This window comes from Pelophylax lessonae, assembly GCF_965119305.1.
Source record: "Pelophylax lessonae genome assembly, chromosome: 1".
Taxonomy (NCBI): Eukaryota; Metazoa; Chordata; class Amphibia; order Anura; family Ranidae; genus Pelophylax; species Pelophylax lessonae.
This window is the reverse complement of record NC_138768.1, coordinates 615,137,454-615,209,542: the sequence shown is the minus strand read 5'-3', so window position 1 is coordinate 615,209,542 and position 72,089 is coordinate 615,137,454. Positions and strand designations below refer to the sequence as shown.

General features: G+C 45.5%; 1 protein-coding gene across 2 annotated transcripts; it reads left to right on the top strand.

Annotated features, from left to right (window-relative positions):
* The first annotated feature begins 24,500 nt into the window (after positions 1-24,500).
* GAR1 (GAR1 ribonucleoprotein) lies at positions 24,501-56,972 on the top strand. Of its 2 annotated transcripts, none has more exons than XM_082254533.1 (7): positions 24,501-24,569; positions 28,731-28,951; positions 30,988-31,142; positions 33,323-33,382; positions 35,643-35,793; positions 40,743-40,838; positions 56,560-56,972. In XM_082254533.1, the coding sequence occupies exons 2-7, from the start codon at positions 28,732-28,734 to the stop codon at positions 56,568-56,570; spliced, it is 693 nt and encodes a 230-aa protein (XP_082110659.1). In that variant the 5' UTR covers positions 24,501-24,569; position 28,731; the 3' UTR covers positions 56,571-56,972. The 2 variants fall into 2 exon arrangements, with proteins under 2 accessions (XP_082110659.1, XP_082110660.1); XM_082254534.1 differs by having other exon boundaries at positions 24,502-24,569; positions 35,643-35,763; positions 40,755-40,838.
* The last annotated feature ends 15,117 nt before the right edge of the window (positions 56,973-72,089 follow it).

Here is a 72,089-nt window from a genome sequence, read left to right as displayed (position 1 = left end):
CTGATCCCATCCCTCCCACCGCCATACCTCTGCCTGATCCCATCTCTCCCACTGCCATACCTCTGCCTGATCCCATCTCTCCCAATGCCATACCTCTGCCTGATCCCATCTTTCCCACCGCCATACCTCTGCCTCATCCCATCTCTCCCACCGCCATACCTCTGCCTGATCCCATCTCTCCCACCGCCATACCTCTGCCTCATCCCATCTCTTCCAATGCCATACCTCTGCCTGATCCCATCTCTCCCACCGCCATACCTCTGCCACATCCCATCTCTCCCAATGCCATACCTCTGCCTGATCCCATCCCTCCCACCGCCATACCTCTGCCTGATCCCATCTCTCCCACCGCCATACCTCTGCCTCATCCCATCTCTCCCACCGCCATACCTCTGCCTCATCCCATCTCTTCCAATGCCATACCTCTGCCTGATCCCATCCCTCCCACCGCCATACCTCTGCCTGATCCCATCCCTCCCACCACCATACCTCTGCCTGATCCCATCCCTCCCAATGCCATACCTCTGCCTGATCCCATCCCTCCCACCGCCATACCTCTGCCTGATCCCATCCCTCCCACCGCCATACCTCTGCCTGATCCCATCCCTCCCACCGCCATACCTCTGCCTGATCCCATCCCTCCCACTGCCATACCTCTGCCTGATCCCATCCCTCCCACCGCCATACCTCTGCCTCATCCCATCCCTCCCACTGCCATACCTCTGCCTCATCCCATCCCTCCCACTGCCATACCTCTGCCTCATCCCATCTCTCCCACCGCCATACCTCTGCCTGATCCCATCTCTCCCAATGCCATACCTCTGCCTCATCCCATCTCTCCCAATGCCATACCTCTGCCTCATCCCATCTCTCCCAATGCCATACCTCTGCCTGATCCCATCTTTCCCACCGCCATACCTCTGCCTCATCCCATCTCTCCCACCGCCATACCTCTGCCTGATCCCATCTCTCCCACCGCCATACCTCTGCCTCATCCCATCTCTTCCAATGCCATACCTCTGCCTCATCCCATCTCTCCCAATGCCATACCTCTGCCTCATCCCATCTCTCCCAATGCCATACCTCTGCCTGATCCCATCCCTCCCACCGCCATACCTCTGCCTCATCCCATCTCTCCCACCGCCATACCTCTGCCTGATCCCATCTCTCCCACCGCCATACCTCTGCCTCATCCCATCTCTCCCACCGCCATACCTCTGCCTGATCCCATCTCTCCCACCACCATACCTCTGCCTCATCCCATCTCTTCCAATGCCATACCTCTGCCTGATCCCATCCCTCCCACCGCCATACCTCTGCCTCATCCCATCTCTCCCACTGCCATACCTCTGCCTGATCCCATCTCTCCCACCGCCATACCTCTGCCTCATCCCATCTCTCCCAATGCCATACCTCTGCCTGATCCCATCCCTCCCACCGCCATACCTCTGCCTGATCCCATCTCTCCCACCGCCATACCTCTGCCTCATCCCATCTCTCCCAATGCCATACCTCTGCCTGATCCCATCTTTCCCACCGCCATACCTCTGCCTGATCCCATCTTTCCCACCGCCATACCTCTGCCTCATCCCATCTCTCCCACCGCCATACCTCTGCCTGATCCCATCTCTCCCACCGCCATACCTCTGCCTCATCCCATCTCTTCCAATGCCATACCTCTGCCTGATCCCATCCCTCCCACCGCCATACCTCTGCCTGATCCCATCTCTCCCACTGCCATACCTCTGCCTGATCCCATCTCTCCCACCGCCATACCTCTGCCTGATCCCATCTCTCCCACCGCCATACCTCTGCCTGATCCCATCTTTCCCACCGCCATACCTCTGCCTCATCCCATCTCTCCCAATGCCATACCTCTGCCTGATCCCATCTCTCCCACCGCCATACCTCTGCCTCATCCCATCTCTCCCAATGCCATACCTCTGCCTGATCCCATCTTTCCCACCGCCATACCTCTGCCTCATCCCATCTCTCCCACCGCCATACCTCTGCCTGATCCCATCTCTCCCACCGCCATACCTCTGCCTCATCCCATCTCTTCCAATGCCATACCTCTGCCTGATCCCATCCCTCCCACCGCCATACCTCTGCCTCATCCCATCTCTCCCAATGCCATACCTCTGCCTGATCCCATCCCTCCCACCGCCATACCTCTGCCTGATCCCATCTCTCCCACCGCCATACCTCTGCCTCATCCCATCTCTCCCAATGCCATACCTCTGCCTCATCCCATCTCTTCCAATGCCATACCTCTGCCTGATCCCATCTCTCCCAATGCCATACCTCTGCCTGATCCCATCCCTCCCACCGCCATACCTCTGCCTCATCCCATCCCTCCCACTGCCATACCTCTGCCTCATCCCATCTCTCCCACCGCCATACCTCTGCCTGATCCCATCTCTCCCAATGCCATACCTCTGCCTCATCCCATCTCTCCCAATGCCATACCTCTGCCTCATCCCATCTCTCCCAATGCCATACCTCTGCCTGATCCCATCTTTCCCACCGCCATACCTCTGCCTCATCCCATCTCTCCCACCGCCATACCTCTGCCTGATCCCATCTCTCCCACCGCCATACCTCTGCCTCATCCCATCTCTTCCAATGCCATACCTCTGCCTCATCCCATCTCTCCCAATGCCATACCTCTGCCTCATCCCATCTCTCCCAATGCCATACCTCTGCCTGATCCCATCCCTCCCACCGCCATACCTCTGCCTCATCCCATCTCTCCCACCGCCATACCTCTGCCTGATCCCATCTCTCCCACCGCCATACCTCTGCCTCATCCCATCTCTCCCACCGCCATACCTCTGCCTGATCCCATCTCTCCCACCGCCATACCTCTGCCTCATCCCATCTCTTCCAATGCCATACCTCTGCCTGATCCCATCCCTCCCACCGCCATACCTCTGCCTGATCCCATCTCTCCCACTGCCATACCTCTGCCTGATCCCATCTCTCCCACCGCCATACCTCTGCCTGATCCCATCTCTCCCACCGCCATACCTCTGCCTGATCCCATCTTTCCCACCGCCATACCTCTGCCTCATCCCATCTCTCCCAATGCCATACCTCTGCCTGATCCCATCTCTCCCACCGCCATACCTCTGCCTCATCCCATCTCTCCCAATGCCATACCTCTGCCTGATCCCATCTTTCCCACCGCCATACCTCTGCCTCATCCCATCTCTCCCACCGCCATACCTCTGCCTGATCCCATCTCTCCCACCGCCATACCTCTGCCTCATCCCATCTCTTCCAATGCCATACCTCTGCCTGATCCCATCCCTCCCACCGCCATACCTCTGCCTCATCCCATCTCTCCCAATGCCATACCTCTGCCTGATCCCATCCCTCCCACCGCCATACCTCTGCCTGATCCCATCTCTCCCACCGCCATACCTCTGCCTCATCCCATCTCTCCCAATGCCATACCTCTGCCTCATCCCATCTCTTCCAATGCCATACCTCTGCCTGATCCCATCTCTCCCAATGCCATACCTCTGCCGGATCCCATCCCTCCCACCGCCATACCTCTGCCTCATCCCATCCCTCCCACTGCCATACCTCTGCCTCATCCCATCTCTCCCACCGCCATACCTCTGCCTGATCCCATCTCTCCCAATGCCATACCTCTGCCTCATCCCATCTCTCCCAATGCCATACCTCTGCCTCATCCCATCTCTCCCAATGCCATACCTCTGCCTGATCCCATCTTTCCCACCGCCATACCTCTGCCTCATCCCATCTCTCCCACCGCCATACCTCTGCCTGATCCCATCTCTCCCACCGCCATACCTCTGCCTCATCCCATCTCTTCCAATGCCATACCTCTGCCTCATCCCATCTCTCCCAATGCCATACCTCTGCCTCATCCCATCTCTCCCAATGCCATACCTCTGCCTGATCCCATCCCTCCCACCGCCATACCTCTGCCTCATCCCATCTCTCCCACCGCCATACCTCTGCCTGATCCCATCTCTCCCACCGCCATACCTCTGCCTCATCCCATCTCTCCCACCGCCATACCTCTGCCTGATCCCATCTCTCCCACCGCCATACCTCTGCCTCATCCCATCTCTTCCAATGCCATACCTCTGCCTGATCCCATCCCTCCCACCGCCATACCTCTGCCTGATCCCATCTCTCCCACTGCCATACCTCTGCCTGATCCCATCTCTCCCACCGCCATACCTCTGCCTCATCCCATCTCTCCCAATGCCATACCTCTGCCTGATCCCATCCCTCCCACCGCCATACCTCTGCCTGATCCCATCTCTCCCACCGCCATACCTCTGCCTCATCCCATCTCTCCCAATGCCATACCTCTGCCTGATCCCATCTTTCCCACCACCATACCTCTGCCTGATCCCATCTTTCCCACCGCCATACCTCTGCCTCATCCCATCTCTCCCACCGCCATACCTCTGCCTGATCCCATCTCTCCCACCGCCATACCTCTGCCTCATCCCATCTCTTCCAATGCCATACCTCTGCCTCATCCCATCCCTCCCACCGCCATACCTCTGCCTGATCCCATCTCTCCCACTGCCATACCTCTGCCTGATCCCATCTCTCCCACCGCCATACCTCTGCCTCATCCCATCTCTCCCAATGCCATACCTCTGCCTGATCCCATCCCTCCCACCGCCATACCTCTGCCTGATCCCATCTCTCCCACCGCCATACCTCTGCCTCATCCCATCTCTCCCACCGCCATACCTCTGCCTCATCCCATCTCTCCCAATGCCATACCTCTGCCTCATCCCATCTCTTCCAATGCCATACCTCTGCCTGATCCCATCTCTCCCAATGCCATACCTCTGCCTGATCCCATCCCTCCCACCGCCATACCTCTGCCTCATCCCATCTCTTCCAATGCCATACCTCTGCCTGATCCCATCCCTCCCACCGCCATACCTCTGCCTGATCCCATCCCTCCCACCGCCATACCTCTGCCTGATCCCATCTCTCCCACCGCCATACCTCTGCCTCATCCCATCTCTCCCAATGCCATACCTCTGCCTCATCCCATCTCTTCCAATGCCATACCTCTGCCTGATCCCATCCCTCCCACCGCCATACCTCTGCCTGATCCCATCCCTCCCACCGCCATACCTCTGCCTGATCCCATCCCTCCCACTGCCATACCTCTGCCTGATCCCATCCCTCCCACCGCCATACCTCTGCCGGATCCCATCTCTCCCACCGCCATCCCTCTGTCTTATCCCATCTCTCCCAATGCCATACCTCTGCCTGATCCCATCTTTCCCACCGCCATACCTCTGCCTCATCCCATCTCTTCCAATGCCATACCTCCAGGCTCTGCCTCATCCCATCTCTCCCACCGCCATCCCTCTGTCTGATCTCTCCCCCCCTCCCATGAGGCAGTGGTGATGGGGGGGATAGGGATGACATCAGTAGCGGTGGGGATAAGGATGACATTAGTGGCAGTGGTGATGAGCATAGGGATGACATCAGTGGCAGACATTGTCATTCCTATCCCCACCACCACTGCCACTGATGTTATTCCTATCCTTACCACCACTGCCACTGATGTCACCCCTATCCTCATCATTCCCACTGATATCATCCCTATCCTCAACACCACCACTGATGTTATCGCTATCCCCACCACCACCGCCACTGATGTCATCCCTATCCCCACCACTGCCACTGATGTCATCCCAATCCCCACTACCACTGATGTCATTCTTATTCCCACTGCCACTGATGTAACCCCTATCCCCACCACCACTGCCACTGTTGTCACCCCTATCCCCACCACCACGGATGTCACCCCTATCCCCACCACCACTGCCACTGATGTCACCTCTATCCCCACCAACACTGCCACTGATGTCACCCCTATCCCCCACCACCACTGATGTCACCCCTATCCCCACCACCACTGCCACTGATGTAACCCCTATCCCCACCACCACTGCCACTGCTGTCACCCCTATCCCCACCACCACGGATGTCACCCCTATCCCCACCAACACCACCACGGATGTCACCCCTATCCCCACCACCACTGCCACGGATGTCACCCCTATCCCCACCACCACTGCCACGGATGTCACCCCTATCCCCACCACCACTGCCACGGATGTCCCCCCTATCCCCCACCACCACTGATGTCACCCCTATCCCCACCACCACTGCCACTGATATCCCAATCCTCACTACCACTGATGTAACCCCTATTTCCACCACCACTGCCACTGATGTCACCCCTATCCCCCACCACCACTGATGTCACCCCTATCCCCACCACCACTGCCACTGATGTCATCCCAATCCCCACTACCACTGCCACTGATGTCATCCCAATCCCCACTGCCACTGATGTCATCCCAATTCCCACTACCACTGCCACTGATGTCATTCCTATTCCCACTGCTACTGATGTCATCCTTATCCCTACCACCACTGCTACTGATGTCATCCCTATCCCACCACCACCACTACTGATGTCATCCCTATCCCACCACCACCACTACTGATGTCATCCCTATCCCCTATCTTTTATATTTTACCCAAAAATTGGGTAATATATTTTTAATGTACCCTAAAATTACCTGTTATCTCTTAGCCTGGGTTCACACCAAATGCGGACTGCATCTAAATAGCAACCCGTCCATGCAAACAGATTGCGGAGTGTATGTTAGGTTAACGACACCCCGCAATCGGTTTTCAAAACACATTGCGATTTGCAGAATCGGATCGCATGGGTGTGCAGGTTAAATATAACTAAAAAACAGAGAAACTGGTGTTGTTCATCATTGGTCATTTTGTTTAAAAAAAAAAAAAATGGGCTGCTCAGCCTAAAATGCCCGGGCCTATTTTTTGTCCCAGTCCGGGCCTGGTGTAGTCTGCTTGGCTTAGCTGTCAGTTTGACAGCTTGGTCCTGCAAAGTAAATGCCCTGTTGATGCAGAGCCAGGAGAGGCTCACATTTAGGAAGCTCGGCATCCATAACAGGACCCTAATCTGCTTCATGCTTGCCATGTTTTTTTCCTCCATTAGGACCTTTTCGAGATTATGTCTGGCTTTTTATAACCAGTCACTGTTGTTGGTGGTTGTAACAGCCTGATATTTGCCCAGAGGCCTATCAGACTATTACCCCTTTAGAAATAGTACTTAAAGCGGAACTTTACCCATAACAACTTGATAAAAATAATGTTCTTTAGCAAGGAACATAGATTCCACATTAATAATTATGCTTCATAAATTACTGTGTGCTGTAAATTTCCTGCAGCAATGCTCCTGTTTCGTTTTGCTGGAGCTGGACATTTTGCTGAAGGCCAGAATGCCAGCAGTAAATCATAAGGTGGAACTAAAACCATTGATTTAAAGGTTTAAAAATCCATATACATTCTTGAAATGCTGGGAATGCTAACTGTCACATTTGATTGTGTACTCAACCAAACTGTCAAACAATCAAATGTCTGGTGTCATAACTGATCACATGTGCAGCACTATGACCTTAGCAGATCAAACAGAAGCAGCATCCTTGACTGTAAAGGATAGGGGGTTTTTATTCCGCTTTAAGGCTGTCAGCAGATCGGCCTCTACAAACTCAACAGAACCTAAAAATTGAGAGCAACTAAGTATGTGCAGAGCAGGGTGAAACAGTGAATTACTGGATTTTAAAGTAGAACTTTAGTCAAAAAATAAAGTCCTGCTAGATCACTTCAGGCTGGCCTCTTTTGCAGGTATAGCTATGTAAAATGTTAAATATAAGTGCCTATACTGTTTAAAATCCAGTAATACTCTGTCTCACCCTGCTCTGTCTGCACATGCTCAGTTGCTCTCCATTTTTAGGCACTGTTGAATTTGTAGAGGCCGATCTGCTGAAAGCCTTAAACTGGAATTAAACCCTCCTGTTCTTTACAGCCAAGGAAGCTGCTTCTGTTTGATCTGCAACTGCCATGGTGCTGCACATGTGATGACACCAGACATTTGATTGTTTAACAGTTTGGACAGAAGCAAATGTGACAGTTAGCTATCCAGAAATGTAACTGCTTTTTTGAAACCATTAAATCAACGGGTTTAGTTCCGCTTTATGATTTACTGCTGTTCAGGGGCTCTGGGCTTCAGTAAAATGACAGCCTCCAGCAAGAAGAAACAGTAATCCTGGAGGCAATTTACAGCAAACACTAATTTTGGTAGCATAATTATTAATGTGGAATGTATGTTCCTTGCTAAAGAACAATATTTTTTTTAATCAAGTTGCTATGGGTAAAGTTCCACTTTAAAGAGTATAGACACTTATTTCTAAAGCCAGTTCACACCACATGCAGTCCAGTGCATTTTTTTATGCATCAAAAACGCATGGAAGGTAGGTTATATAATTTCCAATGGCATAGTTCACACCGGTGAAGTCAGTTCCAGGGCTTTCCAGTTCCAGAAAAAAAAGTGGAACATACTGTATTTTTCCTGCACTGGAGCGCAGTAAAATGCACCAAAAATCACTGAAATGCTTCAAAAATGCATCAAAAACGCACAGGACCCCAGTACAGTGAACTAAAAACAGGAAAAAAAATAAAGAAAAAAAGTATCTGGAATGCATGCAGAAAAGCATCAAAAACACATAAAAAATGTGCGTGCAAAAATGCATTTGGTACAGATCTGGAGTGCGTTTTTGTGGTGTGAACCAGCATATCTATAACTGTAAACTATATTGAACTAAAATCTATAAAAGGGGCCAGCCTGAAGTAATCTAGCAGGACTGAATTGTCTGACTAACTTTAATTAAGGCCTCAACAATGAAAAAGAACTGTTTAAATAAAACGCCAAATGAATAAGACAAACTGATATATACTTCAGGAAATTTCAACCTTGATCAGTGAGTATCAGAAGTAAAATGAAAATGAGAATTACATTTAGAATACCTTTAACCACTTGACCTCCGGAAGGTTTTCCCCCCTTCCTGACCAGGCCATTTGTTTTGAAATGGCACTGCATTACTTTAACTGAAAATTGCACAGTTGTGCAACGCTGTACACAAATAAAATTTATGTTCTTTTTTCCCACAAATAGAGCTTTTTTTTTTTTTTTTGGTGGTATTTGATCACCTCTGCGGTTTTCATTGTTTGCGCTATAAACAAAAAAAAGACAATTAAAAAAAAATATATATATATTTTTCACTTTCTGCTATAAAACCTACCCAAAAAAAGTAGGATGTAAAGTAAGAATGCCCAATATGTATTCTGCTACATGTTTTTGGTAAAAAAATAAATAAAAAATCCAAATAGGTGTATATAATTGGTTCATAGCTAATATATGAGAATACATTTTTTATAAAAAATAGTAACCTTTCAGCTACAAGATACTGTAGAAAAAAAGAAAATGTAATTTATCAAGCATTCTATTACTCCCACCATTGACACATACTGTATGAATCTTTGCTGATCGCTGGGTACAGTTGTATCTAGGGTAGGGGAGGTCAATGATCATGAGTTGTTAAAACAAAACAGCTACTTTTTAGCAGAGTGATAAAATGATAGGTTGTTGCCAATGTTAGCTCAGGATTGCTGCCCTATTATGTCAGTTCCAATAATATGTACTTCCAGTAGGGGTAAAGTATCCAACCCAGAAAAAGTGTTGAAAGTCTTTAAAAACCTCCGGACAAATGTATTTGCAACAATTGCATGTGAACAATGTGACTAAGGCCCCTTTCACACAGGGGAGTCTGTCAGCGCTGAGCAAGCGGATGGCAGTTGTGTCTCTGCGCTGTGTGCGGAGACAGAGTTGTCAGGTCCCGCTGTTCTCTATGGGGGAATCGGATGGGAATGGACCGCCTGTCCGTTCTCATCCGATCCCATCTGATCCAAACCGCTGGATGGATGGAAAATAGGGTTTCCATCCATCCAGATTTGACAGATCGGATCAGATGTCAGCGGACATGTCTCCGCTGACACCGGATGCCCCATAGAGATGCATGGGGGGACCGTTCAGATCCGCCAAAAAAAAACGTACAGGAGGATCTGAACGGACCGCCTGTGTGAAAGGGGCCTTATTCATAGCTGTGAACACCCTGGACACTGTAGCATAAAGCCCCGTACACACGTACCGATTGTCGGCCGTAAATATTCGGCCGCCGACTGATCGGCCTATTGTAGGCTTGTTAGTATGATGCTTCCGACAGCCGACAGCGCATTTTCGGCCGAACAGAATCTGTCGTGCAGACTTTAAAATATTTGTTGGCCGTCACCAGAACGGCCGATTGTTCGCCAGTCAGTACAGATTTCGGCCGACAGACAGCAGATTAGCAAGACTGGGCATGCTCAGAAAAGACAAAAGACAAGGAAAGTTAACCATCACATGACATCACTTCTGCAGTCGGCTGTTGTTGGCTGACAAAATTCATGTGCAGTCTTTTGCAGTTTTCAACAGACACGACAGCCCGGGGACAAAAGACGGCCGATCGTTCGGCCGACTACGTGTGTACGGGGCTTTAGGCTGGCTATCAGATGCTTCTTTTTAGAAATGGATAACTCGGTGACTGATATTCTATCAACTAACAAGTCCTTTCCCAGTGGCAATCCTCATGGCCTATATGACTCACCAATAGAGCTTACAAAAAAAAACTAGGTTCATTGACTCACCAGTAGTGTTTTTGCCTACTCAATGACTCAGGCCGGGTTCACACTGGTGCAAATTGGATGTGGGTTTCTCCCCATCCAATTCGCATGACAGGAGAGTGTGACCGGCTCTCAATGGAGCCAGTTCACACATCTCCGGGGCAGCTGCGGAGCGGATTGCACAGGGGTCCTGTGCTTCTTTGGCTTAGTTTCAGGTCTGAATTCAGGGAAAAATTCAGGCCTGATTCATCCCTGAAACAGAGAAAAGGGATGCACTGGATCCCTGCTGTGAGCCGCACCTGAATTAATTTTGAACCTAGCCTAAAGCCTACTTTGCTATCATAAAGGAAGCCCATGAAACAAGCCTATTCTTTGTTAATCCAGGGCACAGGTTTTCTTTAATAGTGCATCTCACCAAAGCATACACTCCCTCCAGCTAAAGGAATTATTTTCCATTAGATGGATGATGAGGGTGGCCTCTTTTGCACCTTCTTACACTATGCCCTGAAATTCCCCTGAAATTTAGGAAGATATTTTCAGCCTGGATGAACGATCCACACACACCCAGAGATGTACACATAGACATGTCATTTGGTTTGCTGTTTTTTACTACCTACAGAACATTTTCACAAATACGCTTACCCTGAAGATAGCAGACCACATGCTATTGTTTTAGTTTATCTCTCGGGGCCAAGGTCACTGTGACCTCTATCTGTACACTTTAAATATTATATATAGTTATCGTAAAGAGGAACTTCACCCAAAAAATTAACTTTTTCTCTCCCCCCTCCCCCCCTTCTTTTACATTTGTCACATTATCTTTCTTGGGGGGGAGCGGGCACCTGATTTTGACAGGCGCCAGCAACCCCACTTCTGGTCAGATCGCCACCGCAATCTGAGTGGAAGTTCGCCCTCCCTCTTTCCTCCGCAGCCTTTTGGGGCACATCACAGGTCCCAGAAGACTGCAGGACCAATCGGAAAGTGCAGCGCAGTTGGAAGCTGGCTGATTTTTTATTTTTTATTTTTTTCAGGGAGACTGGAACTCTTCTTCAGGTCTTACTAAACCATATGCTTTTCTTTACCTTTAGCTTTACTTTAAAGTGTTACTTTTGTAAAGAAAAATGTAAAAAATGCCTCCCCCACATCAATAAATTGAATTACATCAATAAATTGAAGGCCTCAAAAGTTTAGTTCAGTTGTTGAACTGTTGTGGTCTATGCAGCCCCAGGAAGGGCTTTCATCAAAAGTAGAACCAGGTGCTGTATTGTACCACCGTTATTTAAAAAGTGCAGCTCTAAACAATTTCATTTACCAAAAACTCAACATTAAATATCAGAAAGAAAAAAAAATTTCAAGCAAAAAAAGGTACGTGCGCATCCATACACAACACAATCTGTGCCCTGTGTATCTGTTGCTAAGACAATATATAGCAAATTCTCCTGTGCAAGAGATGCATTCCAATGTGTTAAGAAAAACTATTTTAAAAAGTGATGGCGAGAATGTCTATGCCCGAATAAATCTGCATCCAATTTCAGTTGGTGCAGTTCGGGACTCATGATAAAGTGTCTCTAAAAAGTTCCCACAATTGTGCATGAGCACCACAAGTTACCAAAATACATAAATGTGCAAGAATCTTCAACTCCCAAAGAAGCTATAAACAGTAGAAACCTAGATCACCCAATTCTGATTACGAGAATGAAATAACCCTATAAAAGAGTGGTCATTAGCATAAAGGCAGGTACGTTACTGTGTATTTAGTTACCACCCGGCTGCCCAGGTCAGGGAGAAAGGGTTAATGTTTTGCCACCTTTCCTCTATAGGTTTGTGAGATTTTGCTGGGGTCCAGCCTCGCTCCTGTAATATATAAAAGGGAAGAGGTCCGGATCCTAGGGGGGAACTCCAGCAAACACTTGGGGAAACGCATGAAGATCCTACGCTAAAGAGTTGCTGGGACCTGTTGTCTGCTCTGAAATGTCGAACCCTGGAACATGGACTTCCCTCCTAGAGAATCACCAAGTTTAAACTTTTCTCAAAGAGACTCTACCTGTGCAAGTAACCCGGAGCAGCCACAGTTGGGTTAATTTAGGGAAAGTATGTTACTGCATGTTATAAATGTTCTGCCAAAAGTTCAGTAAAGTTGTTTCAACTGCAGAAGGCCTGGTCTGAAGTTACTCAAGGGGTGCATGTGGGGTTCTGGCATGTCTACAAGGAACAAGGGTCTGAAATAGCACATTGGTGCCTGTAAAAACATCACTGCAAAGCAAGGTTAACCACTTCAGCCCTGGAAGGTTTTACCCCTTAATGACCAGGCCATTCTTTGCAATACAGCACTGCGTTGCTTTAACTGACAATTGCGCAATCAAACAACGCTGTACCCCAAAAAAAAATTGATGTCTGTATTTCCCACAAATAGAGCTTTCTTTTGGTGGTATTTGATCACCTCTATAATTTTTACTTTCTGTTATAAAATAAAAATTTAAAAAATGATTTTTTTTCATCAGTTTAGGCCAATATGTATTCTGCTACATATTTTAAGTAAAAAAAATCCTAATAAGTGTATATTGGTTTGCGTGAAAGTTATAGTAACTACAGTATAAGAAACATTTATGGACTTTTTATTTTTTTTTACTGTTTTTACAAGTAATGGCGGCAATCAGTGATTTTTAGCAGGACTGCAACATTGTGGTGGACAAATCTGACACTAATTGACACTTTATGGGGACCGGTGACACCAATACAGTGATCTGTGCTAAAAAAAATTGCACTGTTACTGCATAAATGACACTGGCAGGGAAGGGGTTAACACCAGGGGCAATCAAGGGGCTAGGTATGCTCCTAGGGAGTGCTTTCTAACTGTGGGGGGGAAGGATAGACTAGAAGAAAAGAGAGATCTGTGTTTCAGCTTAGCTGAAATACAAGATCTCTCTTATCCTCCCTGACAGAACAGCAATCTGCCTTGTTTACATAGGCAGACCGCCATTGTGTCATTCCGCTGAACGATCGGTGGGTCTTGGTGGCCATCGTGGCCGCCGGATCCACTGATTGGCTCCCGTTGTGTCCAATCACAGTGGAAGCAACATTCCGGCAGTGCGTGTGCACCCCCGAACTTTCATGCATAAAATTACAAACATGCACATGATTTTGCGCAGCCGGGCTGCCCTGCCTACTGTATGCGGCAGACGGTCATGAAGTCGTTAACCTGTCTGTCTCTGCTGGTCACTGGGAGCGGAATAGAGTTACAAAGATCTTTGGCCTGGTCCCTAGGCACGTAAGGCAAGAGTTAAGTGAAAGCACGAATGAGGTCCGTGCCAAGTGCTCAGCGGTAGGCTGACTGGTGAAGTGGGCATAGGATCCTAATACAACACATGCACCTGTAGATGTGTGTAGGACAGGGGACAACATCTTCTGGAGAAAGCACTAATAACAAGTGGCTCATATTTGAGTTGGGGGAGTGCCTTAATGTTTGATTCTTTACATGATCATGGCCCCTGCCTGGTCCTGGGCATTGGTCAACGTGCCTTTGGGCGAGGTGTTACCCCTGTGAAAGTATAAATGACCCTGGACAACACATGGCTTAGCCAAAAGAGTCCACCCCAGGGGGGTAACCCTCTCATGTGACCCAGAACTTGGCACCACACGAGTTACCTTGAAGCATGGATGAAAGGTCCATCATCACCTTACCGCCCCCTACAAGCGCTGGTGGGAATGTACCCAATTGCCCAGGATAAAACTTGTCCCTTTCTTCAATAAAAGAACATGCTCACAAACACATAAGATAAAAAGTGTTGCCCATTGTGTAGTATTTAAAAGTACACCATCTAAAATAAGTGCACATTTACATTAAACAAATAGCAGTATCACATAACATAGCGAACATCCAGACAGTGGAGTCGATCCTGGAAATGCAGATCATTAGCTATTGTAAATTGGATTTATGAAAGACCCTTCTTCTCAGACCAATCTGTTATCATTCTCCAATCACAGATGATATTAAAATGAAGCTAATTTGGCAAACCCAATGAGACTGAAGACAGTCAATGACACCATGATATTTCTTGCTTTATGGCATTTTTGCTTGCTATTGCCTTTTCTGGCTTGTTGAACCAAGTTCTTAGATGTATTATCCCAAGAATGCAGAGTGCCGCAGCCACTTAACATGGTGCAAGTAAGCATGGTGCAAGTAAGAGAATGACAGCTCTTCCATTGGCCAGGCACTGACATGTTCCTTTTTGGACATGACCAAAGTAAAAATAAAAACCAGACAGTGGCTCTAAACACTCACCAATGTATCCAAATCTGAAAAAAAGTGTTGTAAATGCTAGCCTAAAGAGCATCACTTTCATTCATTTACAAAGCAGTTAACCACTTAAAGCGGTAAAACACTCCTTGTGACAGTAATAGGCAGTGACAGGTACTCTTTATGGAGGGATTGGGGGTCTAAAAGACCCCAGACCCCTCCACTGCACTTCAAAGTATTCAAAATGCCAAAATTGGCATTTTTGAATACTAACAATTTTTTTTAAATTCTGCGCCGTTAGTCGCCGAGTAAACCGGAAGTGGCGTCATGACACCGCTTCTGGGTTAATACATCGGAGACCCGATCAGCTAAATAATAATAATAATAATAAATAATAAAGCTAAATCTGGCTTTGTTCGGGACTCCAACCAGCCAGCAGACGTGACGGCTGGTTGCTCGGGTCTCCCGGTGGGACTGAAAACCCAGGCAGAGCCGCAGAGAGTGGCGGGGGGGGGGGGGGACGTCCCCTCCCACTCGCTGGCCTAACGGCCGAGCGGCTCCCGAGCTGCATTGGCTGTTATCTTCTAAAAGCCAACCGTCGGCTCTGAAGAACAGTACCGAATGATGGCTGCAGCTGGGTACAACCACTTCTCTGAGCCGACGTACAGGTATGTTGATTCGTGGGAAGTGGTTAAACTGGTTACAGAGGTAGCAGCTCACTGAAAAAGTATGATTTGGCTGCATTATGTTTGTTCAAATAGGTGAACTTGTGAGCAGGGCCACGTACCCTGCACGTGGGGGTACCTTTCGCCATCAACATGCCCGGAACCATGCGGAGACTGCGGTCCTATGAGAATCGCACATTAAGGCAGTTCCCCGACTTAAAGATGAGCCTTTACTGTGTGCAGTAATAAAAGTACAGAGTTTTCTCTGAAAAGTACACTACACACCTTCCTCGATGTATGTTGCATTTAAGTGGGGCACTGCAAAGCCCGCGCCCTCTCCACCAATCCAGTATGCCTCTGTTACCTCACTTCCCATAACAGAATGGGGTCCTACCGTGCACTTGTTAACTCCTTCACTTTCGCACGTGTTGCCAGGTTGAGGACCCCTTTAATGCAGGTTAGATCCTGGATACTACAGGAGACTGATTGCTGAGGGAGCCAGATCACCAACCCCCTCGCTTAACAACTGGTTGCATAGTTACATAGTTTGTGAGGTTGAAAAAAGACATCAGTCCATCCAGTTCAATCTATGATGTGTTTGTGTTTGCTGTTAAGCATACATTGTATACCCCTGTATGTTGTGGTCTTTAAGGTGCCCATCTAATAGTTTTTTGAAACTATCGATGCTCCCTGCTGATACGACTGCATGTGGAAGAGAATTTCACATCCTTACTGCTCTGACAGTGAAGAACCCCTTACATATTTTAAGGTTAAACCGTTTTTCCTCTAGTTTTAGTGAGTGGCCACGTGTCTTATTGTATTCCCTTTCTCTGAAAAGTTTGTTCCTTATGCTAGGGTCGCCAGTACAGTATTTGTACATTGATATCATATCCCCCCTCAATCGTTTTTTCTCCAGAGAGAATAAGTTCAGTGCTTGTAGTCTTTCCTCATAGCTGATGTCCTCCATTCCCCTAATTATTTTTGTGCCCTTCTCTAGACTCTCTCCAGTTCCAGCACATCCTTCCTGAGGACCGGTGCCCAGAACTGGACAGCATACTCCAGATGTGGCCGGACCAGAGTCTTGTAGAGTGGGAGAATAATCTCTTTATTTCTGGAGTGAATCCCCTTTTTTATACATGCTAGTATTCTGTTGGCTTTGCTTGCAGCAGCTTGGCATTGCATGCCACTGCCAAGCCTGTTGTCTACCAGTACCCCCAGGTCCTTTTCCATCCTAGACTCACCCAGAGGTTTCCCCCCCCCCCCAGTGAGTAGCTTGCTTTCATGTTTCTGACGCCCAAGTGCATTACTTTACATTTTTCAACATTAAACCTCATCTGCCCACCCCATTATTATGTTTAGATCTGCTTGTAAGGTTTCCACATCCTGCATAGAAGATATTGGCATGCTTAGTTTTATTATCATCTGCAAATACTGAGATTGTACGCGATATCCCCTCCTCTAGATCATTTATGAATACATTAAACAGGATTGGCCCCAGGACAGAACCTTGGGGGACCCCACTTTCCACACCCACCCAATCCGAGTACTCCCTATTAATCACCACCCTCTGGACTCTCCCCTGGAGCCAGTTCTCTATCCAGGTACTCACCCTATGGTCCATACCTACCTTCCTTAGTTTGGACAGTAAGCGTTTGTGGGGAATGGTGTCAAAGGCCTTTGCAAAGTCCAGATACACCACATCCACAGGCTTACCTTTATCTAGGTGGCAGCTCAATTCATAGTAGAAGGTTAATAGATTGGTTTGGCACGAACAATTTTTCATGAATCCATGCTGATTACTACTAATAATAACGTTTTCATTACTAAAGTCTTGTATGTGGTCCCTTAACATCCCCTCCAAAATCTTGCAGACCACTGATGTTAGGCTAACCGGCCTATAGTTACCAGGGATATATCTCGGCCCTTTTTTAAATATTGGTACCACGTTGGCTTTTTTCCAATCAGCTGGCACCATACCCGTCTGTAAACTATCCTTAAAGATCAAGAATAATGGTCTGGCAATCACCTGGCTGAGCTCTTTAAGGACCCTCGGGTGCAAGCCATCCGGTCCCAGTGATTTATTTATCATAAGTTTCTCTAGTTTAGGTCTAAGTCTATCTTCTGTTAGCCATGGCAGTACTTCCTGAGGTGTATTATTTAGTTTAGCATTCCAAGCTGGGTTAGTGTAGCCCCCCGATTCTTTTGTGAAGACTGAAGAGAAGAAATTATTTAACACTACCGCCTTTTTTCTGTCCTCTGTGGCCATATTTCCTTTGTCGTCTTTTATGGGGCCAATGTGTTCTGGCCTCGCTTTCTTACTGTTTATATACTTAAAGAATTTCTTGGGGTTCTTTTTACTCTCTTCCACTATATGTCTCTCGTGTTCTATTTTAGCCACCTTGATTTTGTCTTTACATTTCTTATTACACTCTTTGTAATGCTTAAATGCTGCCAATGACCCCTTGTAATGTTCCGGTACCTTTGGTACCCTAAATTACACTTTCCACAAGTGTATGCGCCCTACCATTTACTTTTGGAAAGGTGCGCATACACCTTTAAGACTGGAGCTGTCATCACTCAGCGCCGGACTAGATGGCTATTTAAGGCGTCGGTTCTCACTCACATGTGTTCGTTCAAACACCCTTATCTGGATGCTAACCTTGCTTGAAGCTTCCATGCTTGCAAGCTTACTTCGCTGACGGAACCTCGCTGCGCTGGTCCCTGTATCCCGCTACTGGATCATCCGCCTCTCCTGAACCACCCTTCGGCTGTATCGCTAATAGTGCTAAGTACCCCGCAGGGGAATTCTCTATAAACTTATACTAAGCTTACACTATCTAGCTCTGCATAGTAGAGACTGTTTATCACATCTGCATAAACTAGATTGCTAGCTCTTGAGACTACTGCTACTTTTCTGCACTGGGTTGATCTCTTTTGTATGTCCACCTGCTATTCTATCATCTGCTATCATACAACATTGCTAAACCTTCCTGCATCCATCTGCTACTGTCTCACCTTCAAGTGTCTATCACCTACCACCTCCACTCAACCTATCCCTCAACCTTCATCATTGTGTTACCACATATATAAGGTCACTCTAGGAACCAGCTTGCTAATTGTGTGTATTTACTGGCTGAAATAAGACCTTCCACACATGATGAGTCATTGAGGTTGGGAATGGTATCTCAGCATATCTCTTACATGACTGCTGACGTGGAACTATTTCTGCAGCTGAAAATCCACACCATATAAAAACGCAGGAGCGTTACACCCCTCAGCCTTGTATTTTTTTGAAGGCCTTTTCTTTAGTATTAATATTCATTTTTATGTTGGAGTTTAGTCACCCAGGGTTCAGTTTTGCGCTTTTAAATTTATTTCCCTTTGGAATGCACTGGCCAATCCCTTTGTTTAGTATGCTCTTGAAGCACTCCCATTTTTCCTCCGTGTTCTTTGTTCCCAGGGTTCTATCCCATTTGATATTTTCTAGCAGAGAGCGCAGTTTTTGGAAATTGGCTCCTTTGAATTTCAGTGTCCTTATATTACCCTTGTGTTTCCTGTGTAACTTGCACTTGTTCTTGGTTATCCATAGCAACTGCATTACTCCTCTTGCTTGATTTGCTGAGCAGACTTTCTGTAGGGGCTCTTGCTTCATACCCCTCTTGTGCTTCACTGACCCTAGTTATTTTGATACGCCAGAACCAGCATGTACCCCTTTAGAATAACTTCATACCAGGCTTAGGACAGTTGATGAAACATTACTTTAAAGTCTTTGACATTACAGTTCAATGTGAACAACATCTATGACATGACCCTAGCTATCTCTAGTTGGCTGCCCAGGCATACCTCTGCTTGTGTTAGTCCATAGCTGGCATTATCCATGTCCTGGTTGGTCTCTGAATCCTCAGTGTCTCTGACAGACTGCATGGCCCAGCACGTCCCTTCCACACCAATCACAGCATGTTTGCCAATGGAAGCCCTTAGAACCCAGCCTTCCCCCTTTTTAAATGACAGGTGGGCAGGCTGAATCAAAAAAGCCCCGGAAACAGCAGCATGCAAAGTAACTCTTTCCCTCTAGTCTTGGCCAGCCACTGACTGTACTAGCATCCTTGTAGGCAACACACTCACATATTTCTGTCTATGCAGGGGGAAGCAGAGAGCCATGGAGATGTCATGGGGGAAAACAATGGTCATCAACTAATTGTTCCCCTGAGCAGCCTTTATATCAGCAGGCACCTTTACTAAACAAATAGCTTTCTTAAGCCTTTAACGTACCCTTTAGCTCTACTGAAGCTAACTAAATACTTGTTTAAGGATGACCAAACAATACAGTCTGATTACCCAATACCTGTACCACTTTGTGCTTGCATTTGAGATCAGAGTGAAGCTCTTCTGAGAACCTTCACAGGTACTTCTAAACTAGTTTGACCCTGCGTAAAACTTTGTTTGCTTTATCGTTGACCTGTATGGACAAATGTCTTTGTTCTGTAATGACAAGGCATTCAGAACAGTATTATATGCTATTAACTATGCTCAGAATTGGGCTTCAAGAAAGCTGCTCCATGGTTTTCAACACTTTGATAAACACAGTTAGGCCTCTTGCACAGTGTAAAATATGTGTTTTGTTGTGGTGCCCGGGGTAGACATCTACAGGATAGTTATAGAACTGAATTAAAGAAAATGCCGTGCATGCAATTTTTTACATTCTGAAAAATACCTCCATGTGTGTGCACAAGTACATGCCGCTGCTGGCGGTGACATGTGCATGAGATTTACTGTATGCAGTTCTATGGGCTAACTTACACTGCAGCTGTGACCCCTAAGCACCACAGCAACAGATGTATTTCACACTGTATGCCCATATGCTCGACTTTACAGCTGTGTGCAAGACTAACCAGACTTTATCAAAGTATTTAATAACATAGAGCAGCTTTCTTGAAGACCAACTCTGGGCATAGTAAAAAGCATACCGGCTTTTTTGGCCAGACTTCTCCTATGGATCACAGGAGTGCAGTTTGTTCTGCTAAAGCCCGCTGTTGGCTAACATCACTCAGCTAGTCCAGGCTTGGGAATAATCCCGACCATATGGTTGGTTTCCACCCAGATGTCTGGACCGGGACCTAGCTCAGTCTCTCAGTGATCTTCTGTGAGCCTGAGCCAGCCCCCCCCCCCCCCCCGCCCCTCGACAGCCCAGCACTTCATTGGGCACTGGAGGAGAGAGCAGAGAGCCAGTGACTGACAGACTCTCTACTCATGGAGGGGGAATACTGAATGATCAGCAGTGTTTGGTTGCTCAGTTCTCACTGGGTTTTTTAGAGGCCATTATCGCCACCTTTTTTTTTTCTATCGGCAAAATGCTGAAAACCCTATTTTCAGCATATAATTTTCAGCGGCCGAAATTTTGGTGCATCCCTAAACTATAGCCTTTCAGAGGCACTCTCACGTAGAAGCAAGTCCTTCAGAGGCATGCTCCAGTGCTGGTGTCTTTAGGGTGAACCCCAGGTTCAGATGACTTTACATCCCGATGGTGATAGATGGTCTCCTTCTTCTGCTCACGGGTATCATTCTCCATCTCCCTCCCTTATGGGTACTCAATCTCTGCAAGAGGGAAACCTTCTCTCTGGGCCTCTCATTAGGGGAAGCCCGAACTCTCCTCAACTACCACTCCCAGGTGGGATTCTCCACATACCGGACCACTGTTCCACAATATACAATGGGATTAGTGGGCAGGACCCAGAGAAAAACCCACCAAAAGGACCAAAGAACTGCAAAAGTCCATGACAGCACCTATCTAAATATTTAAACCCACTTACAGGCAGGGGATAGATCCAATATCAAATCAATGCTGCATTCCTCTAGGCGAGTATCATTGTTTTTTTTTTTATAAATTCTGAACTTCTTTTAACTACTTTCTGCCCTCCAGCCGTCAAATGACGGTGGACCGGTGTGGCTCTTGTTCTGGCACAATGTCATATGACGGCGATTGCGGACCCACTGTATTCCTGGGACATGGTGCGGCCCCGATCTTGGCAAAGAGCGGCGGACGTGGCTCCTTACCCATGTAATTGCCTTTGTCCACTCACATGTAAACAAGGAAGTGCCGTTTTCTGCTTTTCCTCTCTCACATTGACAGAGTGTGAGGAGAGGAGAGCTGATAAGCAGCATCTCCTCACAGGGAAGACTTTTAAAAGTAATCAGGGCACTGATCATCAGTGCCCTGATTACAATGCAGCCCCAACAGTGCCCATCAGTGATGTCACTCAGTGCCCATCAGTGACAACAGTGTGTGCCCATCAGTGTCACCTATTAGTGCCCATAAGTTATGCCAATTAGTGCTTCCCATATTTGCCACCTATCAGTGCCCTTCAAAACTGTCAGTTCCCATCAGTGCCGCCTATCAGTGCCACCTATCAGTACCCATCAGTGCTGCCTATCAGTGCCACCTATCAGTACCCATCAGTGCTGCATATTAGTGCCTCCTCATCAGTGCTGCCCCATCAGTGCCGCCTCATCAGTGTTAGTCTTTAAGTGGTTAAACTGACCTAATTTACAGACCGAACTTCATCCCTTTGATCTAAATTCTAAAAGAAACAAATTATATGTTTCATTTTATCTCCCAGGCTTTTTTCTGAGCCTGGACCGGTTCTGTGATGTCAGCCAACCACAGACTTCAGCCTGCTGTCTGCTGAAAATGGGTCACAGGAGTGCAGAAGGAACTGCACTCTTGTGATCCATAAGAGAAGTACAGACATAGGTGTGTGCAGCCCATTGCATTAGGGTGTGCACCCCAAAGCTCAAACACATATGCATGTATGTGTGTGTATATACACTGCTCAAAAAAATTAAAGGAACACTTTGAAAACACATGAGATCTCAATAGGGAAAAATATAATGATGGATACCTATACTGATATGGACTGGATAATGTGTTAGTAACGAAACAATGCCAAAGTCGCTTAATGGAAATGAAAATTATAAACCTACAGAGGGCTGAATTCAAAGACACCCCAAAAATCAAAGGGAAAAAATGATGCAGCAGTTTAGTCCATTTTGCTGAAATTTAATTACAGCAACTCAAAATGGTACTCAGTAGTTATAGCAACAAAGTGCTTGTAAGCATGCCTGACAATGTCTGGGCTTGCTCCTTTTGAGACGACGGATTGGTGTCCTGGGGTTTTTCCTCCCAAATCTGAACCAGGGCATCACTGAGCTCCTGAACAGACTGAGGTGCATCCTGGCGGCTTCAGATAGATCGAAACATAATGTCCCAGAGGTGTTCTATTGGATTTAGGTCAGGCAAGTGTGGGGGCCATTTAATGGTATCAATTCCTTTGTCCTCCAGGAACTGGCTGCCAACTCTTACCACGTGAGGCCGGGCATTGTCATGCACCAGGAGGAACCCAGAACCCACTGCACCAGTGTAGAGTCTGACAATGGGTCAAAGGATTTCATCCTGATACCTAATGGCAGTCAGGGTGCCATTGTCTAGCCTGTAGAGGTCTGTGCGTCCCTCCATGTATATGCCTCCCCAGACCATCACTGACCCACCACCAAACTGGTCATGCTAAACAATGTTACAGGCAGCATAATGTTCTCCAGGGCTTCTCCAGACCCTTTCACGTCTGTCACATGTGCTCAGGGAGAACCTGCTTTTGTTGCCAGCGGTTTAAACATTAATGGCTGTGTGTTGTTATTCTGAGGGAACAGAAAATTTACACTCTTATACAAGCTGTACACTCATACACTCACTACTTTACATTGTGGCAAAGTGTCATTTCCTCAATGTTGTCACGTAAAGAGATATAATAATATATATATACAAAAATGTGAGAGGTGTACTCACTTTCGTGAGATACTGTGTGTGTGTATATGTATATATATATATATATACAGTATATACACTGACTGCTCAAAAAAATTAAAGGAACACTTTTTAATCAGAGTATAGCATCAAGTCAATTAAACTCCCGGGATACTGGTCAGTTAAGTAGCGGAGGTTGTTAATCAGTTTCAGCTGAAATTAAGGGGGCACTAGATGGGCAACAATGAGACGACCTCCAAAACAGAATGGTTTTACAGGTGGAGGCCACAAAAAAGTTTTCCCTACTCATTTTTATATATATATATATATATATATATATATATATATATATATATATATATATATATATATATATATATATATATATATGTCTTAGATCTTAAGATATATCTATATATAGCAGTAGAGCAGTATACTTTGTCAGTAGGGCAGCGGACGGTGTCAGTAGGGCAGCGGACGGTGTCAGTAGGGCAGCTGACGGTGTCAGTAGGGCAGAGATTGGTGTCAGTTGTTTATTTTTAATACTTTATTTTCTTTATCTTTTTTTACAGTTTCGTTTTTTTATTATTTTTTATTATTTTTGTAAATTTTTTTAGGAGCTTTGCTGGGGGGCTTAGGTAAAATATCAGGGGTCCAATCTCTGCAGCCAGGCAGCAGGGGGAATCTGCACAGTACAGGGTGATTTAATCAGGGTGTGCGCTCGCTTGAGTACAAATGAGCTTTGGCTGTACTTCTCCTTTAAGCCTTGTCATTACAGAACATGGACCTTTTTCCATACTGTAAAATGTCTAGCCTTGAAAATTCTGCATATTTTATATTACTGTGATTTCACTTAGGAAACTTTCTCCCGTCCTGTCCTATGATACCCATACAATAAACAGATGCATGTATACATTTATTTATATAAAAATAACTGCAGGGTGAGCAGGTTAAGGATTGAGTTGGACTTTTTCACAGCTACTCAAAACGAGAATAAACTTTTTTGTCTTGCTGGAATTGTCCTTTATTTAAAAAAATGTATCACAGTAACACACGAATATGCTGCAGCAAATTGACCAAGCCTATAGGCACACACTTTATACACGCTTATCGAGAACGCAGTTTCAATAAAGTTTTGTGATGGTTTTTTTTTTCCTGTCTGATGACGCAATCAGTGTGTGCCGGATGTGTGATTCCAGGACCACCACGTGTCGGCTGAGGGAGGGTGACTGCGGACTGGGACTCGAGTAGTCAGGTATGTTAGGAAATATATTATGTTTCGGTTGCATAACCGAGATTTAAAATTAAATTTTAGCGATCCGTATATCGGTGAACTACAGCTACCAGCTGGCCAAGCGTCTTCATCCTAGTTGGATTTCTGCTTAGCTATATATCTCTCGAGAACATTTTTTACGGGCGCGTTTTTCTTTTCCCTGAGTCTAATACAATTACATTGTTATTTTATCCTAATATGTTTTTATTTATTTTATTTTTATTCTAATATTGAAAATAAATGGTCTAGGTGTGCAGTGCCAAGTTTGCACCACTTTCTAAGGTGAAGAAAACAATAGTACCTAAATATAACATCTCAGTGACCTGAGTGCTAGCAAAAAAAAAAAAAAAAAAAAACTTTAAAAACTTTTTAAAAGTAGAACTAAAGGTAACTTTTTTTTTTTTTTGTTTAAATAAAGCAAGGGCCAGATCACACCGTTTGCAGTACAGACACCGCACTACCCTCTGCAGATGCGTGTGGGTGCCATTAATTCTCTATTGGTACCCACGCATCTTGTAAACGTGAGTGCTTCCTGACCACCATAACACATGGTACTGCACCATTTCTAAAAATGCTAGCCATACTTTTTGTTCCTTCCTATGTGTTTAGCAGACCATTGAATGGAATTGGCTGTCGAAAAATGCACGTGTTTAAGCACACCTTTTTATGGTTTGAGCTGGCCCTCAGGGAGGATTAAAACTAACTTCTGTCAGTTTTTTTTTGCCATCTGTGTCCCATGGTGGAGATTTCACTTCCTGTCCCATAGCTAAAACAGGAAGTTAGAGATCTCTCCAAAGTGAGGGAGTTTGTAACTAGATCTAATGTTCCCCATGGAAGATTTCTACTCTTTCCCTTCAGGGGATAACTCAAAGCTTGGGATTTTCTTTCATCCGGGGGTGGTAAAAGCAGCCTGTTGAGCTCCATCTAAGCACAGAAATCTAGTTGCTCATGGCTTTACCTATGCTGCAGCAAAAGTACTGAGCATGACCCATTCAAATAAATAGGGCCCTGTTGCAACTGCATGCAATGCACACGTTTGGAGCGCGGTTGTTCAGTATTTTGAGGTTTAAAGCAGGAAGTAAGGGGGTGATGCTTCTCAGCACCTGTCAAACACTCTCTGATAAGCATTCCACTGCAGATCAATTTTTGGGGGGTGAGGGAGTGCAGCTGCTTATATGGGCAAGCCCTAATGAGGCACAGACCGCATCAAAGGCTGACATATGTTCTAATACCATTAAACTATATTCAGAACTGAAAAAGAAAAAAAGTTTGCCTGTAGTTATAGATCAGCCTTTCTCAACCTTTTCAACAGAGGAACCCTTGAAATAAAATTTTTGTCTCGGGGAACCCCTGCTAAAAATTAAAAATCTACAACTCATGACACATTAGTGTGACAGTCAGCGGGAAGAATGCTCCTTACTCTTGTTGTCATTGGGAATAATTACCCCCCTTACAGATAGCTAAAAAGAACAATGGTGTCAATGGGAACTTAGCAGAGAGGCAGAAATTGCCCATTGCTTAAGGAACCCCTAGCAACCTCAGGAGGAACCCTGGTTGAGAGAACCTGGTATAGATTAATGGTAAAGTAGTAGAAATGGGGTAGCTTGGTGTTTTATGTACTTCATGAGGGGATCCCCATACACCTAATAAAGAGCAGTGACTTCCCTTACTCTATATGCACATTGACTAAATGGATTTCTGCTTTGATCAACAAAAAACACCCTACCCTGACATGCTGTTAATGTTGAAAGATGTTTAAGCGCTTGTGAGCGCTTACAATAGGCCACCAACACTATGAAAAAGAAACCTCTCAGAGGATACCCGAGTGCTCAGTCTAATGCTGGCCATACACAACTTGAATTGTACCAAATCAGTTGAAATTTTAGATATGAGTGGCTATGTCACAAGTACCTTGCTGGACAAACTTTGATTTAAAAATGGAGCCAAATGGGAAATTTTGACTTTGCCGAACAGTGACTTCGCCCAACTAGATACCGTCACGGTTTGGGTGTTCTGACAGAATACAGTAGCTGCCCTCCATCTGTGCTGCGTCATCCCCAAAAAATTGTAATGATTCAGGATCATGGTCAGAATCACGGCAATTCTGCCCACAACCTGAGATGCCAATGTGTGAATGGAGCCTTAAAGAGAAGTTCACCTTTTGTAAAAAATAAACATGATTTTGCAGGTAAAACGATTACTTTTTTTTTTTTTTTTTTTAATACTGCGTCCTGCAAAGCATAGTACCCGCTATCAGCGGGTCACGGGTGCAATGTCAGGCTTCTGCAGACACTTAGTATAGCTGCACATCCATCCTCCCTTCCTCTGGGACTGAGCACAGTAACAGGTTCACCTTTTGAAACACGTCTTTTACCCACTTAAAGCCCAATCATGTACATCATTTGGTACCTCTCTGGGATCTCCCGTTCTGACAGAAGGTCCCCGTTGATCTCTGTGGTATCTCTGTAGTATAGGAACCTGGAAACGACTAGCAGTTTTGTCACTTCTGATTTACCTAATGTAAATGGTGCCATTTTTAAATTTAGTAAAGCATTTGAAGACCACCAATCTTGGTGCAAACAGATGCTTGTAAGGGCAGAGGAGACATCTTGGGTCTAATAAACCCCAGATTTCTCCATAAAGAGTACTTGTCGCTGCCTATTGCCATCACAAGGAATCTCTAAATTCCTTGTGACAGCAATAAAAGTGATCACAAAAAAAAAACTTTTTTTTTAAAGAAACTGTAAAAATAAGAAATATTTAAACCGCCCTCATCCCCCTGTGCTTTTGTGCAAATAAAAACACAGGCGTTGGTCCCGCACAGTAACCTAAATGGCGATCACACAACATATGTGAGGTATTGCCACGAACTTCAAAACAAGAGCAATAATTCTAGCAGCAGACCTCCTGTGTACCTCTCAACTGGTAACCTGTAAAGGCTTTTAAAGCATCACCTGTGGTGATGTAATTTGTTGCCATTCCACGAGCATGCACAATTTTAAAGAATATGTAAGTAGAAAAGAAAGTGGCACTTTCAGACCCAGGAACTTGGAAACTTGAGTTTTATTCTTCAGATCAAAGGTACAACATCAGACAGGAACACAAGACAAACTGGACAGCAGACACGTTTCATTCATTCATTCATGCTAAGCAATGAATAAGCACAAGGTGTGAAACGCGTCTGCTGTCCAGTTTGTCTTGTGTTCCTGTCTGATGTTGTACCTTTGATTTGAAGAATAAAACTCAAGTTTCCAAGTTCCTGGGTCTGGAAGTGCCACTTTCTTTTCTACTCGCATGGACTTCTCAGGTTGCGGACCTTGGTGAGCACCCATTCCTGCAGGACTGCCACAGTTGCTTGGGATCCATCCGGCTCAGCTGGCTGCTTTCACATCGGTGATTTGTTTCTTTTTGGTATCTTCAATTTTAAAGAATGACCTGTTAGATGGCGTAACACCATCTTTTATGTGTTCCCAAAGAAATGGGTATCCTATTTTTTGTGTGCATTTAAATTCATTAAAGTGTGTTATTAAAAAAAAAAAATTTGCGCAGATATTGTGTGACATAAATTGAAAATCCCACTATTTTATTTTCTAGGGCCTCTGCTAAAAAATGTGTGGGGCTTCTAAGTAATTTTCTAGCAAAAAAAATGTTAGAAAAAGACCTGGTCTTCAAGTGGTTAATGTGTATGGCCGGCCTAATTAATCTCCCAGCTCTTTGGTTGTCTGCAGAGGGAGGGTGATTGTGGATGCTGTGTATGTTAGGATATATATTCTGTCTGCATAAACCTAAGCTTTCCATATAAAAGTACAGCTACCGGGCTGCCAAGCATCTCCATCAAAGCAAAATATCCCCTGACCAGAATTAAAACCTCTCCCTACTTCAATCTAAAAAAAAAAAAAAAAAAAATCTATTTTGGCTAATGATTCTAATGAACTATTTGTATAAAAAAAAAAAAAAAAAAATGTGAATTGGATACAGGCTTTTCCATACTCCCTACTTCAATCTAAAAAAAAAAAAATAAAAAATCTATTTTGGCTAATGATTCTAATGAACTATTTGTATAAAAAAAAAAAAATGTGAATTGGATACAGGCTTTTCCATGTCATAGTGTTCACTCATTGAATTTACTGTTTTTCTGTTCAGGATGTCCCAAGGACGAGGAGGCTTTAATCGTGGAGGAGGTGGCAGTTGGGGTGGAAGAGGGGGAGGAGGACGTGGTGGAGGTGGAAGAGGGGGATTTGGAAGAGGCGGTGGTGGAGGTTTTGGTGGACGTGGAGGTTTCGGTGGAGGTGGACGTGGAGGTTTCGGTGGACGTGGAGGTTTTAACAGAGGCTATGACCAGGGACCACCTGAGAGTGTTGTCGGTATGTTGTATTTTAAGTACAGTACTATAGCCAGGGCTTGACAAATTTGCCTGAAATCTAGGAGCCAGCTAAAAAAGTTGGGAGCCAGTTTTTTTTTTTTTTTTTTTTTTTTTTAAACTAACAACCAAGCTTTATTTAATAAAACTGATACTAAATTTACACATAAATACGACTAGAACCCCACTCTACTCTATAGCGCAATTGGATGGAAACAGACCGTCTCTTTCCATCCGATGCCGCCATCTGATCCGATCCACGGGATGGATAGAAAATAGAACCACCATCCAGCTGTTTTTGGAGAATGAAGGGTCCGATCAGGTCTGTCTGAAAAACTGACAGGCGGACCCGATCAGACAGCCAGTGTGAAAGGGGCCTTCGGCTGTGGCACGGCGATGAGAGAGAGAAAAAAAAAAAAAAAAAAAGATTACACACACACACACGTGTATATGTATATATGTGTATATATTATAATATAATTTTTTTTAATAATAAGAATTGAAAAAAAGATTAGGGATGCACCGAATATTCGGCGGCCGAACACTATTCAGCCGAAAATAGAGAAAATAGCACTTTCGGTGTTCGGCCGAATAAGTCAAAAGGCCGAATAATTTTGTGCCGAACAATGTCAGCTTCCGCCCGGACCGCTCCCCTTCCTCATTGCGGCTCCCGGCTCCCTTCTCACACGCCGCCGGTGTCCTGTCCGGCCGCGAGTAGGGGGTGTGACGTCATGTGCGCGTCCCGCCCCCTGCTCCTGACTGCGGCTCCTTCACACTAGGTCCAGCGAGCGTGACACTATGTGCACGCCCCGCCCCCCTGTTCGCGGCTTTTGGCTCTGGCTGCAGTTCAGGTATGTGGAGCTGAGCACATTTGGGGGAGAATACGGTAGCTGCACAAGCATTAGTGTGCAGACTGCCATATGTTGTTGCCACTTGCCATGCTCATTACATTAGAGTGCCCTATAAAGTGCCCCTTAATAAAAAAAAAAGAAAAAAAATGTGCCCAACAGAGTGCTCCCTTGACATAAAATGTGGCCATCAGCGTGCCCCTTATTTTATGCTAAGGGACATGCTGATGAGCATATTTTATGTTAAGGGGCACTCTGATGAGCATATTTTATGTTAAGGGGCACTCTGATGGGCATATTTTATTTTAAGGGGCACGCTAATGGGCATATTTTATGTTAAGAGCAACGCTGATTTAAATGTTTTGTTTTGCCCATCAGCGTGCCACCTAACATAAAATGTGCCCATCAGTGTGCCCCCTAACATAAAATGTGCCCATCAGCGTGCCCCCTAACATAAAATGTGCCCATCAGCGTGCCCCTTATTTTATGCTAAGGGACATGGCAAAATAAATGGAAAAAATGCAAAAAACCGCGTTCGGTATTCGGCCTTCGGCCAAGCATTTCATTATTATTTGGCTTCGGCCAAGAATTTCATTTCGGTGCATCCCTAAAAAAGATGTTTTATTTTTTTTAATAATTAAAAAAAAAAAAAGAATTTTTTTTTTTTTTTAATTTAAAAAATAAATTAATAATAACCACACTCCCTGTCCACTTACCTTTAAGCAAAGGTAACTGGACAGAGAGATGAAGCCTGCAAAAACTTCCCATCTCCTTCCAAAGAGCAGATGAGAGGGAAGGCATTGAGAACATGCATTACTCCCGGCCACCACAAGAGGGCGCCAGTTCCCCTAACCTCTCATCTCACAGAAGAAGGCCGAAAAGCCGGGGCCTCAATTTATGGACGGCGTGGAAGTCCGTGCACTCGGGAAAGAAGGTGGGGGCGCAAAAGGGACAGGACACCTCCTGCAGGGCCCCCCTAGGCGCCAGGTCGCTAATTCTAGTCGCCCCAGGCGCCCAGGGTTTGTCGAGGCCTGCTATAGCTGTTTTCCAGACAGGACTTGTGTCTAAACTATTGCTGGTAAAACCTGAATTGGGCCTTTTTAAATGTCTGAGAAGACATCTCCTTAATGGCTGATTATTCTCTTTCCGTCTGTGTGCAATTACTATGAAACTAATAATTTTCTTGTTGCAGAGGTTGGAGAGTTCATGCATCCTTGTGAAGACGATGTTGTGTGTAAATGTACAACAGAAGAAAACAAAGTACCTTATTTTAATGCCCCCATTTACCTTCAAAACAAAGAGCAGATAGGAAAAGTGGATGAAATATTTGGGCAGCTGAGAGACTTTGTATCCTTTTTACAATTGTTATAAATCTGAGTGCGAAAATAGCATCTAGATCCCTGACTTAATGTGAGAGTGATTTTTTTTTTGTACAGTAGAAAAATATTTTTATCCATGATCAGTTCAGTCTGTTTTTGAAGAAACATTGTCACCTTGCCCATGTCTTTCTAAAGGGCCTCTCCTGACCCTATTATGCTCATTGAGCTGGGGTCCCCTTGCTCGTTTTTCCCTTGTTACAGCCATCCCTAATACCCGATTCCTCCAGACATGGAGGAGCATGTCCCCACCTCCCCATGTGACAGTCCTCGGGACGAGCAGTGAATTGCTGCTGTGAGGCAGTGCTGACAAAGGGAGTGTCGGGCCCTTTAAGCTCACTACGTTACAATCGACTGTATAATCTCCTTCAGATCTACAAGCAAGTAGGTAGTACAAGGGCCTACCTGACTGGATACAAATTAATTGGATAGATTATTAGGTCTTCATATTACATAGTTGTGGTAGATCCATGTTTGATTGTACAGAGGTTGTATGGTCAGACTATAACGTGTATAGTGACCCTTACAAAGACACTCTCCTTAGCCCTGTATGGTCAAGGTGACAGTGCCTCTTTAATGGATTATCACAGTTCTCACTAGTCACCCCCACAGCTGTGTGATATGAGTAGATCTTTGCCAAGAATTAGAATTCCCCCATGGGGTGGGACTTTAAAGGTTCAAGAAGGTTTTTGTTTTTCACATAAAAATGTATACATTTTAACCACTTGCCAACTGGGACCTAGCCGAATCACAGCTACAGCGCAATCGGCTTATTCTGGAAGGATGTACTATGACATCTTTCCAGAATCGCGTTTCCCGCGCTCCCCCTGGGGCATGCACGTGGAAGTGTCCATGCTCGCCGGGTCCTGGGTATCCGACGCATCATGGATCGTGGTAAAGGGCCAATGACAGCAGTCCTTTACCATGTAATCGCTCTGTCCAATGACTGAGCGATCACTAGTCAACAAACTGGCGCATGTCCCGTTCATTTCTCTCCTCTCCTCTCCCACACTGTACACAATGATTGGTACAGTGTGTGAGGAGAGGCGAGAAACTGCAGCTGCACCCAAAGAAAACTGAAAAAGGTGTTTCAAAATAGTCAATAAAGTATGTCAATGAGGATCACATAACTCAAATTGAAGCATAAAGCTTTAAGTAGGTTTTTTTGAAAATGGCTAGTGGCTTTTGTAGGTAGGTGTTGTACATACATAGAAAAGGGTATCTGTAAATGGATGGATGATTATATGGCAGCAGACTGAGATTGCAATCATTTAATGTTTTAATCAATATTAAAACTAAAAGCAGCTATCAATGCAAAACAGGTAGTGAGGAGCAAAAAAGTCTGTCTGCAATAAAGAGACCGGAACCCCATTGCATTTCATATACAAGACCAGTATAGGTGTCCCCTCAGGGAAAAAAAAAAGATATCAAGTATACATAGTGGTTCAAAAGTGATTACCAAAATAAAATTATATGGAGGTAGGAATAAATTGATTGGTGGCAGGTGTTTCAAAATCAGTTTGCTGACACAGCTAACCGAAATTAGACCTTTCCAGTGTTGAAACAGAAACGGCTCTCACTGCAGCACAGAGTGAAACAAGGGACTATCTCTGCAATGGAGGTAAGAGGAAACTCATTGCATTTCATATGAATGAATGTGATTGTATATTTGTCCCTCAGATTGGAAAGATCAAATGAGGAAACCATTTACAATCATTCAGAAAAGGTTACACAAATGAAGTTGCATAAAGGTAAAGTTAAATCTAGTTAATAGCAAGTGTTAAATACTTATTTATGCCTAGGGTGTCCATGAGAAGCACTTTTACTGTCCTCATTCGTTGGCAGCTGGTGCTCAAATTATCTCCCTAATGCTCCAACCTATGGGCAGTCCTTCAGCTTCCTCTTGTACTGTGCAGGGTTGTTGGCCATCTGTTTGTATTTGATGACGTCACAGTGCCTGCCACTCATGAAAAGACTGCAGCTCCAGTCTTGCAGCATGGAGGGAGCCTGTGGAAGTGGATATTCGGGTAAGTAAACTTGTTTGGGAGGGGGGGGGGGGGTCATACTGCAAGGGCATTTTTTCCCCTTTAGAGTTCAGCTTTAAGTTTGGGTTTAATACACATTTCTATATTCCTTAATGATTTATTTCAGTATTTTTCTGTAAAATTATCTGAAAACATGAAAGCATCATCATTTAAGAAGTTGCAAAAGGTAATTGTTCTTTAATTTGCTTTAAAATACTTTGGTAAAATCCCTATTTTCTTTTTTTTTTTTTTTTTTTTAAATATAGAAAATGAATTCAAAGTTATTTGTAAAGCTTGGCTTGCTTATTTTTATTATAATTAAAATAACAAACATACTTGCCTGCTCTGCACAATAGTTTTGTACAAAGCAGCCCCTATCCTCCTTTTTTGGGATCCCCTGCTGACACTACTGGCTCCACCCCCTGCCAAGTGCCCCCATAGCAAGCCAGTTGCTATAGGGGCACTCGTGTGTGCTTGCTCCTGATCCCTGCTCTTTGTGTCCATAATACACACAGGATGGTGCTCAGACCCGTCCTCCACTCCTTGCAATGACTCCCGTTGCTATATCTAATCCATTTAGGAGGTGCAAACACTTTAATCCCCCAAACACTTAAGCTTATTGACATCAGATGCTCTGTAGCATAAAATGGGAACAGTTGCAGTTTTTTTATGTTGCAAGATATTTGTGTAACTGTTATAGTTTCAAGAAAAAGTACACTTAGGCCCCGTTCACATAGAGCCGACGCTACTTCGCACCGCGACCTCGGAGGTCGCGGTGCGAGCAGCGCGCCGCGACCTCGGAGCGGCCGCCACGGACTTCATAACATTGAAGTCTATGGCGGGCGCCTCCTGGTCGCCCCAAAGAAGCTCCGGACCCTTTTTCTAAGTCGGAGCGACTTGTGTAGCTCCTATTAGAACGGGTCCGCAGCTTCCCTATGGGAGGCGACCTGTGAGGCGACCAGGTCGCCTCACAGGTCGCCCTAGTGTGAACGGGGACTAAAATGGATTTTAGTGCATGCATACACAATGTAATGCCAAATATTTGGTAAAATATAAAAGGTGGGGAGTGTTGAGTAAACGGATACCAAACAACATCTCAAGCCTTAAAATTGCACATACCCATGAAATGAATACTGTGGTAATCAAATCTATCTATAGGCCACACTAAAAAACCTTTACACGTTATCAATTTTGGAGTTAGTGTAATTCCATTCAAATTCTAACTAAGGTTAAACCTACTCCCACTCCCCTTCTATCGATCCTGTAAAAGAAAAGATGTCTAAACTTGCCGCTCTGGGTCACATGACTGGCTTCTAGCACCGGAGGGAGCGGAGAACGACTGTCCAATAGTATGCCTATAGGTGATGTCGTTGTCCAGGCTCTGCAACCATTGCTGCTGCCTCTCCTCTACACTGAATCTGGTGCTGGGACACGTTAATATGACCGAACCAAAACAGTTTCAAAATAGAAAAGTATAGGAATGTTTTCTTTTACAGCGTAGATGGAATATTCTTAGAATGGGGGTGAAAGTAGATTTAGCCTTAGAATTTGACTGGAATTACGCTTTAACTGTAAAAGATGGTCCTAGATCTATTACTAACAAGGAGGCTGCAACCCCCTATGTAATAGCATGGGCAAGTGGCAGGTCCTCTTATTAGAGACATGTGGGGTCTATTAGACCCCTAATTTCACCTCTGCTATTCACTGCATCTGATCGTGCCTGATTAGCTTCTTTTCCTGGTTACAGCAGCTGAGAAGAAATTCAAAGCCTGACTCTGTAAGTGAAAATTGTTTGTTGCTTCTGGGTTCGTTAGTCGCAAAGAATATTGGTGAATGGACATTCTCCAAACTCCTCTTGTTATCCATTCTTACACATTTACGGTGGTCCCAGGCTCCCTGCATCGCTTTCCCATGAAAGCCATCTAAAATGAGCAATACCAAGCCAAAGTACCTTGGTAAGGCTTTAATTTTGGACGGCGTGAATAAGGCAACGCCTGTCAGGTGGTTTTATTGCGGTCTCTGTCCATCTTGGGGTGATTTCTCCTAAACCTCCTGTCCCTGGTATAGCATGTATATGGTGCAACGACCAAGGCTTTTCTGCCGAAAATGCGTAAGCCCCTTTTATGCTCACTTTTATGCATTAATAAAGTAGTTTGCATGGACTTTGGAGTTGCTGGCTCATCCTTTTCGTTTAAGCATGTGTATTATAGTGTTTGTGGGACAGGAGGTAAAGCGAAAGGGACATGAACCGTATTATACATGACTAATTCTCTACCGCTCCATCCAAAAAAAGAAAGTGGCTTCAGTTGGGTTTCAAAGGGCTGAAAATTCAATTGATATTATTGCTATAGTATAATGTTTTACAATGTATGTGTTTTTTATATATTTTTTTTTAATTTGAAATAAAAACAAATTAAAATCTGTTCTCCCCCCCCCCCCCCCCTCAGTTTTATATAGACCCAGCAAAGCTACTTCCACTGCAGAGGTTCCTTCCTAGGCCACCTGGTGAAAAGGGTCCTCCACGTGGGGGTGGTCGTGGAGGAGGAAGAGGGGGTGGACGTGGCAGAGGTTTCCGAGGAGGAGGAGGAAGAGGAGGAGGTTTGTATTCAAAATTTTTGTGATGTGTATTTCTAAAAGCCTACAGTGTACAAAGGGTAAAAGGGTATAGTGAAATAGCGCATGTTCATATTGTATTGTATTTCACCATCAGGTGGAAATGCTAGTTGCCTTTACACACAAAGCAGTATCACTCTGTGAGTGTTCTCCAAACTGCAGCCAGGGGGCCAGATGCTGCCCTTTACTTGCTTTTATCCGGTCCTTGGGGCACTATTTTCATCCACTCATACCAACAAAGGGGCATAATCCTACTCCCACTGACCCCAATGAAGGGGCAGAATTCCCCTCTATGACACCAAAGATAGGGCACAAGTCCTACCAATAAAACCAACACTGGGGTGCTATTTTTCCCACTGACACCAAAGATTGGGCATTGTTTATTTCCACAAACTTCGGGACCTTTTCTACTCCCAATGCCCACAGTCTGCCCCCCCCCCCCTTAAGTCTGAAGGACAGTAAACTTCCCCTTTTTTTTATAGAAAGTTTGGAGACCCCTGCTCTAAGTTGTACTTACAAAATGATTTACTGAACCGCTTGCCTCTCAGGGCACCCACAAACATATATTTTCTGAGAGCAGAGGCCCTGGAGAATGAAATGGTAGCTGTTGCAATTTTTTGTCTCACGATATTTGCAGCGGTTTATCAAACGTAGATTTTCAGGATAGTATCTACTTAAATGAACTTTTAGTGCAGACAAACCAAATATAATCAGTTTTTTGGTAAAATATTTAAGATGGCATTGCTTCGGTTGATATCAAACATGTTGCGATTTAAAATGATGTATGTCTGTGAAATGGTGACAAACTATCTAAAATGGAGTATGGCCTTGGGTATGAGCAAAGCTCATGCTTTGTTGGATGCTTCCCTGGCTGTAATAGCCAGGAAATGATGGCTTTAAAACCGGAAATGTCTAAATCCTCATTGCTTCCAGGGTCTTTAGCCACTGAGAAAATCGGGGAATGGATGTTCCTCCATCTCTTCTGTGAGCAGTCATCCTGACCGCGCTTGCCACAGTCCCGGTCTACCTGGAGGAACAGTAGTACACAGGAACCACTGCGGGAGGAAGGGACGTTCTGAGCACCGTAAAAGCGATCAGGCAGCTGTAAAGCTGCCCAATGATCCCAGGATCTTAGCTGCCACCATATTATCCAATTCCCAACAGAGCATTTCTGTACGTACAATGGATTAGAAGTCTGTGCTTGCCATTTGTTTGTACTAATGGATGAGAAGTAGTTTGATTCATTACAGCGGTCACTCCTACCTTTTAGAGGATGGTTCAATCTGAGGTTTTTATTCAAATAGAGCAGTGTTTGATTTGCTGTCTTTTGTTAGGCCTGGTCCACACTTGTGCGACTGGGCGCACATGTCGCATGACGTGTACAAATCGATAGTTCCCTTTGATAGCCGTCTTAACTGATCCAACACAAGTTGGTCCGTCTTTACCACTTCAGCTCCGGAAGGTTTTACCCCCATAATGACCAGGCCATTTTTTGTGATTCGGCACTGCCTTACTTTAACAATTGCGCGGTCGTGGGACGCTGTACCCAAATACAGTTAATGTCCTTTTTTTTTCCCCCACTTAGCTGAAACACACGATCTTAGTGTGCCTGTCTGACAGAAGAGCCATCTGCTTTGTTTACATAGGCAGGTGGCTCTCCTGTCAGTTAATCTGAAGATTGCGGGAGGCCGGCGGCGATCAAGCCCGCTCCTCCCGCGGTCTGGCTCCCGTTGTGTCTAATCACAGCGGGAGCGCGGCTCCAGCGGCGTGCGCACGCCACCGAGGCCGCGTGCACATAATCACGTGGATTTACGTTATTCTGCGCAGCCGAGCCACCCTCCCGCAGTAACTCTACGCGGGGCGGTCGGCAAATGGTTAAAAAAGGTTCCTGCACTACTTTGGCTTTGGTCTGTTTTCAGCCCATTCAATATCATCGAAGTCTGATCCTCGACCTTACCATCCGACATGGTGATTACAGCAGCAGGAAAAGGAATTTCTCACACTGGGATTGTTTCTCAAAGTCAGAGCAAAAGTCGGATGGAAGTAGGACTGATGTCGCAGGGCAAAGTCAGATCGACAGTTGTACAACAGTCAGATTGTACCAGCTTGTACCGGTGTTCTAAAATTTTGTCAGACCCATGAAAATTCCGGACCTCGTCACTTCCGGTGATGCTACGTCATAACCCAGCTGATGCGACCGCTGATGCGAGCCCCGGTGCGCATGCGCACAAGACATTTTCAAGGTCTGATGAAATTCTAAGACTTGGCGAACAGCTGACTGAGAGGAGGAGGGGCTGAGGTGGGACGCACACACCGCAGCGGAAAAATTAACACGTTGCAGAGCTGACTTAGAGGAGGCGGGAATGAAGTGATTGATAGATATATATAGATATATAGATATATGAGCTGTAGAGCTGACTTAGATTATTATTTAGCATACTTAGAATAGAAGGAGCCGCTTTTAGTGCATTCATTACGCACCTCCGTCCCGCCCCCTCTAAGTCAGCTCTACAGCTATATATATATATATATATATATATATATATATATATATATATATATATATATATATATATATATATATATATATATATATATATATATATTCACTTCCTTCCCGCCTCCTCTAAGTCGGCTCTGAAACATGTTGTAAAATTTTCCCGTGGCTGTTTGCTAAGTCTTAGAATTTCATCGGACCTTGAAAATGTCTTGTGCGCATGCGCATCGGGGCTCGCACCAGCTGGGTTATGACGTAGTGTCACCGGGAGTGACTAGGTCCGGAATTTTCATGGGTCCGACAAAATTTTAGAACACCCGCTTTAATCCATAGTGCTCTAGAAATCCTTTATCATGTTGTAAATATTTATTTGTAAAAACTGTGTTTTTAAATATGTAAAACCATTTAAATGTGAAAACACAAACATGACAGTGGAGCTAGGATTAGGGAAATGTATTCCTCAAACAGAATAAACAGCTCAGTTGTGACTGATTTTATAGCACCTAGTAAACATTTTGTAGCTGTGCCATTGCCTAGGCCTTTTTACTAAGATGGTGATGGAGGTGCAAACTATGACCAGGTAATTCTTTCTGTTTCTAGACCCAACTGATACGTGAAAATCTAGTATTCAGGAGGACACTATTGCCCATGATGACAAATCTCTTGATAATCCTGTGAGGCTAGAATACCTGGTGTTGATCTAGGCTTGGTTCACATATGTTTCTCTGCTTTTTTTTTTTTATAAGGAGTCCAGTGCAGTTTTGTTCACTGATTCAGGTGCAATTTTTTACTTGAATCTGCACCTGAACTGGCGTGAAAATGCACAGAACTTTTTTTTTTTTTTAGAAATGCAAAATCTTGGGCAGCTCTGCATAGAAACCAAACGGCTTCCAGGTTTTTTTTTTTGTCAAAGCTTAATTGAACAACCTGAAGTTAGAAGCTGATTGGCTACCATGCATAGCTGCACCAGATTTTTCATGCTCTAGCTTTAGTAAATTGACCCCACTGTCTCATATTTGCTAGCTGCTTAAAGAACACCAAATTTTACAATTAGAGGCCCTCCATAAAAAGAGAAATAAAACTAAAAAGAGACCCTTGTTTCCCTGTTTTTGGGAATGCATTTTCCATTTCCAAGAAAGAATGATGTTTGATTATTAAAATGAGCCTTTTAGTACTTGTACATTCACAAGTATCTGCTTGCCAGCTCCCTACAGGACCTGAACAAACCAGTCTGGGCAAAAGTATGCCTTACATTTTGGCAGTACATGCACTTATTCCAAATTTTTTTTTTTATACTTTTAAAGCGGAGTTCGGGGCACAAAAACGATTTTTTTTTTTTTTTGTGCCCCTCCGCTAGTTGGAGATCACCTGAAAAGGAATTGGATAGTTATTTATTTATTTTTTTTGTTTACTCACCTTTTAATTGAAGATCGTAAATACTCACCTCAGAGTACTTCCTCCCTCGGAGCCGCGGCTCCACCGTCACTTCCTGTCTCGCTATGATTCCTGGGAGCTGAACGTCATAGCTCCAAGGAATCAATGCGACGGCACCGGCCCCGCTCGTCACTTCCGGGCGACGCCGCATTCCCCTGCTAAACAGCTTCTGGGCATGCCCAGAAGCTGTTTAGGAATGCGGCGCCGCACCGGAAGTGACGAGAGGGGCCGGTGCAGGCGCATTCTGGGACAAGAAGACGCGGAAGAAGACACAGAAGAGGACCGCGCCGGCTTCAGCTGCCCACAAGAGAGATGGAAACGCTGTGGAAGAAATTTTATAAGTAAGTATTTCTTCTAAAAGGTAAGTGCGAACCAGGACAGATCAGAGGCTAGCCATTGTGGAATGTGCTAGCCCTGACTGTCCCGGGGGTATGTTTATTAAAAAATGACTTCTGTGCCTGGAACTCCGTTTTAAAGACACTACAGAAAAATACGTGTTGATCCTTCCATAAATACACTTGTCTCATATTTTTCTGTTGGGGGCAGACAGCACATTGGCATTGCTGCACTGAAATTGCATAGAACTTTGTCAGCCCTTCCCAGCGCTGTTTTGCTAAATTACAAAATACGCCCCCTCTTCTTATCTTCCTAACCTAAGATTTAAGAGGGTGAGAGGATGCAGAGCGCACAGGAAAGCAATGGATTTGTGGTAGGAACAGGTGTTTTTTACATATAACCGTTATACCAAAATGCTTTTAACGGTGTATTTAACAGGCCAAAAGGGAGTGAATTAATGACTTTCACAAAAAATGGGAAACCCTTTAAAATATTCAGTCTCTGCTTTCAGTGAGCTCTGTATGCCAAGTGTGGTTAGCTTTATGTTCTCTGATTATTACAATGTGACAAAGGCTCGTTGAAAAAAACATACCACACCTCTTTCATTGTTTGTTTATTGTTCAGTTTAGAATAATCATTTAGTATATATATTTTTTTTTTCTTTTAGGAGGATTCCGAGGTGGCCGAGGAGGATTTGGTGGAGGTGGTGGTGGGGGCTTCAGAGGAAGAGGAGGAGGAGGAGGAGGAGGACGTGGCTTCAGAGGTAATTAAGGGTGGTCATATACACCCAGTAGTTAAACAATTTTGTCTTGTATTTATTTGTATTCTATTAGAGGTTGTAAACCCCCCCCCCCCCCCCCAAAAAAAATGAAAAGAAAAAAAAAAACCCTGCAAGACCGGCATAATGAGCTAGTATGCATCGCATTCTAGCGGATTATGAAATACTTAGCTTAGAACGAAGCCCCCGCAGTGTCGCCCACTCAGCAGAGACACAGCAGACATGTTCAGCTGTCCTGGTTTGCGTCCTCTGGCCATCTGTCTGGCCAAAGGCGCGATGACATCACTCCTGCGCATGCGCGCGGGAGCCGCCGTTCACGGCACAGGGCTCTGAAGGATGGCCGTTCCTTCAGAGTGCATGCGCCAATGACGTCATCGGCTGCATTAAAAGTATCTCCTAAACGGTGCAAGTTTAATAAGGCTTACCTATAGGTACAAGTTATAAGTGAGGGTTTACAACCTCTTTAAATAGAATACGAAAGTAATAATATAAATTGAAAAATCTTGTTTACTCTGCCTTTTCCAAGCAAGCTGTTCTATTTTCTTATTTTTTTTTTTTTTAAGAAAAACATATTAAAGTATAACCATACTTCTCATGTGGCTCACAAGAGTGCACTTGTTTCTACACTCTTGTGACCCAGATTAAGATGAAACCTGCTGTCGGCTGAGCCGATCCAGGCTCTGCAGCCGTTCCCGCCCCCTCCACAGCCTGACACTGCAGTGAGCACTGGAGGGGCAGAGCAGAGAGCTGGTGGCTGATAGTCGCTCCTCTCTGCTGAGTGTAAGAAATTAGCGATCAGGCGTCATTTGATCGCTCACTTCTTGGTCTTAGAGCTGGCAGGGGATAGCTGTAGCATCAGACTGATACTGCAGCTACATAGCTTAGTATGTGTGTTTAAATTTTTTAAAATTCTGCACTTCTATTTTAAGATCCCCACTTCATATTTGCAACTGCGATCATATGACAGGCAGCAGCAGCAGCAAAGAAGCAATTCTATTTTCAGAACTGCATTGTGAGGGTAGTTTTTACCTTTGTCACATCCATGTGAAGTGAACGCTGTTTTATAGTTGGGAAGCTATTCTATCAAAGGGTCCTGAAGTGGTTACAACATTGATGTCATGACCCCACGAGCAGAAAGAATGCTTACACTAGCATGTCTCCTTACAGGAGCAGATGGTGGTGATCTAATAACAAAATCAGGTAGTTTAACCACTTCAATACTGGGCACTTTTACCTCCTGGCCCTGGCCAATTTTCAGCTTTCAGCGCTGTTGCACTTTGACAATTGCGTGGTCATGCAACACTGTACTCATAAACAAAAAATTTGTCATTTTGTTTACACAGCTAGGGCTTTCTTTTGGTGATTTTTGGTGATGTAAAAAGACTGGAAACTTTTGAAAAAAAAAACAAACAAACAATTTTTCGTTCATTGATGGACACAGCTCCTGATCTTTATAACCATTGAGTTATACTGCCCCCTACAGGAGTAGAATACTAGGTGGAAAAATATTCTTGTTACGCCTATGGGCAGTCCCAGGGGGTAAACTCCATCTCCCTACTATAGGTACTCAGTTTTTTTTTTCTGTCTAGTCAGGAGTAAGGACCTAGTTCCTTGCTGGGATCTCTGGTCCTGGCAAATGTTTTCTTTTTTAGATAGATTTTTTTTTTTTTTTTCTCCTGGTTTTTCCTGTGAGATCTACAGACAATTGTCGGACTGGGCGACGGGCTGGATAATCTAAATCCAGTGGTCGCCCCAGTCTGGCCAGCGAGCGCGCGCAGACCTCAGCTCCACGCTAGGTCGGCCACAACATAGCCCCACTGGACAGGGGGCTGGCCTGTGAGTTAAAATGCTTCGCGAGGTCTTATACGACTGGGTCTTGAGTCGCAGCGTTCCTCCTGGCCAACAGCCCCCCCCCATTTTGATGGTGAGGGGTTCTGTCTGCAGCAGTGCGCACCTGGTTTCTGGTATGGTGAGTACCTACCCCCCCCGGAGGGGTTTGAGGTGGACGTGGGACGGACGGACCCTCAGGTTCCCTTCCTTTCCATCAGGCACCCCCCTTTGATCGGTTTCTCCCCCCCCCCCCCCTTCCACATATGCTTTGGCTTTGTGGATTGTCTGGGCCACCTCCTGGGGTTTAGGCAGGGCGCTATGCCGGCGATGGGGGGCCGGCGGGGGGGGTGGTGCGCCGCAGACTATCAGCTGTGCGGGGGGGGGGGGGTGTACCTGTTGGGGGCTCCTGCCAGGGTCTCCCGTCCTGCCTGGGTCTGTCTATGGGTCCCTGTAGGCCTTGTGCTGTGCAGGGCTGCCATTTTGCTGCAGCCTGTGTTTCTATGCACGGTGGCCATGTTTGTGCAGTCTGATGGCCATTTTGTGGTGGTTTGCCTTGACAGTGGAGCCCTGTGGGTGGCGATTTCGGCAGGGGGGGCCCCTCTCATCCCCTGGTGCGGACTCCTGGATCTTCTCACTTCCTGATCGCTGCACGGCATAGGAAACCAAAATTCTGCATGGAGGCTGAAACAAGGCTGATAATGTATAAAGAAAATAATATAAAAAGGGGAAAAGAATATTAAAAGAAAAAGGTGAAGAAATAGAGAATGAGAATGTGTGCCAAAAAAAAGAGTAAAAAATACTGGTTTAGAATGTAAAAAGGATAGTGATAGAAGGGAATGTTGAAGGGAAAAACGGGGAAGGGCATCATGAGTTGATGTAAGCTGCCCAAGGCTGATAAGATTAAAAAATATATATGTGTACAATTTTGCCCATCTGTGCATGCATGAGCGCACATATATGAAAACATGGGCTTATGATGGACTGACTGAACAGAATATCTGAAGGGTCCTAAATAAATAAAAATTAAGAGATAACCAGGAACCTTGGAGGTCCTGGACTATGAGAAAAGTGAGAAAGTTATTCTATTAAATATTTAGAGCAGCGGGTTTATTTAAAATATTATTTACTTCTATTTCTTTGTTTAAACCCCCAGGAGTCAGGGAGTCCAAACGATAGATCCAGTACGATTCAGGACAGACTCTCAGCTGGGGGGAGATTCTTGGGTATGGCTTAAATGACCCACACTCTTAGGTCTACTGAGGACTGGTGATGACATTGAAAAAAGTGTTTGGGGACACTGGGTTTGTCATATCCAGCCTCCACAAAGCGTCTATGTTCCTCAAATCTCTTCCGCAGGGTGCGTATGGTTCGACCTACACAAAGTAGGCCGCATAGGCAGGACATGCAGTAGACCCGAAATTCGAGAGAGCAGTTGTAGAAGTCAGAGATGGTATAATTCTGGCCCTTGGTCTGGAATTCTTTTTGTCCGTGAGTGACGTGCTTACAGTTAAGGCAGAGTGATTTGCGATATTGATACATACCCTTAATGTTGAAAAAAGTAGGGGGAGCATTGGGTGTGATGGAGGATTTTTTCATTTTGCTCAGGGCAATTAGATTTTTTTATGTTCCAAGCTCTTCTATACGACACTAGTGGACGTTTAGAGATACTAGATTTCAAGTGTGGATCTGCTTGGAGAATGGGCCAGTGTTTCCTGAATATATGTTCCATTTGTTTAAACCGGGTGTGGAACGTAATGGTGAATCTCAAGGGCTGTGAATCGGACTCTGTTGAACACCTTTTCTTTCTAGTGGCACAGGAGGAGCTCTAGAAAGGCCATAGTGTTCTGATCATATACTGACGTGAAGGTAAGACCCATGTCGTTGTTGTTGCAATGGTCTACGAAGGTCTGGATGGTCGAAGGTGTGCCATCCCAGATGATGACCACATCATCTATATAACGACCGTAGAAAATTAACTGGGAAGCACATGGGTTATTGGACCAGATATTTGTTCTCCCACAGACCCATGGTGAGATTGGCATAGCTTGGGGCAAAGTTTGTGCCTTTTTTATAGGTTCCCTTATCCAAGATACTCATTTACCCACCTTCTGGTTCAGAAAATGTAAATGGCATACTAAACAATATGAAGACCATATCTTAGGAATTAAACTTAAAAAGATACTTTGCAGCTTATTAAGCCGACCAGCTTTTGCCATTATCAGAAGCTGGTGTGCAATGGCTGCATACAGCAATTCTCTGGTTGTGTATGTGCTTTGTTTCACCCATACAAAGTGCTCTAAGGGACCATTGAGACATTTTGCCGCTGACAGATAATGTCTTAGCAGAAGTTATTCTCTGGCTGTAACAGAAAAAAAAAAAAAAACGTAAAAAGATACATAGAGATTTTGATGATTACAATTTTAACCGTATCTTTCAATGGAAACGCACTACCACTATTGCGCCACCACCTCTCCTCCCCCGGCCTTTATTCCGCAGATCTGACATATCCCCCATCAGACCTAATCCTTCACCCCATCCCTCCAAGAGGGAATTTGAGCTTTCATCCTACAGTAATCCCCATCAATGCAAAGTTACTAGAGATACACCTCGGGACCACAGACCTTATACACATCAGGATAAAAATAGATCCCAAGGCCCTCCAAAGAAGTCTCATCCTAGTGGTATACACAAATCAAATGGATCTGCTACCCAACATATACAGGTATATCCTGTCATTAAGAAATCCATCACTGTTCCCACTACATCACCACCTTTTGGCTACTCAGTAAGGTTCACCTTATCTCCTATTATCTCCCATTCCCCCTGTCATCCACAGTCAAGTCTCAGAATCTGGTTTTCCCACTACAGCCCAGCCCCCAGTAAAATTGGACTCCACTTCTACTGATGCCCAAGCCCGTACACTGTCCCTGAATTTAAATGTTCCTACTAGTTCTGACTCCTCTTTTTTTAGTCTTAAACCACCCCCCCCCCCCCTCGGCCACCTCCAAAAAGAAAACTCATAGAAGAGGTAAACGGGGGGAGGGGACGCAAAAGACAAAAAGAAAAATCCAATGACAATTAGAATTTTCAACCTGTCCGACCATACTTCCCTCAGGACTATCTATCCTCAGCAGGGGCCTTACGTTTGCCCCTACTGCAGCTCCTAACCCTGTTCAGTTGCTCGTCGACCTTAATCGTTTTATCAGGAATCTCACAGTAAAACGATATTTCAATATGAAACCTCTAAACCTGATAACTTAATCGAGGACACCCTGGATATAAACCATACTACCGGTTACGATGTAGATTCCACCCCCTCAGATTTAACAGCTTTAATCCATTTAGAAAAATGATTTACTGATGACGAATATTTGTACCTTTTTAATCTTCTCAGTCAACATATGCCAACTTCTCCACCAGTCCTCAGTAGACCTAAGAGTATGGGTCATTGAAGCCATACCCAAGAATCTCCCCCCAGCTGAGAGGTTTAAATGTCTCTGTGCTTGTGAATCGTACTGGATCTATCATAATGGACTCCCTGACTACTGGGGGTTTAAACAAAGAAATAGAAGTAAACCCGCTGCTCTAAATATTTTAAATAGAATAACTTTCTCACTTTTTCCATAGTCCAGGACCTCCAAGGTACCTGGTTATTATCTCTTAATTTTTATTTATTTAGGACCCTTCAGATATTCTGTCCAGCCAGTCCATCATAAGCCCAGGTTTTCATGTGTGTGTGCGCTCATGCAAGCACAGATGGGCAAAATTGTACACATGTTTAAATCATATCAGCCTTAAGCCGCTTACATCATCTCATGGATGCCCTTCCCTATTTTTCCCTTCATCTTTCCCTTCTTACCTTCTTTCCCTGACATCACTATCCTTTTTACATTCTAAACCATTTATCATTTTTTTTTTGGGCACACATTCTCTGATTAGTATTTTTTTTACCTTTTTTTTATTACCATTTATATATTATCAGCCTTGTTCCAGCCTCCATGCAGAATGTTGGTTTCCTATGCCGACGCCCAAGCCATTTGTTAACTGTCATGACTATATGTGACGCTGTCCTTGGTCTCCGTCACTTTACTGTCCTTTAGGTTGCTCCTACATCCAGTAGCCTAGCAATGCCTGAAGGAGCATGCATGCTCCGAACGCAAGCACCTCCCTGCTACCGCTGGATGTGATGTGGGACGCTGCAGGAAGACCGCCCAGCAACCAGGAAGTGCCCGATACCACAGACACGGTCGGGACCAGAGGCTGTTCTTCCCCTTTCTCCCAGTATATCCTCAGCGGAGCAGATTAAACCTGTACAATGCTGGCTATCCACAAACGTCATGTGAGTTTTTAATTATTCATGTGCAATAAACTATTCTTTTTAATCTACACAGAGGTGGCACTACTCTCTTCTCCCCTTCCCCTGATGGTCTCGTTACAGAGTTCCATTTAGCTCTGTCTGGAGCCGGCAGCCACCCCACTTATCCATAGACATTCTACGAAGACTGATATTCACAGACTCTGACTACTATAATGAAGTTACCATAAGCCTGCACCCTTATGCAGTAATGTGTGTGTGTGTGTGTGTGTGTGTGTATATATATATATATATATATATATATATATATATATATATATATATATATATATATATATATATATATATATATATATATATATATATTTATTTATTTACATTATTAGGTCATTATTTTACTACTTGTTACACAAGCGCTGATATATATATATATATATATATATATATATATATATATATATATATATATATATTTTTTTTTTGCCTGTCTCTGCTGGGTGGTGAGTCTGGTGGGGTTCTCTCCCTCTCTGCTGAGCATCGGGTGATGCTGCCAGCGCGGTGGGGGTTTTCCCTTTTCAGTGTGTTACACTTTTTGGGGGGCCCCCGTGGAGTCTTTAGAGCACATATCACCAACTGACCCCCCCCCCCCCCCTCTCTGAGGCTGAGGGTTCTCTGGGTCCCAACCATCCATCGATGCATTGACGGCGGTCCTGGAGTCCTTTGTGTCCTGGGTGGAGGTGGCTTTCTGGCGATGGGCTAGCAAAAAGTCCTTCCCCCCCCCCCCCCCCCGCCTCATCTTTCTCTGATCCTGAATCTGATTAAGCTGCCCTGGACGTGGATTACCCTGCTGGGTCTGCAACCATGCGCCCTGGAATTCTGATAGTGGGGATGATTCCTCCACATCTGCAACTATGCACGAAAAGGCGCTGGTGAGACCTGGAAGATGGAGGCGCAGGTTTCCTTTGGCACTCGCAAGCCATCCAGAGCGGCAAAGGTCTTTCCTTTCCCTGCTTATTTTGACAGAATTGTCGCTAAAGAGTGGGGATGACCAAAGTGTCCCCTTGGGGTCCCTAAGCGATTTTCTAGGCGTTACCCCTATGAGGAGTCCCTTATTAAGAAGTGGACCGTTCCACTGATGGAGGACCCTCCCGTCCAGATTGAACAAGGCAATCATGATTCCAGTAAAGTGTACCCGGCCTTTAAGGATCTGGCTAAGAGGAAGGCGGAGGCTGTGGCCTGCAATATGTACACTCTGGCTGGTTTGGCACTGAGGCCGGTATTTACCATTGCCCTGGTGTCCCAAACTCTGACCGAGTGGGTTAAGCTTTTACTCGGTCACCTGGAGGGAGAACAGCTCCCCCCTGCTTTTGCTGAGCTGGCAGACCAAGCTTGTCCAGGGGCTGCAGTTTATCTGTGATGCTTCTTTGGATGGGGGCCCCCCTAGTGGCTGGGCTCTGTTTTGGCAGTGGTCCTTTTGGCGTGTCTTTTTTGCTCAACCAGACCAGACTTTTAAAAAGGCCTTGACTGATCTTCCCTTTCAAGGAGATTGCCTGTTTGGAGCTACCCTGGATGACATTAAAGGTCTAACGGGGAAAGAATACCTTTCTTCCGGAGGCTACTAAGAGCAAGGAACCTCGTCCCTCAGGGTCGACTGACAAGGGCTTGTAGCCTTTCAGGGCCTCCTCCTGGAGGAACCAAACTAACCTGGTCTTGCAAGCCAAGAGTGGGCTTCTCCAGACCCGCAGACAATGCTTCTTCAGCATGAAGGTACGCCCTCACCCATATCGGGGAGTGGGAGGATGTCTTTGCTGGTTTCCGGTTTAAGACAAGTGGATCCACAAAGTCATTGAGTCCAGCTACAAGATCGAGTTTTGCTCTTGTTGTCCGGCAACTTACCTCTGTCCCCAGACCGCTTACAGCAGTGGTCCTCAACTCCGGTCCTCGGGGGCCCACTAACAGGCCAGGTTTTAAGTATTATCTTGGGGAGATGTAGACTAGAATACTGCAATCACTGAGCAGCAAATGAGATCACCTGTGATGTAATTTAGTTATCTTGCAAACCTGGCCTGTTAGTTGGTCCCAAGGACCGGAGGCTTAGTTTTGATTTTGGGGTGGTACAAGACCTGTTGCTTCAAGGGGTGATTTCAGGGTTTTTACTCAAACCTGGTTACAGTTCCCAAGGAAGGAAGGAAGACAAGGTGCGTCCAATCCTGGATCTCGAGGAGCTGAACTGCTTTGTGCGGGTGCAGTAGTTCAGAATGTCTTCCACTCGCATGGTGATGCCATCCCTGTGTCTGAATTTCTTGCCTCTTAACCTCCCTGGCGGTATCCCCGAGCGTGACTCGGGGTGGATTTTTCATACCAGGATCGGTAACCCCGAGTCACGCTTGGGGTGGATGTGCAGAGAGCGCAGCGGTGTTCTCTTACCTTCTCCTGGCGATCCAGCGATGATCTCTCATTGCTGTGACCGCCAGCCGAGATCCCCGCCGCTCTCCGTCGGTCTGATCACTTCCTAGTTCCGTTCCCTGCAGCAGCAATGCTGCATGGGAGAGGAACTAGGGAGGGAAATAAAAAAAAAAAAAAAAATTGCACAAAACACATTTCATATTTTTTATATATATATATATATATATATATATATATATATATATATATATATATATATATATATATATATATATATATATATATATATATATATATATATATATATATATATATATATATTTATATTATTGATTCGATTATAATTCATGCGTTTTTGTGTTTCAAATTTATCACATCTGGGATGTCTACTAGAGTCTTGTTTTGGTCAGGTTTAAGTCAGTAATTACTAAGAATTGTAGGCCTATAATACATAACGCCAAATTTCCATGAAAACAATTGTACCGCTTTTGGTATGGAATTCCTGACAGAATCATACCGCCAGGGAGGTTAAAGACATCAAGGATGCCTACCTTCACATTCCAATATGTGGCCGTCACCAGCCCTTCCTCAGCTTTGCTGTGGGAGAGGAGCATTATCAGTTTGTGGCGTTACCCTTTGGTCTCACCTCTGCTCTTAGGGTCTTCACAAAACTGTTAGCTCCGGTGCTAGCTTTGTTACGCCAACTGAGGATTGCGGTACTGGGCTACTTGGAGGACCTCCTGTGAGTGTAGTCTCCTGCTCTGGTTGACAACCTGGAAATCACCATACACACTCTGCAGGAGTTCAGCTGGATTCTGAATTTTCAGAAGTCTGCTCTGGTTCCATCCACAAAGCTGGACTATCTGGGTCTGACTCAGTCTCTGGACAGTCCGATCCGGCTGAGCCAGGGAACGAAGGCGTCCTGATATGGTGGCTTCGTCCAGAAAACTGATGAATGTATTTGAACTCAGAGTGATCAGACTGTTTGGACCATTGGACGGATCGTCTCCAGGGATGTCCAGTACGCACTCAATTGGACAATGCCGTTAGTCCTTCAGTTTGCAGGCGTTGGACCAAGGGAAGTGGTCCCTTCATCTGGAAGGTGTTTCATCAGTTGTCTCCCATGGGGCATCCCCAAGGTGGACCTTGTTGGCCTTTCGGCTCAACAGAAAGGTGCAGAGGTTTGTGGCTCTGTCACAGGATCCTCTGGCAGAGGCCACATACGCGCTGGCCCCGGTCAGTATCATCTGATTTACTTCTTCAGGGTGTCCGACATTTGGTTCCTCCAGTGCAGTCTCTGTTGCCGCATTGAGACCTCCAATTTGGTTCTTTTGGTCTTCCAGAAGTCTCCCTTTGAGAATCTTTGGGAGATTCCCTTGCTTATATTGTCTCTGATTTTCATTTGAATGAAGACATTGTGTTGCCTTCCCTCTGTCCCAGGCCTAAACATCCGAAGGAAATTGCCTTGCATGCCTTGGAAGTGGTCCGGGCGATTAGGGTGTACTTGGTAGCTACGGAGTCTTTTAGAAAGTCAGACACCCTATTTGTGCTCACAGATGGGCCTGGGAAAGGGTTGTCCACTTCCTCTGTGACCATTTCCTGAGGTATCAGACAGACGGTTATTCGGGCCTATTCCATCAGTGGCCAGATCCTTCTACTTTCCCTGTCAAGGCGCACTCTACTCGGGCACTTTGTGCCTCCTGGGCCTTCAGTCATCAGGCGTCAGTAACGCAGGTTTGTATGGCGGCCACCTGGTTGTCGGTGCACACTTTCGCAAAGTTTTATAAAGTGTTTGCATCTGCGGATGCTTCTTTTGGCTGCAAGGTTTTGCCGGCTGCTGTTTAGAGGACCTGATCCTGTTTGAGGGTGTCGTGTTTTTTTTTTTTTCCTGGTGGGCTCCAGTTGTTTTGGTTGAGCTCCTTTTGCCTCTTTGTTTAGCCTTGGGAATTTTTAATTTTTAATCTCTTTGTCTGTTTAGCCTTGGGAATTTTTTTGCTGTTTCCACCCCTCATGTTTAACACTGCTTTAGGACGTCCCAATGGATATGAATATCAGGAGCTGTGTCTGTCAATGAACGAAAGAGAAAAGAAAGAAAATGGGATTTTTGACTTGCCATAAAATCCATTTCTCTGATGTTCTTTAACGGACACAGCACCCACACCTCTGTGAAGTTGTAATTCTTCTGACACTGCTTGTAACTAAACTGAGTACCTATAGCAGAGAGAGAGTATACCCCCTGGGACTGCGAATAGGCGTAGCCAGATTATTTTTCTGCCGATTGTCCTACCCCTGTAGGGGGCAGTATAACCCAATGGGTATGAAGATCAGGAGCGGTGTCTGTCAATGAACATCGGAGAAATGGATTTTACGGTCCAAAAAACCCCATTTTACTTTGGTCTTAAATTTTGCAAAAAAAATTTTTTTATATATTTAGGCCAAAATGTATTCTGCTACATTTCTTTGGTGAAATAACCAAATCAGTGTATATGATTTAGTCTGTAGGAAAGTATTGGAGTCCACAAACTGGTATATATCTAAAATTTGATCAATTCTGATGTACTGATGGCCTATCTCATTTCTTAAGGGCCCAAAAATGTCAGGACAGTAAAAATATCCCCCAAATTACACTTTTTGGAAAGTACAGTCCAAGGTATTTTAGTAAGGCAGGTTTTTTGAAGTTGTAACTTTTTTTTTTTTTTTTGTCAGTTTTCTGGAAAATTCTGTCACAGTGCAGTACAGTGGCATAATAAAACTGGTGTAGGGGTGATCAGGGACATGGCAACTGAGTGTATATTGGCACAGTGCTGGTGAAGTGCACATTAAAGCAGTGGCAAGCAAGTAAGATTGTGTGATAATGTTGGTAGGTAAGGCATGCAGATAGGGGGGTGATGCGGATGTTTTTGTTAGAACAGGGTTGAAGGTGTACAGACACCGTAATAGGCATTACCCCTATTTACCTTGGAACAAAGGGGGAACCTAAAAGGCAATGTTCTACCTGCATCACTCTTTTTTAAAATAACTATATGATGTACTTTTACATGTCACAATGCAATTAAAACAGCAATGCACTCCCACATAAAATAGCCCACATAGTATCCAGTACAAACTAAATAGTAGGCAAACGCCACATCTGAAAGCCATCATGTTTCACACAGTACTTGCAAATTAGGCTGACAATAACCGCTATACAACGATAAACCAGAAAACCGCAAGAAGAGAAGAAGGAAGGCTGACAGACCTGAAGAGGTTAGAGAAAAAAAAAGAAACAAAGGAGGCATTGGAAAAGAGAGAAGAAACTAGGACGCAAAAAATGATCAAGGAAGCATACAATCACAGTTGAGAAGAAGACACCTTCATACAAGTTGCCCAAGGTTCCCACGTTTGGTCAACAAGCGATTTCTTATCATTGATCACACTAGCCATTCTCTCATGTTCCATGATCCCAGATGCCTTATATTTCAGACGACATATGGAAACAGAAGTGGACTTCCACGCACCCGCAAAGGGGATTTTGAGCTGCAAAAGGACCAAGTGTTGCATAGGTCGTGGCAACCCTGGCGGAAAATCACTAAGTTAATGCAATGTGAACCTGTTGGGCAATCGTAACACCTGCAGCATACAAAAAAAACCCTGTTCCAATAACTGCAACCTGGAGCATTCCCACCAAATATGAAGCATAGTACCTCGCAGAGAGCAGACTTAAAACACTCCCCTGATGCTGTAGGATACATTCTGGCTAGGCGAGTAGGGACCAAATACCACCGTGTCAGGATTTTAATACTAGCCGCTATCAGGAAAACCTTTTATATTCCTAAACTTTTATATTCCTTTTTTTAGGAAGCCTGGAATACCAGTCCTCCAGGTCCAATTCACAAGCAGACTCCCTATATATGCCATGCAGATGCCGACTCTGGAGTCCTGATTTTTGGTACACCACTTCTCTTAGGCTGTTAAAGATGGTGGCTCTGAGGATCGAAGAGATCTCAGTAAATAAGCTTTTTCTGCAAATCTAAAGTGTTAGTTGGAGGCATCTCTAGATTTGTAATACAATGAAAGTGTGAGGGGACCGCTTTTTTTTTTTTTTTAATATATACACGCACAAGTCCTATGTGGTACAGACTTTTATCGGTCCACCATTTAAACATTTCTGGGCCGAAAGGATTTGTCCCTTTAATGACCAGGCCATTTTTTGGGATTCGGCACTGCGTTACTAACGGACAATTGCGTGGTCGTGCGATGCTGTACCCAAATAAAATTGAGCTTTCTTTTGGTGGTATTTGAGCACCTGTCTTTTTTTTTTTTTTTTGCGCGCGCTATAAACAATAAAGAGCGACAATTCTGAAAAAAATAAATAAATAAATTTCACATTCTGCTATATAACATTCCTCCCCCCCCCCCCCCCAAAAAAAATGTAAAAATTAAATTTTTTGATCATTTTAGGCCAATTTTGTATTCTGCTATATTTTTGGTAAAAAAAAAATCTCAAGTGTATATTTTGATTGGTTAACACAAGTTATCATGCCTACAAACTAGGGGAAAGAGTTCTTCTTTTTTTTTTTTGTCATGGGGGCGATCTGCGATTTTTAGTGGGACTGTGACATTGCAGCGGACAGATCGAACCCCTAACTGAAATTTTTGACACTTTTGGGGGCGGGACCAGTGACATTACTACAGTAATCAGTGCTAAAAATATGTATACTTACTGTAATAATGACACTGGCAGGAAAGGGGTTAACCTAGGGGTCATCAAAGGGATAATTGTGAGCCTAGGGGAGGGACTTGTAAAATGATCATAGAGACCTGTGATCCTATATAGAAGGATCACAGGCACGCTGTAATCATTTCAGAGAGAACAGCGGGCAGCTGTGTTTACAACAGCAGACCGTCGTCCTCTCTCAGCTGGGAACAATCGCGGGTGCCCGGCAGCAATTGCCACCACTGGTCCCATGGATCGGCATACCCCCCCAGCACCACTCCCGCAAACCGACGTACCCCTATGTGATTTGCACAGCCGAGCCAGCCTGCATCAGTGTATATATGTGGTGGGCGGTCGGCAAGTGGTTAAAAAGCTTTGATGTTCCGACCTGGAGGTAAAATCAGAAACCAGCGTGGTATTAGTGCATGAATGGTCCCAGAGCGCAACAAAGTAAGACAGCATTGGCACCAACACAGTGGGGGGTCTAGCCTTGGGGGGGGGGGGGGGCGCATAACAAAAAATCAATTGTGTGGAGCGGCACAGCCTGTCGTTCCATAAATACTTAATCAGGGTGTTCACAGTGGGAGTAAACTGGCGACAGTTGCATTATCTGCTTCGCTTTGTAATAGGCCCAACAATAAGGGACCCCAAGACCGCCTTTGAATCTAGGTGTATACATGGTGACACGATTCAACCTATGGTCCTTAAGGCCCCAAATGAGTTTAGAAATTTTGGATTGAAGTTGTGCTAGATATATCTTTCAGAGGGGTACTGGTAACGAATTGAATAGATAAAGTAATTTAAGCAGCACTGTCCTTTTTGACCGGGTTTACACTCTCGAGCCAAGACAGATCAAGCATAACCCAACCCGAGAAAAGGTCCTCCAAACGACTGCAAAAAAAGGGATCATTAGCCTTATATAACGAGTTCTAGGCAGCAAGGTGAATCCTCAAATAGGGTTGAGTTCCCTACTGCCACTGAAAAGGGAAGGCAAGTTCGTACCTGTAAAAAAAATAAAAATGGATCTAGGATATTTATATTAAAGGCCAAGGACCGAAATCCCATCAAAATCCTGTAATGTCCGCAGAACAGAAGGGAGAGAAGTGAGTGGGGAGGTAACAAAAAGCAGAACGTCACTGCTCGAACCACAAGTGATCCCTTTATTATCCTGATTATTACAAATGGCTATTGCCATAGTTTGTCACAATGGTGAAAATCTGAGGGGAAGATGGGAAAGCCTTGTGCTGCCTCAATGAGATCAGAATGATGATCTGCTAATTTAACTTTAAATCGTAGGTGTGAATTCAGGGTCCCCCAAAACATTATTTTTTTTTCCGCTCCTGGTCTAGTGTTCTGTGGTCGGTGGCCTGCGGTTCCTGTGCTGCGGGTTGGACATGCCTGCTTTAATCCATGTCCTTAGTCTGCTTGTGTTCAGAAAACTGTTTGCGGGCTTTCTTGTGCATCATCTTTAGAAGAGGCTTCCTTCTGGGACGACAGCCATGCAGACCAATTGATGCAGTGTGCGGAATATGGTCTGAGCACTGACAGGCTGACCCCCCCCCACCTCTTCAACCTCTGTAGCAACGCTGGCAGCACTCATGCATCTATTTCCCAACAACCTCTGGATAGAACTCTGAGCACGTGCACTTAACTTCTTTGGTCGACCATGGCGAGGCTTGTTTTGAGTGGAGCCTGTCCTGTTAAATCACTGTATGGTCATGGCCACCATGCTGCAGCTCAGTTTCAGGGTCTTACCAATCTTCTTACAGCCTATGCCATCTTTATGTAGAGCAACAATTTTTTTTTCTTCAGAGTTCTTTGCCATGAGGTGCATGTTAAACTTCCAGTGACCAGTATGAGAGAGTGATAACACCAAATGTAACACACATGCTCCCCTGAGACCTTGTAACACTGAGTCACATGACACCAGGGAGGGAAAATGGCCAATTGAGCCCAATTTGGACATTTTACTTAGGGGTGTACTCACTTTTGTTGCCAGCGGTTTAGACATTAATGGCTGTGTGTTATTTTGAGGGGGCAGCAAATTACATTGTAGCAAAGTGTAATTTCTTCAGTGTTGTCACATGAAAAGATATAATAAAATATTTACAAAAATGTAAGGGGTGTACTCGCTTTTGTGAGATACTGTATATTAGAATATCAAAAATATGAAAAAGAAAGCTTGTAGAAAAATGGGTGCCACTAAACCTAATGAACACTGCAATAAAAATGTAAAATATGTGCTCACTAGAAATACTCAATACTTTGCACTTAAGAGGTTTGAACGACCTAAGATGTCACAATCCCAAGTAACATTAAACTTTCAGTGGTCTTAAAATAACTTACTGGATGTTTTCTAAATGGAATCTAATTTGATTGCATGTATATATCATGATTATCTAATTTTAGATGTATAGTTGCTCACATGGTAATTTTTGTTTTATTTTTCTTCTCTACAGGAGGCCGGTAGTATGTACTTTGAAATCCAGAGATGGTGCCTTTCGGAAACCTTATTTGTGAAAATATTTTTGGAAATGCAGCCTCTGTTTTTTTATTTTCATGATAAAATCTTAACCACACATCGGAAAGATGAGAACGATGACGTCATCTCAATGACTTGTTTTACCTCCGTGTATGTACATAGAGACATTGTGGACCTAAATCAGTAATGTCATTCTTGAACCCCTGAGGTCTTTTGTGGATTGATGATGATTCCTCTGAGAATTTTTTTTTTTTTTTCTTTTTTGGTTTTATAGAACTGATTTTATCAATATTCATGTTTTTGTCGTATGCTACACCGTAAATGTAAATATGGGAACATTGTATTGCTAAAAGGTGCTAAGCCAATAAAATGTTTCTACTACTTATTGCACTTGCTTTGTACTACAAATGTAAACTGGTGTATGTTTCAAATTATTTTAAACAGGCGATCATAGTTATTTCTCTTACGTCCTCCGACAGTCGCCGCCTCCTCTAAGTCATCACTGTTGGGGTATTGTCTTCCTATCCGTAGGAATAGCTAGGCATATAGACTTAGTCCAAAGACAAAAGGCATTAGCATATACACACCCACGGGGGCTGTCCCATCCGGTCAATACCCCCCCTGCATCACCACTCCCAACTCAGTTTTAACTTGCCTAGCGTCAGGAATAGTCAGGCTACCTTGTGCTGGGGCTTCAGTCTCAGCCTTCCTTAATCTGTTATTTGATTTTCTTTTAAAATGTCAGTTTTTTCTCTCACTTTACTAGCTGTTTATTTTGTCAGCTTTAGTGTTAGTTTATTCTTCGGATAAAGATGGACCATGCGGTACTGGGATTCGGACTGGCCGCCCTGGTTCTCCAGGGCACAGAGGGTCAGATGGACCCCCCAGCCCGCCATCGAGCGTTCAGCTATGGTTCGCCCTGGCATTAAGAACGACCCATCCCTGTTCGCTGCAGGGATGCAGCCGTGAGGTGGCTACCTCACAGGACTTGTCTGCGGTGCTGCAGCATCATGTCCCTGGCTCACGGCACTCCCTGTCAGATGAGGACAGAGGTTTATCCGTGCATGGAGGCTCCCCACGCCATCGGGTACAGGTAATTACTTTTCTGTGTGGGGCCTCCGTTTGGGGGTGGCAGTCTGTGTTGCTGTGTGTCCCCATGTCTGTGCCTGTGTGACTCCCTGTGCGATCCCTGCGGGGTTCGCTTTGTGCAGATCTGTATGTTTGCCGGGGGTCCCTGTCCCTGTGTCACCTTAGGTGCATGTTTGGGGGTACAGACTTGTGTGTTGTGCGGCGACCGCTGCGGGGGTAAATTCACACGGTCCGCCATGTTTTTACTATGCACACATGTATAGCCCCTCTGGGGCGAGTATACAGGTCATTTTGGCGCCATCCGCCGCCATTTTGTGGGCGGTAGAACGATCGGTTCGGCCACATGTCGGCGGCCATCTTGGCGTAGCCTCCTATGCATCCCTATGGGGCAGCCATTTTCCCTGAGGTCTGGCTTATAGCCAGCCCCCTCCAGCAGCATTTCCTTTTCCTCTCAGGCAGCAAGGACACAGGTAGCAACGATCTGCGGGCTCTGCAGTTTATCGCTCTGTCTTCTTCTGTATACTGCTTCTGGCTCAGTTTCTTTCTCCTTTTGGGGGGTCTTCATAGCTGTGACAGTAGCGGTGGGCTGCGCACTCCGCAGCGCTATTTAAGGGGACAGTACACTACTTTTTTGCACTGTAGTTTTTTATCTTGAGCCATGGATTCTCAGGAAAGCAAGTTTCCTCCAGCTTTAGTGGGGGGCCCCAGTTCTCCTGTGGCCCCGCAGCGACCTGATCTGGCTGCTGTAGTTGCGACTTTAGTGGCAAATATGGAAATGCTGATGTCTGAACGGGCTGCGAGAAAACGGCCCAGGCTGTATCTCTTCTGATTCAAATGGGGATATGGCTGCGGCTGCTGCGAGCGTGCCCTTTTCAGGGTCCCGCTCATCCTTAGACCCCCCGGGGTCTGAGGGGGAGGCTGAACTGGAGGGTGTTGATACATCCTCCCCAGGGTCACCTGAAGAACGGGCGACCATGGATGAGTTGATTATTTCGGTTGAGGATACCTTACATTTGGAGGACGAGCCCAGTCCTCCGGGCGTTGTGTCCTCTTTAAGGACGCACAGGGCCCGCAAGTCTGTGCAGGTTTTTCTCTGCCCTGCTGAATTTCATTACACTGTTAATGAAATGTGGCGCACGTTAAAACGTCCATTCCTGGTTCCTAGTCGGTTCAAATTGCTTTATCCTTTTGCGCCGGCTACGGAATCGCGATGGTGTGTGCCTCCACAGGTAGATCACACTGTGGCCGTGCTGAACAAGGCTACCTTGGTTCCTACTGAGGATACCCCGGTTTTCCGGGATCCCACGGACCGGCGGTTGGAGTTTCTAGCCCGCCATTCCTATACGGTGGCGGGTTCGTTGCTCAAACCCGTTTTCGTGTCCGTTATGGTGGCTCAGGCGGTGGCTCATTGGATTAAGATGCTTAGAAGCAACCTGGTGTCTGATGACGTGCCGCCTGCACGACTGGAAATGGTGGACCAGATCCATCAAGGAGTCATGTATCTGTGTGATGCAGCCCTGAATGAGGCCCCCTTGGTGGCTCGCGCCTCGAGTGTCGCGGTACTTAACCGGCGACTGATATGGCTAAAGAGCTGGTCGGCCGACCAGTCCTCGCGGAAAACTGTTGCTGATTTTCCCTATGCTGGCTCTCGCCTTTTTGGCGAGGCGTTGGATACCCTGGTAAAAGGTGTCACGGGGGGCAAGAGCACTATGCTACCCCAGAACCCGAAGAACAAGTCTTTCCGTGGCAAGCGGGGTTCTGCGCCTAGATCAAATCAGGGGTCCTTTCGTGCCTTTCGGAACCAATCCAAGGGCAAGCCCTTCAAGGCCCAGGGCAACCAGAAGAAACCCTGGGCGGGTAAGCAGAAGACCGGCAATGCCGGCTCGGCGGGACACTCCGCCTCTGCCTGAAGGGGCGCCCTCACCCATTTCTGGGGTGGGGGGGACGTTTGCGCGGTTTCCTCTAGCCTTGGCTGCTCCGGATCTCGGACAGGTGGGTCCAGGAAATCGTTCGATCAGGTTACAAGATCGAATTCCTTTCCAGGCCGGTGGACAGATTCTTTCCCTCCAATCTCCATCTGCTTCCGGGGCGTCTGCAGGACCTGCATCAAGCGGTGCAGGACCTGCTTGCTCAGGGGGTGATTGTCCCGGTGCCTCATCGGGACAGGTTTCGGGGGTTCTATTCGAATCTGTTCACTGTGCTCAGGAAGGAGGGCAAAGTACGTCCTATTCTGGACCTGAAAGCACTGAACCGCTTCGTGCGTGTTCGGAAGTTTTGAATGGAGTCTCTCTCCGTTCGGTAGTGGCCTCCTTGAGTCCAGGAGAATTCCTAGCTTCGATAGATCTGAAGGATGCGTACCTGCACATCCCCATTTTCGAGGGTCATCAGCGGTACCTTCGGTTCGCTATCAGAGGACCACTACCAGTTTGTGGCGTTACCGTTTGGTCTCGCTTCGGCACCCAGGGTATTTACCAAGGTGTTGGCACCGGTCCTGGGCCTGCTGCGGGCCCAGGGCATTGCGGTCCTGGGGTACCTGGACGATCTGCTTCTGAGATCGCGTGCCAGTCAGGACCTTGTGCGCGATCTGTCCATCACGGTACAGACGCTCCAGGAGTTCGGGTGGACCATCAACGTTCAAAAATCAGCGTTGTCTCCGTCGCTTCACCTTCCCTATCTGGGAATGGTTCTGGACTCTGCTCAGGCAAAGGTATTCTTGCCGGAGGACAAGCTCCGGACTTTGCGGGACGAAATCCGGTCCCTCAGGGACAATCCGTCCTTGTCACTCAGGACCTGAATGCGGGGCCTGGGGTTGATGGTGTCGGCCTTCGAGGCAATTCCCTTTGCCCAGTTCCACACGCGGGCTCTCCAGACGGAGATCCTGGCCAGGTGGGACAGACTTCCTCAGTCCTTGGATCTGGATGTCTCCTTGAGTCGCCGGACCAGATTGGCTCTTCTGTGGTGGATCCAGTCCCCGTCAGTGGCGCAAGGCAAGTCCTTCCGCCCGTTGGTGTGGACAGTGGTTACCACGGACGCCAGCCTGTCGGGCTGGGGTGGAGTCCTGGGCAACCTGTCTGCCCAGGGCACTTGGTCGGAGGAGGAATCCTCCCTCCCGATAAATGTGCTGGAACTACGAGCGATAAAACTTTGTCTCTTCCAGTGGTCGGACCGTCTCCAGGGCCTTCCTGTTCGCGTTCAGACGGACAATGCTACCGCGGTGGCTTACATCAACCACCAGGGGGGCACCAGGAGTGCTCGAGCAGCCCGGGAGGTGACCGACATTCTGTCTTGGGCGGAGACTCATGTCCCGGCGATTTCGGCAGTTCACATTCCGGGTGTGGAGAATTGGCAGGCAGACTATCTGAGCCGCCAGACCCTGGACCAGGGGGAATGGTCCCTACACCCGGAGGTCTTTCAGATGCTGTGTGCGAAGTGGGGATCCCCAGACGTGGATCTGTTCGCATCCCGCCTAAATCGAAAGGTGGGAAGGTTCATGGCAAGAACGCGCGATCCGTTGGACGACTCGGATGCGTTGGTGGCCCCTTGGCATCAGTATCGTCTGATGTACGCCTTTCCTCCGATTCAGTTACTATCCCGGTTCCTTCGCAGATTGGTCTCGGAACCGCACATGGTGATTCTGGTGGCGCCGGACTGGCCTCGCCGGTCTTGGTACGTCGACGTTCACCTGGCAGTGGCGCCTCCGTGGCGTCTGCCGCTGCGGGAAGGTCTCCTGTCTCAAGGTCCAATCTTCCATCCTGCTTCACAGTCGCTGGCTTTAACGGCCTGGCTGTTGAGACCCAGGTCTTGAAGGACAAGGGTCTATCTCCTGAGGTTATTCCTACCCTGATCAAGGCTAGAAAATCCTCCTCTGGTAAGATTTATTACCGTACCTGGAAAGCCTATTTCGCCTGGTGTGAGTCCAGGGGGTTCTCCCCTTGTTCTTACTCTGTGTCGAGAATTTTGGCTTTTCTCCAGTCTGGAGTGGATCAGCGCCTAGCGCTGGCCACAATAAAGGGCCAGGTGTCTGCACTGGCTGTTCTTTTCCAACGCCCTTTGGCGTCTCATTCTTTGGTGCGCACCTTCATTCAAGGGGTGCGACATCTGGCTCCTCCCAGGAAGGAGCCTTTACCTCCATGGGACTTGAACTTGGTTCTGTCCGCGTTACAGCGTGCTCCCTTTGAAAACATCAGGGAGATAGCGTTGCCTCTGCTGTCTAAGAAGGTTGCCTTTTTAGTGGCGATCACTTTGGCTCGCAGAGTGTCGGAGCTGGCGGCGTTGTCTTGCCGCTCCCCTTACTTGATCATTCACGAGGATAAGGTGGTTTTGCGGCCACCCCCATCCTTCCTTCCCAAGGTGATCTCTGAATTTCACCTTTAATGAGGACATTGTTCTGCCTTCGCTTTGTACAAAGCCTAAGCATCCGAAGGAGATTGCGTTGCACTCCTTGGACGTTGTCAGGGCGATCAGGGTTTACCTGTCGTCTACGAAATCCTTTCGGAAGACGGATTCCCTCTTTGTCCTTCCTGAGGGAAACTCGGAAGGGCATGGCTGTGTCCGCAGCAACTATTGCCAAATGGATCAGACAGACCATTGAGCAGGCTTTCGCCTTGAAGGAACGGGTTCCGCCCTTCCCTGTTAAGGCGCACTCTACCAGGTCTTTGAGTGCATCTTGGGCCTATTGGCATCGGGCCTCGGTGGCCCAGGTGTGCAAGGCGGCGACTTGGTCGTCGGTGCACACTTTTTCCAAGTTCTACAAAGTAGACGTTCTGGCATCAGCTGATGCTTCTTTTGGCCGCAAAGTTCTCAGTGCGGCAGTGCCATGATGGACCCTTGAATTTTTTCTCTGGGTCCCTGGCTGTTGGCATTTGCTTTCCTGGGCTATTGCTCCTGTTGAGCATTGTTTTTTTCTGTTGCCCAGTTGGTTCTCTTACGGTGCGTGTAAGATTCCTTTCTCTGATGTGGGTACTGCGTTGCCTTTTCTACGGTTGCGTCTCCCACCCCTCATGTCTATACTGCTTTGGGACATCCCAACAGTGATGACTTGGAGGAGGCGGCGACTGTCGGAGGACGTAAGAGAAAACAGAATTTTTGTAAAATCTTACCTGTAAAATTCCTTTCTCTGAGTCCTCCGACAGTCGCCGCCCCCGCTCCTCTTTTGGGGTTCTTATTACCTACTGCTATGCTACCAAAACTGAGTTGGGAGTGGTGATGCAGGGGGGGTATTGACCGGATGGGACAGCCCCCATGGGTGTGTATATGCTAATGCCTTTTGTCTTTGGACTAAGTCTATATGCCTAGCTATTCCTACGGATAGGAAGACAATACCCCAACAGTGATGACTTATAGGAGGCGGCGACTGTCGGAGGACTCAGAGAAAGGAATTTTACAGGTAAGATTTTACAAAAATTCCGTTTTTTTTTTCCTCTCTACACCACACAAGCTGTAATTCCCATAACTTTTTTTGTAAGTGTTTTGGGTGACAAAAAGAGGGCACCGTAATGCTCTGCAGCTCTTGTTTATGTGCAGTGCATGTTCACATGAGCTACACACGTTTTTAATACAAAATATTAAAGCTAGTGTGTCAACCCCTGCCAGGCATACATACATTATGTTTTGGTGCTGGAAAGTCACCATGACAAACAGGCACCTAATTAACACTTTCAGAAAGATATGGCCGCCTCCTTGTTTCTCCTATGCAAGTCCTTTTTTTCTTTTAAAAACCTTTTCACCACACTGCCAACTTGGAGGGGACACTACAAGACTTTCAGCTTTCTAGCTTTATCTTTTTATTTTTTTATCTGGAAAGGCTTACTGCGTTTAGTTATGCAGGAAATAGTTTTTGCCAGCCATGATTGTTTTTTGAAATATACATTTTTACCCTAGTACTACTATTTCTTTCCCTTTTTCTTCCTTGTAGTTCCTCTTCTCCATTAAGGAGGGGGGGGGGGGTCAGTTTACAATTCACAAAGTCCCAGATTCTAATAGTTTCTGCTCACCATCAATGCTGTATGAGCAACTTTAATTTGACTCCCTAACTGGTGATGGCGGTTCCCAGAAGGCCAACATGCCCCACTGTGTTGATTGTTGGCACCATCCAGCACTATCAAGTCAACACAGCAGGCCTGGGCAGGGGGTGTGGCAGCTAAACAGCCCAAAGAGAGACAGGCATGCATAGGCACCCATTTAAGGGAAGTGTTGATACACAAACTGACTGCACCAGCACAGATGTGCTTTTGTGCTTGGCATGGTCAGATTACAACAGCGAGGAAGAGTAACTGACTGTATTATGCGGTTCAATGAAGCAATAAAATTTGAACAGGCTACAATTAGAAACAGTTGTAGAAACGGACACATTTATGAAAATAAATATTCAAGCTACATTCACACGGGTGTTTAGCACATCGCGCGATTTTCAGCGGTAAGATTCTATGGATTCCTGCATCTGGAATGACAAATGTGTGCGCACAAAAAAAAAAAAATAATAATCCAGCCATGATCATCCCAAGTAATTGCTAGCTGTGAAAACAGTCAGAAATATCTGATCGTTGCATTGTATGGGTCAAGTGACTGCAGCTACTGTATTTGCACACAACTGTCATTCCAGGTGCAGCAGTTTGCAGGTTCTTGTCGCTGAAAATTGAAGTGTGCACGAATTGCCCTTGTGAATAGACCTTAGGGATAGCATATAGTTTAACATGCCAGCCAGACAACTAGGATATTAAGGATTGCATCAGCAATATCATCCTATGTATTTTTCTTATGGCAATTTATATTAAGCTTTTAAGAATAAAATAAAACCTTGGATTGCGAGCATAATTTTGTTCTGGAAACGTGCTTGTAATCCAAAGCACTCGTATATCAAAGCAAATTTCCCCATAATAAATAATAACTCAGATTCATTCCACAACCATTTATTCATAAGTCCTTCAATCTATAGTCCTTATACGAGTGCATCTCATAAAATTTGAATATTATCAGAAAGATAATTTATTTCAGTAATTCAATTCAAAAAGTGAAACTCCTATATTTTATATAGATGTGTTACAAACAGAGTGATTATATTCCAAGCATTTCATTCTTTTAAAGTGGTTGTTAAGCCACTATTTGATCTTTACATCATCCCCTCTGTTAGATTACAAATGTGTCCTAGTGCCTTATAAAAAAAAAAAAGCCAATTTCTACAGATTTTCACAGCTATCGGCGATCACGTGAGTCCTGGCTCTCTCCTATCACTGTCTAAAATCTCCAGGGGGCAGGGCCAAGAACTTCCTCTGACAACTGGGGAGGAAAGGAGGAGGGAGCTGGGAATCACGTGACAACCGAGCAACGTTTTGAAAATCGGTAGAAATCTGCTTTTTTTTTTTTTTTTTTTTTAAATAACTCACAGGCACCAGGATACAGTTTGTATTCTAACAGAGGTGATGATGTAAAGATCACATCGTTTTGTAGCAGCTGGGAGGGTAGCAGAGCGGCGGTAGTGAGCTGACAGGCAGCGAGGGGGGGACAGAGGAGCTCAGCAGCCATGACACACCATGGTCAGTGTACCGGGAGAAGGGTAGTGAAAAATCAGTGATGTGTTGAAACACTTGCCAAAGAATATAATTTAGATAGAGGGTACATAGATGATGAATTCACCTCCAGCGAATATTGCAATGGGTGACGGTGCTGCTCCACCACCATTAAAATGCTCTCACTAGAATCCATGAAATCAAAAGCCTTCTAATATGCAAATAACATATCATGAATTATAAAGCACGTGTATATAGTGCCAGAAAAACAAAACAAAAGTCAAATCATATAAAGTAGTCCATAATCCACAGTGAAAAGTATCAGTGATGTGTGGGACATCAAAACACTTGCCAAATAATAAAGAATATAATTTAGATAGATGGTACAAAGATGATGAATCCACCTACAGTGAATATTGCAATGGGCGACACTGCTCTTCCACCACCATTCAAATGCACTCACCAGAATCCATGAAATCAAAAGCCTTGATTACAATTCCATTGAGAGCTGGATAGCCACTCTGTCCTAAAGGACGCCCTTTCAATCTTCAGATTTATGGAAATGCTGACTTTATTTTTCAGCAGCACTTGGCACCTACCCACACTACCAAAATTACCAATACCTGGTTCAATTGATCATGGTATCACTGCTTGATTGCCCAGCAAACTTGCCTGACCTAAACCCCAGAGAGAATCTATGGGGTATTGGCAAGACTCAAGAGGCGGATGAGCTGAAGGCCTCTATCAAAGCAACCTTGGCGTCTAGAACACCTCAGAAGTGCTTCAATGCCACGCTGCATTTATGCAGTAATTCATGCAAAATGAGCCCCCCTCCAAGTATTGAGTGCTTACTATACTGTACATTGACATACTTTTCAGTAAGCCAAGATTTCTGTATTAAAAATCCTTTTTCTCCTTTCATCCTTCCAGGACGGCCTACATTTGGGAGATTGTGGCTCCACCTCACAGGAAACACAACTAATTTGCAGCTGTTTAAAAGGGTCCCACCCATCCTTGGCTCCAGTTCAGTTGTGTTTCCAACCTCACATCGGAACGTTTGTTTTTTTTACTAACCTGAGGCAAATAGCTGGCCAAGACGGTACCCCTGGAAGGCAGCTTCGGTCGGCCTAATAGCATGTTCCTCCCTAGCTGTGTCCTTGGAAAAAGGAGCTTTCAGGTTGCCAAATATACCAGGTAGTGCGGTTTGCCTTGTGGTGAAGGTCCCTCATACCTGAAGTCCTGCTGGTCTCTGCAGGAAGTCTCCTCCATTCACTTCGCTGGGCGGTAAGGATTTCGAATTTCCCGCCGTGCGGTGAGCCCCAAGCCTCGCTATGGAGACAGGAAGTTCCGGCGGAAGGGGCGGAGCGGCTGACTCCCGGAAGAAACCCAGCGTGGAGGAGACGCCGGATCAGAGCGAACTCGGTACTACCATGGCTGACTCTCCGACTCCGAGAGGGCGGAAGCCCCAGAAAGAGACACAGCAGCCGCAATCCTTACAGGGGAGAAAGCGGCAACGCAGGTGGCGACAGGATCGGGTAAGTATACCGATGGCGGCCGACTGCTGTCTTTTATGTGACAGGTATGCCATGCCATGCTTTTTCCTGTATATTACCGTAGTGGTAGGCAAGAAGATTATGTCGCTTCATAGTGTGCTCTCTTCTTGTCTTTTCATGTGTTGTCACAGGTACGCCACCGGCACAGGAAGCCCCTGCCAGACCCCTATCCTCAACTAAAAAATGTGGGGAATGCAGGGTTAGGTTGTCTAAATCTTACACAAAGCCCTTATGCCAGACCTGCATTAATAAATTGGCAGGGCAGGACCTAATGAAAGATTTGCTTAAATCTATGAGGGAGGAAATGGTAGCTACAGTACAGTCCTTTAAGGCTACAGCAGCTATCCCTCTAGTCCCAGCAGTGGAAGGAGCAGATAATGCGTCCTCACAAGACGGTGGGTGGTCAAGGGGACCCCCATCCCTCTGGGAAGATTCTCTATCCATTCCCTCAACTCAAGTTAGGGAACAAGAGGATCCAGAAGAAGGTTCTAGTTATTTAAGAGACCCTTCTAGTTCAGAGGAGGACTCAGAAAATAACAGTGAAGGGGAAAAAGTTAAAAATCTTTTTTCCTTGGAATATATGCAGGGTCTTCTTAAAGTGGTATATGACACTGAAGAAATTCCTATCCCGGCAAAGAAGTCTTCTTGCAAAGACAAAGTGTACAAGGGCTTGGGAAAAGCCCAGTACAGAACCATTCCCATTCACCAGTCATTAAAAGACATAATACACCAGGAATGGAAAGTGCCTACACATGCCTTTTCCAGACCAAAAAACTGGAAAAGAAGGTTTCCCTTTGAGCCTCAAGAATTGGAAGTATTCACAAAAAATCCTAAACTTGATGCTCCCCTGGCACAGTTATCAAAAGGAACAGATTTATCCTTTGAAAATGCCGGGCATATTACAGATCCCATGGATCGCAGGATTGAATCCGCATTAAGTAAAGCCTGGGATTCTAATACATACAATACAACTATAGCCTTAGCTGATACCTGTATGGCCAGGAATACAGACTTTTGGCTTAAGGAACTGTTAAAACGTGTCCGCAGTATGGCAGGATCACAAAATTTGATAGATTCCTTAAACATGATTAGTAAAGCTGCGCCCTATTTAGCAGACGCAGCTGTGGAGTCATTAGCAGCATCTGCTAAAACAGCAGCATTAGTAAATTCTGCTAGAAGGGCGCTTTGGGTCAAAGCTTGGGAAGGTGATACAAACTCTAAAGTAAGACTTTGTGCCCTGCCCTTTGAAGGTTCATTACTGTTCGGTTCAGGACTTGATGATACCTTGTCCAGATCTGCAGAAAAGGGGAAAAAGTTCCCCACCAAGAGAAAGGACAAATCAGGAGGATATTCCTTCCGAAACTTCCAAGGCAAGAATCAAAAAAAGACAATTTAAGGCCAGGCAGAAGGGCCCTGGAGAAGGAAAACAAGGGGACAATTTGTTGTTCCTTAAAACTGGGCCTAAACCTAAAGAATCTAACTGACGTCAGCGTCAGTGTAGGGGGCAGACTGACCCATTTTGCTTCCCAATGGGAAAACATCTCTGCCAGTCCCTACTTTCTACATCAGGAAGGGTACCAATTGGAGTTGGTCTCGCAACTGGTACCAAATTTAACTATGACCTGTCCCTTACAAATAGAACAGAAGTACATGGTCACAAAAAATCTGTACCAAAATGTCTGTATGACAATGTTGGGTGTAAGAAATGCTTACCTACATGTTCCAAGGTACGGGTAACATCAAGCATTTCTCGGATTCACCATAGTTACAGAAGAGGGGGCTGCACGTGGACAGCCCAGAGCTTCTCCTTTTTGCTTGGCAGCAAATCCAGGGATCTTTATAAAAATTTTCTTCCGTACCTACTAGGCCAAAGTTTGGTCCCGTGTCTGGACGATATGTGGATGTGGATAAAACCAGCAGATCTACTGGGAATCAGTTACCATCTCATTCAACAGGTAGAATGGGAACTGAACCCCATAATTCTCTAACACCTGGTCCAATAAATTTGTCAATCAGGAGTGGACATGTTTGTCACGCAGCAGAGCCAAAAAGTAGAGCAGTTCTCCCTTCTGATAGTACAGAAGGATATGCTGGGCTTGGAGGCCCCAGTAATACCTGGGCCTTTCAAGCTAACCTATGCCTTTCCACTACAGAGTCCAATATCAAGAGTTCAAGGATGGTCGCAACCACGCCTCATCCGAGTCACGCCTGGGTAGCCAAAAACTATGTGATTTGCAACCCTGGTGTCTCTATTAGTGACAGTACCTCGGAAAATACTAGATCTATCACTACAAGGAACTCTGATTCACCCCAGATCAACAATCTGAATAAGGAACGCCAAATATTAAAAGAAAAAGGATGCTCAGACAGAGTCATTGAGACCCTCCTTTCTAGTAGAAAGCCAGTAACTAGAAAAATTTATTCCAAAATCTGGAAAACTTTTTGTACTTGGCAGAGTCAGAAGAAGGATTCCTCTGCCTCAACCCCAAGGATCCTGGATTTTTTACAGGATGGGGTAGATATGGGGGTGGCGGTGAACACCCTTAAAGTACAGATAGCGGCACTTTCTGTTTTTTTAGACAAAAGGTTATCCCAAGAACCTTTAATTATAAGATTTCTCTTGGCTCGGAGAAGGGTGTCTCCAATTAACAGAACTATTGTTCCAGCCTGGAACCTAACGTTTGTACTAGAGGCATTATCTAGCGAAGCGTTTGAACCCTTAAACAAAATTAGTTTAAACATTTTGTCTATTAAGTTAACCTTTTTGTTAGCAATCACCACAGCCAGGAGAGTGGGAGATTTGCAAAGCTTATCCATAAAAGAACCCTTTATGAGAATTCTCCAAGACAGGGTGATTCTTAAACCAGATCCACTGTACCTGCCCAAGGTAGTGTCATCTTTTCATAGGAATCAAGAGATGGTTCTCCCATCATTTTGTGAGAAACCTAAGTGTGCAAAAGAAGAAAAATTCCATTGCTTAGATGTTAGAAGATGCCTTCTAGCATATCTAGAAAGAACCAAGAGTTTTAGAAGATCTAGTCACTTGTTGGTTCTGCATTCTGGACCAAGGAAGGGTTTACAAGCATCAAAACCCTCAATCTCTAGGTGGATTAAACAAGCCATTAGTATGTCATATAAGGTGTCAGGTACCCCCACACCAACAACTCTAAAGGCACATTCCACAAGGGGCATGGCAACTTCCTGGGCCGAAAAAGCCGGAGCATCCTGGGAACAGATCCGCCATGCTGCCACTTGGTCCAGTCAAGATACCTTCCTAAAGCACTATCGTGTGGAAGTACTGTCGCAACAAGTCCTTGCCTTTAGCAGAAAGGTTTTACAGGCAGTGGTCCCGCCCTAAGGTAGGCCAGTATGGATTCCTTTATTATCCTCCCAAATGTAGGCCGTCCTGGAAGGATGAAAGGAGAAAACTTACCGTTAGTTCACCGGTAACGGCTTTTCTCTTCAATCCTTCCAGGACGGCCGGCCTACTTCCCGCCCTATGTGGTGGTGAGTTCTAAAAGAATATGTATATATAAATGTATATGTATTTATATGTAGCTGTTTGATTAACTATATTCCTTAAAGTTCGGTTGGAAACTCCTATTACTGGAGCTAAGGATGGGTGGGACCCTTTTAAACAGCTGCAAATTAGTTGTGTTTCCTGTGAGGCGGAGCCACAATCTCCCAAATGTAGGCCGTCCTGGAAGGATTGAAGAGAAAAGCCGTTACCGGTGAACTAACGGTAAGTTTTCTCTTATGTCCTCTGACAGACACAGCTCTTAATGTTTCTTCATGAATGGGTAATGTGCGCCCTCTTCAGGAGTAGCTAGACAATGAAAGCTTTCACTTAACACGCCCATAGGAGCTGACCCTCACAACAATACCTCAGACACCTTGTGCTTACTAATCAGTTTCTTGCTGCCTAGCTCAGGAGTGTGACCTAGGTTTCCTGCTGGGACTCCGGTCTCAGTTTTTATTTTCTTTGAGTAATGTTTGTTTATTTTTTCTTTACTCACTATCGCTAGCTAGTGTCAGGGGGATCCTCCTGGTGAACTATAAGCGACAGCCGGGCTGGGCTTCGCACTGGATAATCTAGATCCTTATGGTACCCCAGCCTGGCCAACGAACGTGAGCAGGTTGTGGTCCGCCCAGGCCTCGTCACGACAGAGCCCCGACAGATGGGGACGAGCCTGCGAACATATGTTTTTCACCGGGACGCCTCAACCTGTAACGCCCTCAGTTGCAGCGTACCCCTCTTGGCTGGCAGCACCCCCACTCAGGGTGGGAGGCGAGCTGTATCGGAGTGGAGCCCACGGTCCATGGTATGGTGAGTGATACAACCCCTCTTGTCCCTGCGACAGATACCTGAGGGGGAACTATGGGCCCACTCCTGCAGATATAATAGGCTGTGTTTCCTAAAAATATCCCTATGGTCAGTCAGGACAGGTATTTCCTTTCCTGCTCCCGCTGGGGGCACTGTAGTGGGGACTAATGCCTGGGGAAAGGGGTGTAACAATGTTACTTGGTCCTGGGTGCGGGGTCCCTTGTAGTGAGTCCCTGTGTAGGCCTCATTCCCTGGGCTCCTGACCGTTGGTGCAGTTTTCGGCCGCCATTTTAAGTGTGGGCATTAAGCTGCATAGAAGTTTGGGCAGCAGCCATTTTCGTGGTTTTCCTGAGTGATGCTGTTTTCAGATGCCATCTTAAGTGTGGGCAGCAGCGCTGTGTGGGCAGCGGCCATTTTCTCCTATTCTTTTGTATTGAAGTTTTTTCTCTTGCTGCTGACAGACTGACAGAGCAATTTACTTTTCAGCTTTGCTGATAGTGTGGTGATTTTTGGTCCTTCTAGTATTCCTAGGACACACTTAGCTATTATTAGAATACTTTCTAACATTAAAGGGGGACTTTAATCAACTGTAGTCCCGGTGGAAGATTCCCCTGGTGTTTAAGGACCCGGTGGAAATGGTGTATGGAGGCACTTTCCCGCCACTTACACTTAATGGAAGGTTCGCTGCTTAAAACTTTGTTTGCATCCGTCTTGGTGTCTCAGATGGTTACGGCTTGGATCAAGGTGCTTAAAAGCAACCTGCAGGCTGAGTCAGTTCCTCCGACTCTAATGGCATTTACGGATCAGATGGCCCAGGCCTTGGTGTACCTGTATGATGCAGCCCTGGACGAGGCTCCTCTGGTTGCCAGAGTGTCTGCGGTAGGGCTCACATTGTGCAGCATGGTGTGGCTGAAGAGCTGGTCGGCGGACCAAGCTTCTAAGAAGGCTGTGGCTGACCTTCCCTTTTTGGGTGAATGCCTATTTAGCAACTCATTGGATGAGTTAATCATGGACCTAACAGGGGGCAAAAGTACTC

Coding starts and splice junctions, on each gene's coding strand:
- GAR1 (XM_082254533.1), top strand. CDS start 28,732: ATGTCCCAAGGACGAGGAGGCTTTAATCGTGGAGGAGGTGGCAGTTGG. Junction 33,383..35,642: donor CATTTAAGAAGTTGCAAAAG/GTAATTGTTCTT, acceptor CCCCCCCCTCAG/TTTTATATAGACCCAGCAAA. Junction 35,794..40,742: donor AGGAGGAGGAAGAGGAGGAG/GTTTGTATTCAA, acceptor TTTTTCTTTTAG/GAGGATTCCGAGGTGGCCGA.